The sequence below is a fragment of the Fukomys damarensis genome, unplaced genomic scaffold (genome assembly GCF_012274545.1).
Source record: "Fukomys damarensis isolate Sample0158 unplaced genomic scaffold, DMR_v1.0_HiC HiC_scaffold_12, whole genome shotgun sequence".
NCBI classification, from domain to species: Eukaryota; Metazoa; Chordata; class Mammalia; order Rodentia; family Bathyergidae; genus Fukomys; species Fukomys damarensis.
The window spans coordinates 24,630,837-24,702,925 of record NW_022900924.1 but is presented as its reverse complement, the minus strand read 5'-3'; the positions used below and the strand labels follow the sequence as shown (position 1 = coordinate 24,702,925).

At 33.4% G+C, this 72,089-nt stretch overlaps 2 pseudogenes; one reads left to right on the top strand and one right to left on the bottom strand.

The window, feature by feature from the left end:
• The first annotated feature begins 60,943 nt into the window (after window positions 1-60,943).
• Window positions 60,944-68,276, top strand: LOC104848487 (annotated as a pseudogene).
• Window positions 62,098-62,206, bottom strand: LOC117285792 (annotated as a pseudogene).
• Window positions 68,277-72,089: the final 3,813 nt, after the last annotated feature.

The window sequence follows — 72,089 nt, the reverse complement described above, 5'->3', positions numbered from 1 at the left end:
CTGGGTTCTAGTTGTATTCATACAACAAACACTGTTGGTTCCTAAGCTTTAAGCAATGTCACAGATATAAGGGAAAATACAACAAACATTCTCTCTCAGTGTCAGAGACCTTATGTATGATTGGTACAATGGCAAGGGTAGTCTACTCCATGAGAGCTGAACTGGCTGAGGCCTTAAGGAAGCCTGCCTGGTGTACAAAATATAGTACAGGTAGTAAATTATGGAGAGCAGACTTCAGTGTGAAGAGTCTTGAGCCCTAGTAGTAGAGGCGTAAGGAGATTAGAGTGCCTGGACCTTGCACAGTAAATGGAATTGATACACCAGCCTGGGATGGCACTTAGACAATGCACGCTTTGTAGATTATCTTCAGCCACATTTGACTTAAACAAATAGCCTTAGTTTGTCTAAATTTAAAATCAGTGAGATCTGCAGGATTCCAGGGAAATGCAGTCCCAAATGAGTACAAGTTTTCAATACCCAAACAACCTAGTTTAATAATGTCACTGAACGAAACTACCTCTAGTAGTCTAAAAGGAGTGATGTGAAGGGCCAAATGAGAATTTTTCACCTGAAAATATCCAAGACTGTGAGAACTGGTAAAGAATTTCCTTTTGTTTTCTCCCAGTCCTATACTTGAAAAGAGGCCAAGGAGCCAGGAGGCTTGCCATTAAGAAATTAAAGGTAGAGAGTTAGGTACAGGGAGCTGGGGCAGGGGGGTGGAGTGAGAGGGAGAGAGAGAGAAAGGAGAGAGAATTTCTTATTAAGGAGATTTGTAAATTCTACAGGGAGCAGGGAGAGTTTCCACTTACCTATACCACTTTTGGGAAATTGGGAAGAGGTGTTTGCACTGGATGGATAATTCAAAGCCTTTATCTGAGCAGGCAACTTGGCAAATGGAAAGTTTTTGTTGTTGTTGCTCATTTTGTTTTTTCTATGAAAAATTGGGTGCCGCCTTTGTCCACTGCCATAGCCCTTGACAATATGCAAGTTTAAGGAATAAAGTGAGTGTAGTAGTTTGATCTAGATTTTTTTCTTTCTCAAAACTAATTATAAAGTATAATCTTGACCTGAGTAGAAAAGCAGCTAAATCCCCATGAGAAAGCTTGGGGTGATCTAGCTGAGAAAAGGGACAAAGCCAAAAATGTCAGCAGATTATGTTGAATTTTGAAAACTACAGGGGAAAAGTTCTCTTTTTGATGTTCTGACAGCAGAATGAGAATTTCCAAGTGTGCAGCAGCTGGCTCACAAGGAAAGATGCTAATCCTACCTCAATTTACAAGATGCTGTGGGCAAAAATTATCTCAGTAAGAAATATCATACCCAAGGAGGAATTCCATGTTGTAGAAGGAGAAAGACAAAACCAATAAAGGGTGCTCCAAGAGGATTACAACTGTACAAAGAAACAGGTGATAGCTGGAAGAAAAAAGAACAATAAATATATTTGTCCAACACAGTACAAAAATTTGTTTAGAAAATTGAAAATATCATTTCAGAGTTGAAACATTTTATATATGAATTTTAGAAAGTGATAGTCATTGGTGGCCTTGGATTGGTTACTGTTGAGTGTGTAGACTGGGAGATCAATAAACAAAGAGATGGAACTTACAAGGAAAAGGATTTTGTAGGCAGAACCACAAGAACAAGTATACAAATTCACAAAACTAAAAAGTAGTTGACAGGGGAGAGAAAAATGCTCAAAAAAGCAAAAGTGTATAAAACATTAAACATAGTAAAAAGAGAAATTATATAGTAATAAAATGCTTTATTTATAAAGTATACATGAACACTGAAACATTTGCATGATAATATTTATTGAACTTATTACTCAAGACTGTCGTAAACACAATTAGAACATGATAAATATATAATATTGGAAACATTTTGATGATTATTCCAAAATCTGATAAAACTAATGAGAAAAATCAGAAAGAACATATAGAAATTGATGCCAGAAACCAACTATAATAAATCTCCTGGGCTGGGGATTTGGCTCAGTGGGTCTGCTGCCTGCCTCACAAGCGTAAGGGCCGGAGTTTGACTCCCTGTACCCAAAAAAAAAAAAAAAAGCCTTAACAAAGCATATAATTTTGTATATTCCATTACAATTTAATAATTTTTTAAAAAATTATGTATGTAAACAAATAACCAGTTAAAATATAGAAGTATAGCAATAGTCCCAATCACATTCCAAAAATTTAGAAATAAAATAAATACTAACTTAACTACCCTCACGTTGAAAATTTGGAAACATGACTGACCTAAACAGGCTGTGTGGAAGAATAACTCAGCCTTAGCTGGTCATAGTGGCATGTTACAGTCCTCTCATCTACTTAGGAGGCCGAGGTAGGAGCATAACAAGTTGTAGTCCAGCCTGGGCAATTCAGCAAAATCCTTTCTCAAAATTAAAACAAAAGCAAAAGTTTAAAGAGACACAGAATTATGTACTCTTAAAATAGGAGTGACATCTTCATAGTAGCCATAATACTGATGAATCTGAAGAATTTCTTATGCTAAGAAAAATAAGCTACACATATAAGGAAATACATTGCATGGTCTCACATGTGGAATCGAAAATAAACAAAAAAAAGTAAAGAGGGAAAAAAAATCAGTGGTTACTGAAGATCAGAGGCAGAGGAAATGAGATTTAGGTCAGAATGTACAAAGTTGCAGAACCATAGGTAGAGCAAATTTAGAGGCCTAATGAACAACGCAAAAACTGCTAAGAACAGAATGTTACTGTATATGAGATTAATGTTAAATGAGGAGATTTCACTTTTTTGTCACAAAACTAAAAGAAAAATGAAGCTAACTATGTGATGATAGATATGTTAACTTGCTTCACTATGGCATCCAATTTACTATCTATACATATACATATACATATCATATTCAATACCTTACAAAGAAAAACATTTCCAGTGAAAAACAAAAATTACATATTAACTAGAAAATGATGAAAAGGAGAAATATTTTATTGGAACAAATAGAATTTAGCAAAATATACTTTCAAAATGTCTACAGCATTAAACAAAAATATTTAAAAAGAACACAAATTTAATCCATCTAAAATTTAACTTTATTTTATTAGTACATCTTTGTACTAATTTATGCATCAATTTTTGTACATCAATTTATGCAGTTTGCAATCCTCTGGGGAGTGGTCATATGTACATATTACAGCTTGTTTTTTCTAATCCCCTGCCACCCACCTCCTATGGTTCCCCTATCAACTTTTTCATAATTGTTGATACTATTTGTCTTAGCTCATGTCATGGTATATCATGTTTACAATGGAGATAATAGGATCCTGTACACAGTACATCTTTATTTCTCTTACTTCCCCTTCCCCTCCTCCTCACCCCTTGTCCTTGTTCCCTTGGACCACCTCCCCATTGAACAAGATCTGTCCCCTTAAGCCTTTCTATCCATCCTTTCTTTCTTTATAATTTGCCTAACTGAATTGAGAGGTACTATACAGTACTTAAGCTGTGTGCCTGATTTATACCATTTTCTTACAAATGCCTCAAATTTGTGATTCATTATAGCAGAGTAATACTGCATTAAATACAGATACTACACTTTGTTCATCCAAGCATCCCTTGAGGAGTATATGGGCTGCTTCCACAATTTAGCTATTATGAGTTGTACTACTATAAACACTGGTATGCATGCGTTGTTGTAATATGATGACTTAAACTCTTTGGGAAAGACATGTATCAGAGAAATACCTGGATTACATGGAATTTCTGTTTTCAATTCTTTGAGAAGTCTCCACACTGATTTCCATAATGGTTGCATTAGTTTGAATTCCATCAACGATGAAGGAGGGCTCCTGTTTCACCAAGACCATGACAGCATTTGTTTTTGTTTAATTTCCTAATTATTGCTATTCTTTCTGGAGTAAGAATTCTATGGCATTGTTTTAATTTGCATTTCTCTAGTAGCCATAGATGTTGAACATTTTTTCATACATGTGCTAACTATTTGTATTTCTTCCTCTGTCAAGTTTCTGCTCATCAGCCCATTTCTTGACTGGGTCTTTAATTTTCCATGGTTTATTTTTTAAAAAATTATTTATATATTCTAGATATTTGTCTTCTGTCTGAGGAGTAACTGGCAACATTTTTCCCATTCTGTATGTTTTCTCTTCACTGTACTGATTAATTCTTCTGGTGTACAGATGCATTTTAGTCTGACATAATACCATTTGTTCTATCTTACCGCTATTTCTTGTGCAATTGAGGTTCTGTTTAGAAAATCTTCTCCACACTTATATCAAGTGTTTTACCTATTTTATCTTCTAGAGGGTTTAATGTTTCTGATTTAATATTTAGATCTTTGATCCACTTTGATTTTCATTTAGTACATGGTAAGAAATAAGGGTCCAGTTGTTTTCTTCTACAAACAGATAACTAGTTTCCCCAACACCACTTCTTGAATAGGCTATCTTTCTTCTAACATATGCTTTTGACCCTTTACTAAAGATGAAATAGTTGATTATGCCTGGGGAGGTTTCTGTATTCTCTATTCTGTTAAAATGAGCCATGCATCAGTTGTTATTCCAGTACCATGCTGTTTTTACCATGGCAGCTTTGTAGTATAGCTTGAAGTCTGGTGCTGCTGTGACACCTGCTTTGCTTTTATTGTCCAAAATTACTTATACTATTTGGTGTTTCTTCTGGTTCCATATGAATTTTGGGATTGTTTTCTCTGTAACTATAAAGTATGCTAGGACTGCATTGAATCTGTATAAAAGTTTTGGAAGTATGGCCACTTTATCATATTGGTTCTGCCTATCCTGGAGCAAAGAACATCTTTCAATTTTCTGATATATTCTTCAATCTCCTTCTTCAGAGTAATGTAGTTTTCTTTGCAGAGGTCTTTCCCTTTATTAGGTTAATTTCTATATATTTCATTTTTCTTGAAGTGACTGTGAATGGTATTGTTTTCAAAATTTGCTCCCTATCCTGTTCATTGCTGTGATACACAAATGTTAATGATTTTTGTGTGTATATTTTGTATCCTGCTACTTTGCTAAATTTGGTTATTATTTCTTTTTTTTCTTTTTATTGAGTTTATTGGTACAATCTGGGTATACAATACAGTTACCTTCATTATTGGGATCCTGTACCTTTACATGACAGCTCTTGATTCTAATTTTTCCACTTGTCCCTGCCCTCTCTTCAACCCCTCCTCCCCTCCCCATTCACAAACACTTTATTTCCATTTTTTTCAATTTTTCATATTTTTTACTCTCTCTTATTACCTTTCCCCCACTCTTCCCACTTTTCCCACACCTTTAGGCCTTTACTTCCTATTTCACATTATTAATTATTTTATTAGGATCCTGTGTACTATTATAGTTTTTCACACCAGAGAAACTATTTGGTATTTCAGTTAAAGAAATCTCTGTATGAACATTAAAAATAGGGAATCCTAAAATAAAACTAAAAAGGAAAGTAAAAGAGAAAAGGCAATGATGTAAGATTGAAATAATCTTTAATTCTGAATATGAAAATTGTCCCTGAACATATTTAAATTGCTTCTTGCTCTTGTAGTCTTATTCTCTTTTTTCATTTAGAGAATACTTTATTAGTTTCTGTAATCAAATCCTCGTAGATATGACCTTACATATTTAATACAGTGTGTTACCCCTGTACAAATGGAAAAAATTAAATTAAATCAAAATTAAAATTAAAATTTTTAAAAATTAACACATTTCTAGACCAATATGGCTGTCAATTTCTGTACATTGCCAATTAAACACAGTAAATTGGGATAACCTTTTCCAAAATTGACAGCACAGTTTCAGTTTCCAAAAATTCAAGTTATATATACATATTTTTTTTACTTATTTATTATTATTATATTTATACTTATATATATATTATATATATATATTTATACTTATATAAAAAGAAAAATAAATAGCAGTATGTTCTGTATCAATAGCAGCAACAACATTTCCAGGTACTGCAGTCATCTGAACAAAATTATAGACATTCAGCACATTCCATTAAAAACACAAAAACAAAAAAAACAAAGAAATGAATAATATCCAGAAAACAGCAAAGTTCTGTTGCTGTTGTGGTACCTGGCACCTTTTTTTCTTTTTTTAGCATCTTAATCATCATATGGAAAGAGAACATTCTATGGTAATATCATTAAAAATAGCTCTGATAAAACACAGTCACTACTATGTATCATAAAGCAGGTACAAGATATTTTACATACACAGAGGTATGATACAGTACCGTCCTACATCAATAACACTAGAATCAGTTTTGGTTTGAAATTTGCTTTGTCTGCAAATAAGATTGCTACCCCTGCTTTTTTCTGGGCTCCTGTCACATGGAGAATTGTTTTCCATCCTTTCACTTTCAGTCTATGTGCTGCTTTTTGCACTAGGTATGTTTCTTGTATACAACATATTGTTGGATTTTGCTTCTTGTTCCATTTTACCAGTCTATTTCTCTTGATTGGTGAGTTGAGGCCATTGACAATGATGGCTATAACTGATATGTACTGATTTATTATTGTCATGTTATTGCTCTTTTGTTGACTCTTTTTACTTTTTCACCTTCTTTTAGCTGCTTGCCTTGACTATTTGATTTGCTCTGTTGGGCCTCATGGTGTTGTTGCCTTCATTGTCTTTTTCTAGGATATTATTTAGAATTTCTTGTAGTGCTGGTTTGGTATTCATGTAGTTTCTCAGGTGTTCTTTGTTGTGGAAGTATCTTATTTCCTCATCCATTTTGAAAGAGAGTTTTGTAGGATACATCAGTCTAGGTTGGAGGTTGTTCTCTTTTAGTACTTGAAATATCTCACTCCCTGCTCTCCTTGCCCTAAGGGTTTGTGTTGAAAAGTCTGCTGTGATTCTGATGGGCTTTCCTTTGCATGCAATTTGTTTCTTTTCTCTTACTGCTTATAGTATTTGTTCTTCTATTGGGTTGCTGGGATCTTGATTATTAGATGTCTAGGTGTAGATTTTTTTTTTTTGATTGTGGCTAGTTGGGGTCCTATATGCCTCACTTATCCAAATGTCAAATTCTTCCCCTCTGTTTGTGAAGTTTTCTGCCATTAATTCTGCAAACAATTTTTTAAAGTCATTTGTATTTTGTCCTGATACTTTATGGATTCCTATCAGTCTTATGTTATTCTTCTTTGCATCATCTAGTAGTTGTTGGATTGATTTCTCATGATCCCTTACTGTTTTTAAGAGACCTCTCTTTTCACAGTCACTGACTGCAATCTTACCTTCTACAGCTGAGAGTCTCTCTTTGCATTCTTTTATTCTGTTGTGTACACTTTCAATGGAGTGTTTAATCTCCTGGATATCTATTTGAATCTGTTTTATGGATTCCATTTCTCTCCTTTGCTGGCATTTATTGTTTCCATTTCTTTCTTATGCTGGGCCTTTATGGCTTCTATTGTGGTCCTAAGGTCATCTAATTTTTGGTCGGTTTCTGCTCTAGAGTCTCAAACCACTACTTTCATTTTGCTCACCATCTCTGGTTATCTGGGAAATTATTTCTGTTTTGAATTTTTCTAGAGGCTGATTGATCTATTTTGTTACTTCCTGTGCTTTGATTTCAAGGTGTCCTGGTGGTTCACTATTGATCTTTTCCTTATTTGCCCTACTGTTTGCCATTGGTGAACTGGAACTCTGTCTTTGTGTCTTGCTTAAGGGTTTTCTCATTTTTATTTTTGTTGTCAGGCTGTCCTTGGTTTTGTCTCTGGGTTATCACCCAAATCTTCCTGATATAGTTGTGCCCTATCTTCTGGGGCTCTAACGACCCACAGACTTTCTCATCTTCTTCAGAGAAAACAGCTCATCAAATCAACCACAATCTTTTATCCCAACTGATACAATCAGCAACACGTTATGATCAAGCACAACTTGGACATTGACCACCTGTGGTAGTCACTAGTCTATCACCCTTAAAACATTTGAATTGAATTGAAATCAAGAAGCTGTCCAGAACATGTCTACAGTGAACAAACTTTTCATTATAGTATATTTACCATTTAATGGCTCAGACAGAGCTAGGACACAAGATCCCTGCTCTCAGTTAACTGATGGCTGAACCCCATGACGCAGGCTGACCTCCGCTGCAAGGCCCAGATTGAGTTCCCCAATCTTCTGAACTGTTGAACTCTACATTGTTCTGCTACAGGTTTCCCACGCCCTTTCTTTAAAGATGTTCAAAGTTGGGAACTCAGAAAAATACCCTTTATGACAATCTCTGCCTCTGCAGAGTGGGTCCAAAGACTGGCACAGCAGGAAGTCTGAGAGGGCATGGCAGCAGGGGCGTGAATTCTGCCTTTCCTATAGTTGTCCCTTTTGTTCCTTTCTTGTCCCTAAATTCTCCAGCTAATATTTCAAGTTCTACATTGAACAACAGAGGTGTTAGTGGACATTCTTGTCTTGTTACCTACTAGGGGAAATGTTTTTAGTTTTTCCATTTAGTATGATGCTGTTTATTGGTTTGTCATTAAAAACCTTTATTACATTCAGGTATGGTCCTTCTATATCTGTTCACTTCAGGGTATGTTTTTATCATGAAGGTATGTTGAATTTTGCCAAAAGCCTTTTATGTGTCTATTGATATTACCATGTGGTCTTTGACCTTGCTCCTGTCTGTGTGATACATTACATTTGTAGACTTGTATATGTTGAATGACCTTTGCATCTCTGGAATGAAAACTGTTTGATCATAATGTATGACCTTTTTGATAATGTGCTGCATTTTATTTGCTAATATCTTATTGAGCATGTTTTGCATCCCTGTTCCTTACACAGATTGATAGTTTTCTTTTTAGTTGGGTTCTCTGGTTTTGGAATCAGGGTGTTAATGGCTTCCTTAAATAAATTTGGGAGCACTGCATCCCTTTCAGTTTCTTTGAACAGCTTGAGCAATATTGGTGATATAATGTCCTTAAAAGTTTTTTAGCATTTAGTAATGAATCCATTAGGTGCTGGGCTTTTTTTAATTGGTAGATTATTACTGAGTCAATTTCATTGGATCTTATTGGGATGTTAAGCATATTTATGTCTTTTAGGATTAGCTTTGGTAGTTTGTTTATGTGTCTAGGAATCTATTTCTTCAAAATTGCTAATTTGTCGGAATGTAATTTTTCAAAGTAGTTACTGTCTTCTGGATTTCAACAATATCTGTTATGATTTCACCTTGTAATTTCTAATTGTATCTGTTTTAATCTTTCCATTCTTTTGGTTTGTCTTGCCAAGGGCTAGTCTATTTTATTTATTCTTTCAAAAACTTAGCTCTTCAATTTGTTGACTTTTAACTCTTTTTGCAGTCTCAATTGTATTGATTTTCACTTTCATCATTATAATTTTCCTCCTTAATTTTGGTTTGGGCTGGTTTGTTGTTGTTTCTTAAGTATCTTAATATTTCTCAAAAATTTATTTATTTGGGCCTATTCAGTTTTCCTTATGTGAGCACTGATTGTGATGAATTTTCTTCTTAGAACTAACCGCTTTCACAGTGTCCCAAGGATTCATTGAATTGTATAGTCATCATTAACTTTCCAAATTATTTTATTTCTTCTTTGATTTCTTCTGTGACCTGGTGGTTTTTTAGGAGTAGCTTGTTAATTTTCCAGAAGGTCTTGACTTTTCTAAATTTTCTTCTGTCATTGATTTCTATTGACATTGTGCAGTAGTCACAGAGTGTGCATGGAGTGATTTCAATTCTTTTGTATTTACTTAAGTAAACTTTGTGGACTAATACATGATCAATTTTGGAAAAAGTACCATCTACTGCTTAAAATAATATATAATGTATTGTATAGGTATAGTTCAGCTCTGAAAATTCTTTCTTTATTGGATTGTTATTTAATGATCTGTTTCTTTGAGAAAGTTGGGTGTTAAAATTACCTACTATAGCCGGGCGTGGTGGCACATGCCTGTAATCCCAGCACTCAGGAGGCTGAGGCAGAAGGATTGCTATGAGTTCGAGACCAGCCTGGGCTACATAGTGAGTTCCAGGTCAGTCTCAACTACATTGTGAGACCCTGTCTCAAAAAAAACAAAAAAAATTACCTACTATGATTGTGGTAAGGTTTATTTGATCTTTAATTTCAGCAGTTTTTGTTATATGAAGATAGGTACTCCAGTATTTGGTGCATTTATATTTATCAGTGTTCTCTCTTCTTGTTGGATTGTTCCTTTAACTAGTATGTAGTGACATTCTTTGTCTCTTTAAAATAATTTTAACTCAAACTTTACTATGTCTATATTAGAAATATCACCTCTGCTTGTTTTCAAGGTCCTGGTGCATGGAATGTTGTTTTACAACTTTTAAATTTTGGTCTATGGATATCTTTTTTGGTTTAATTTATTGAATGCAACAGATTGTTGGATTCTGTTTTTGGAACCAGTCTGCCATTCTGTGTCTTTTGACTATAGAGTTGAGGATGTCCACACTGAGAGATCTTACAGAGATGTGCTGGTTATTTAGTATCATTGCTTTTTAAAAAATCTGTTTATAACCCATTGCTTTTACTTTTCCTGATGTTTTTTGTTATTGTATATCCATAGATTTCATTAGTTTCTTCTGTGTTTTTAGATGTGTCCAATCTGTTGTTTCTGTCAAGGCTATCCTTGATTATTTTCTGTAGGGCTAGTTTAGCACTCATATGTCTTCTGAATCAGTCTTTTTCATGGAAATGCCTTATTTATCTATTTTAAATGATAGCTTTGCTGGTTGAGTTAATCTGGATTGGAAATTATTTGCTCTGAGGGCTTGAAGTGCTTCACTTTAAGCTCTTGTGGCCTTGAGTGTGTGCCAAAGAGTCTGCTGTGATTCTAATTGGTTTATCTTCATATGTGAGTTTTTGTTTTTCTCTGGCTGCCTATAAAATTATGGGTTGTTTGTTTGTTTTGTGGGATATCTGCGAATTTAATGAGCATATGCCTTGGTGAACTTCTCCATTCATCATAATTGTTTAGAGTTTTATAAACATTACTTACTTGTAGTTTGAAATCTTTTTGCTTCTGATTTTGAATGCTTGGCTTTTTCAATTTTTCTGGTTTTGCTATTTACCCATTTTTAGGGAAATAAAATATTTATGAAGTTTTCTTTTATAATTTCTACACACATGCTTACGATCCCTTCTGTGTAATCTTCTAGATATCCTCTAACTCTGATTAGCCTTAGATTGTTCTTTTTGTTGTCATCTAGTAGCTGCTCAATGGTCTTCTCTTTTCACTTGTTTTATTTTTTTAATGAATTTTTTTGGTACATTAAGGTATACGATATAATGAAATTCATCATGGGAAATTTGCACTTTTACATAATCCATCTTGGTTCTTATTTTGTTCCCCATTTCCCTGCCCTCACTTCAACCCCTCCCTCCCTCCCTATCTACAAAGACTTGGTTTCATTTTTTCATTTTCTCATATTAATTCCATTTCTTTCTCTCCTTTACCCTCCCTCACCCATTTCCCTTCAACTTTACCCCTTTTCTTCCTCTTTCACATTTTAGTCCCTATTTACACTTTTAGTTTCTCACACTAGAGAAACTATTTGGCATTTACATATGTATGTCTTATTTATTTCACTCAAGAATATGGCCTCAATGTGCATGCATTTAGCTATACATTTCTCTAATTTCTCATTTTTTATGGCTGAGTGTTACTCCATTTTTTACAACACACACACACACACACACACACACACACACTCACACACACATCTTATCCAGTCACCGGTTGATGGATAATTGAGCTGCTTTAAAGTTTTACCTATGACAAATTGTGCTGCTAAGAACATAAGTGCACATGTATCGCTGTGCTATGATTCTTTTAATTCTTTGGGGAGAATAATTAGCAGGGGAATAGATGGGTCAAATGGCATCTCCAATCCTAATTTTTTAAACTCCTTATTATAGTTCACTATTATGTCCTCAGTATCAGATATTTTGTCTCCTTAATAACCATTAAAGAGACAAATATTTCTGTAATGTATAAATTCTATACTGTTTTTTTTTTATTTCAGGTATTTCTGCCTGATATCTTTTTGAGTATTCTATATCTTTGTTGAATGTTGAATCATTCAAATTTTGGATTGTTTTGGCTGGCATATCAAGTTTTTACTTATTTCCCTGAAATTAACCATGGGTGTACTGAGTGCAATTGCTGTAAATTTTTTATTAATTTCTTCTTTGAACCTTTGTATTTTCTTCATGCCATCTAAGAACTTTTCATAGAATTTGTCTCTCCAGCACTTGTTTTCTTCTCTGTAGCCATGTGCTCTGTTTTAGAGGATCTAGAGGGCAGGTGGAGGAGATCTCCTGTTTCCTTGTTTCCCCATTCTTCTATTTGTATCTGTGTTCATTTGTTTATATATCTACATATCTATATCTATCTAGCTATATATGTATCTTGTAAAATTGTATGTGTTGCCTTCTTTTTTCTACTCACTTTTGGGGGGATTACTGTAGGTTGAGGAGTAGAGAAGGAAGGAGTGTATATGGTTATATGGAGATTTTAGTAGGTTACTGCCTCCCACAAATACTTTTTAGATGTAGGTCTAGTATTCATTCCTATTATTTACTTTAAGAGGTTTTGATTCTGTCCCTATGTGTTGCCACAAAAATTGCTTCAATGTATAACCACCTTCACAGATTCAATCTTACTACATTTCAACATATATAATAGTCCTTGTAGTTACTCTTCACCCCTTTGTGTTCTTTAAATGAGGGAGAAAACTTAAACATCTATTAAATCAGAGCCACTAAAGCACAAATATACAAGAGTAACTACTGAACATACACATGAAATCATAAAAGAACATAATCTCATATTACTATATAACTCAAGAAACATACCAAAATTTAAATCAATAAGATGTTGGATGAGAATACAAATTAGATATTCCAATGAGTCATTGCTTGTGATTTTCAAGTAGTTTCCTTGCTAGATAGTCTAAGTGTTCACATTTCAATGACTCCTATGCTCCCTCCACTGCAAAACTGAAGCTGAGACTTGGGACCTCTTTCTGCCAGGTTGTGGGCATTTTTGTAGCATTTGGTGTGGTCTGAGCTCTTGGGTAAGGAACTCTTACTGCCTATGTCCCTGGTTACAACAGTGGATTCAGCAAACAAGTTCACTGGCATTAAATTGTCCACAGAGCAGGATTGGTCCTATGCAATCAATTCAACTACAGTAGTAAAAGGCTAATTGGTTTCTGTGGTGTCTATCAGAACTTGTAGAAAAAAATAGACCATAATCCCATGTTGGGTCTCCCTTTACAGTAAGAACATAGAACCAATGTGAGCTACCAATCCTGGCACCGCAGGCTGAACCTGTTGCCTGATCTAAAGTCCTGGGTCTGTGATATCAGTCTTTGACTTTCAGTGAGACTCACCCCAAGCTTCTCTCCAACTGCCAACAGGCTCTGATGTCTATCTTTCCCTCATTAACTCTGGAACATTGGCAGTATAAAGCCACCAGGGGCTGCTCTGGGATTGAAGTTCAGACTCCCACCCTTATCCCACAGTGTCTTCTATGCCCAGGCCCACACTGTGTGGCTATATCTGGGACACTAGTAACGCAGAGACTCACTTGTTACCACTGGAACGTCACTCAGGGAAAAAAGACTAGTGCTCATTCCACTGTCTCTAACTCCAGACTTCAGACACCTTTTTCTGGAGAAGTGAAGCTACTGGAACTCACTGTTCTGCCATCTTGTCCTCGTCTCTGAGTTTCTTGTTGATGTTCTGAGTCTCCCCAAAGTGGCTTCTTCTCTACTCAGCCATGTTGTTCTTCAAGCTCATTCCTTCTCAGTGGATTTGTCCTTAGCTTCTGTAATGTAACTGTTCCTCTAGTCAACTATGTTGAATCTCCTATTTCAGACTTTTGCCTCATGAAGAAACAGGTCCGTTGTGGATGGCACTTCTACTTTCCTATGCGGAGGGGAAATAATACAGAATAAGCACCAAGCTGGCAGTGGCTGAGCAAAGGCATGGAATCCACAGTTGTGGAGTTGGTCAATTCACAGGTCTGAGCTTATAGCCAGGGCCAAGGGTCCCTAAATTTAATATTATTTAAAAGTAATGTAAAATAAAATATCAAGAAATTATAAAAGGGATATAACATTAATTAAATATAAAAATATAATAAATATGGTTTTTTTTCATTTTATGGTTTTATCGGTACATTTTAGGTATAGAATACACTTACATTCATTATTGGGATCTTGTACCTTTACATGACAGGTGTTGGTTCTCATTTTTTCCCCTTGTCCCTGCCTTCCCTTCACCCTCTCCTCCCTTCTCCATTTACATTTTATTTCCATATTTTCATTTTCTCATATTTTTTTTCTTTTACCTTGTTAACTTTCCCCTGCCCTTCCCACTTTCCCTACACCTTTAGCCCTTTTCTTCCTATTTCACATTGTCAATTATCTCATTAGGACCTTATGTACTATTTTAGTTTTTCACACCAGAGAAACTATTTAGTATTTACACATGCATGACTTATTTATTCACTTAAGAGTATATCCTCAAAAGATATCAATTTTCCTATGAATTAATCTAATTCCTCATTCTTTATGGCTGAGTAGTATTCCATTTTATAGAAAAACCACATCTTCTTCATCCAGTTTCCAACTGATGGGCAATGGACTGTTTCCAAGTTTTAGCTATTACAAACTGTGCCGCTATAAACATAGGTGTGCATATATCTCTGTGATCTGATTCTTTTAGTTCTTTTGGAAAGATACCCAGCAGAAGGATGGCTGGATCAAATGGAACCTCTAGTCCCAGCTCTCTGAGGTAGCTCCATATTGATTTCCATAGGGGTTGCACCAGTATGCATTACCACCAATAATGGAGAAGGGTTTCTTTCACCCCACAACCCTGCCAACATTTGTTATTGGTTGATTTCTTGATAGCAGCCATACTCTGTAGGGGGAGGTGGAATCTTAGTGTTGTTTTCATCTGCAACTCTTGAATGACCAGTGATGTGGAACATTTTTTCATATATTTACTTGCTGCTTTTACTTCTTTGTCTGAGAAATGTCTGTTAATTTCAGATGCCCATTTTTGAAATGGGTCTTTATATTTGGGGGGCTGATTGTTTTGAGTTCTTTATATATTCTAGATAATAGTGCTTAGTCTGAGAAGCAGCTGGTAAAAATGTTTTCTCACATTACAGGTTGTCTCTTAGTTCTGTTGTTTAGTTTCTTTTTCAGTGCAGAAGCTTTTTAATAAGATGAGATCCCAGTTGTTGATTCTTTCTGCTAGTTCCTGTGCTACTGAGGATTTGTTCATAAAGTCTTTTCGTATGACAATGTCTTCAAGAGTTCTACCTAACTTATCTTCCAGCAAGTTTAGTGTTTCTGTTTTAATATTTAGATCTTTAATCCATTTGGATTTTAACTTATTACATGGTGAAAGATAAGGGTCTAGTTTTAATCTTTGGCAGGTTGAAATCCAGTTTTTCCAACACCATTTATTAAAGAGGCTATCTTTCCTCCAGTGGGGATGTTCAGCTCCTTGGTCAAAGATGAGATAGCTGAGTATATTGGATTTGTTTTTGTATCTTTCAGTGTGTTCCACTGATCCTCAGGCCTGTTTCTTTGCCTGTACCATGCTGTTTTGATCACAGTGGCTTTGTAGTATACTTTCAAATTGGGAATTGCTATGCCTGCAGCCATGTGTCTGTTGCCTAGGATGGCTTTTGCTATTCTAGGTCTCTTCTGGTTCCAAATGAATTTTTGGATACTTTTTTTCTAGTTCTGTGAAATGTAGTGTTGGAATTTCAATTGGCATTGCATTGAATCTGTATAGCAGTTTGGGTAATATGGCCATTTCCACTATGTTGATTTTCTTACCCAGGACCAGGGGATAACTTTCCATTTTGTTATATCTGCTTCTCTCTTTTTTCAGAGTGTTGTAGTTTTCAGTGTAGAGGTCTTTTGCTTCTTTTGTTAGGTTGATTCCTAGATACTTCATTTTTTTGGATGCTCCTGTGAAAGGAATTGTTTCCCTAATTTCTCTCTCAGCAAGTCTATTATTTGTGTACAAGAAGGCTATTGATTTTGGGGTGTTGACCTTGTATCCTGCTACTCTGCTAAATGTGTCAATTAAGTCTTGGAGTTTTTTTGGGTCTTCAATGTAGAGTATCATATCATCAGCAAATAATGACTGTTTAAATTCTTCTTTCCTATTTTTATTGCTTTAATGTCTTTCTCTTGTCTAATTGCTATGGCTAATGTTTACAGAACTATATCGAAGAGGAGTGGTGATAGTGGCCATCCTTGTCTTGGTTCTGATTTTAACATGAACGTTTTCAGTTTTGGACCATTTAATATGATGTTGGCTGTTGGTTTTTCATTGATAGCCTTTATTAAATTGAGATATAGACCATCTATTCCAATTTTTGCTGGGTTTTTATCATGAATGAGTGTTGAATTTGTCAAATGCTTTTTCTGCATCTCTCGAGAGGATCATGGGTTTTTGTCCTTTACTTTGTTAATATAGTATATTACATTTATTGACTTATGTATGTTGAACCATCTTTGCATCCCTGGAATAAATCATACTTGGTCAGGATATATAATATTCTTGATGATCCTCTGTATTCTGTTTCCTAATATCTTATTAAGGATTTTTGCTTCTAAGTTCATTAAGGAGATTGGCCTGTAGTTCTCTTTTTTAGTTGTGTCTTTCCCTGGTTTGGGAATCAAGATGATACTTGCTTTCAGGAATGAAGTTGGAAGTATTGCAATTTCATGGAAAACTTTGAAGAATAATGGCAGTAGTTCTTCTCTAAATGTCATGTAAAATTCAGTAGTAAATCCAGCAGGACCTGGGCTTTTCTTTGTTGGAGAGCTTTTAATTACATTTTCAATTTCATTGATTTTAACCTGGGTTTTTAAAATGTTTTTATCCTCTTTGTTCAACTTTGGTAATTCATAAGTACCTAGAAATCTGTGCATTTCTTCTGTATTCCATTTTATTAGAGTGCAGGTTCTCAAAGTAGATATTAATGATCCTCTGGTTTCATGTTAGGTCTTTTGTGACTTCCCCTTCTTCATTTTTGATTGCATGGATCTGAGCCTTTTCTTCACCTTTTTTTTTATAAAATTAGCTAAGGGTTTATCAATTTTATTTATTCTCTCAAAAAACTAATTGTTCGATTCATTTTATTTTCTTAGTTTCCATTGTATTGATATCTGCTCTAATCTTTGTAATTTCCTCTCTTGTTCAAGCTTTGGGTTTTTCTAGCTCTTGTTTTTCTAGGAGTCTAAGATTCATCATTAGGTTGTTTTTTTGAGCTCACTCTCTTTTCCTAGTGAGGGCATTCAGTGCTACGAATTGAGTGTTAGGACTGCTTTCATTGTGTCCCATAGATTCCTGTATGTTGTATTGGCATTTTCGTTTATTTGTAAAAACTGTCTGATTTCTTCTTTAATATCCTCTGTGATCCATTAATTGTTCAGGAGAGTGTTGTTCAATTTCCATGTGTTTGTGAACTTCTGATGGTTTCTTATGCTATTGATCTCCAGCTTAATTGCCCTGTGATCTGATAATATACAGGGGATAACTTTGATTCTTTTACATTTATTCAAACCTGTTCCATGAGCTAGTATGTGGTCTACCTTGGAGAATGACCCATGTGAAGCCAAACAGAATGTATATTCTGATTTTGTTGGGTGGAACACTCTACAGACGTCTAATAAGTTCATGTGTTCAAAAGCTTGGTTCAGTTCTTGTATTTTATTGTTGATTTTTTGCCTAGATGATCTGTCTCTTTGAGATAGTGGGATATTTAGATCCCCCACTACTATTGTATTAGTGTTTATTTGGTTTTTCATGTTACTTAATATTTCTTTTAAATAAGTGGGGGCATTAATATTTGGTGCATATATGTTTATGATTGTCATTTCTTCCTCTTGAATTGTTCCCTTTACAAGGATGTAGTGGCCTTCTTTGTCTCTCTTAATCAATTTTGGTTTGAAATTTACTTTGTCTGCTAATAAGATTGCTACCCCTACTTTTTTCTGGGCTCCTGTCACATGGAGAATTGTTTTCCATCCTTTCACTTTCAGTCTATGGGCTTCTTTTTGCACTAGGTGTGTTTCTTGTATACAACATATTATTGGATTTTGCTTCTTAATCCATTCTGCCAGTCTATCTCTTGAATCATGAATTGAGGCCATTGACATTGATGGTTATAACTGATATGTACTGACTTCTTATTCTGATGTTATTGTCCTTTTATTGACTCTTTTTAATTTTTTGCCCTGTCCTTTTAGTTTCTTATCTTGACTATTTCATTTGCTCTGTTGGGCCTCATGGTGTTGTGATCTTCATTGTCTTTTTCTAGGATATTGTTTAGAATGCCTTGTAATGCTGGTTTGGTATTCTTGAAGTTTCTCAGGTGTTCTTTGTCGTGGAAGTAGCTTATTTCTCCATCCATTTTGAAAGAGAGTGTTGCAGGATACATCAGTCTAGGTTGTAGGTTGTTTTCTTTTAGGACTTGAAATACCTCACTCCAGGCTCTCCTTGACCTGAGGGTTTGTGTTGAAAAGTCTGCTGTGATTTTGATAGGCTTTCCATTGCATGTGATTTGTTTCTTTTCTCTTACTGCTTATGTTTTGTTCTTTTGTTGGCTTTTTGGGATCTTGATTATTATATGTCTAGGTGTAGATTTTTTTTGATCATGACTAGTTGGTGTCCTTTTTGCCTTGCTTATCTGTTTGTCTAATTCTTCCCCTCTTTTGGGGAAGTTTTCTGTCATTAATTCTGTGAACAGCTTTTTAAAGTCATTTGCATTTTCTCCTGCTATTTTATGGATTCCTATCTGTCTTATGTTATTCTTCTTTGCATCATCTAGGAGTTGTTGGATCAATTTCTCATGATCCCTTACTGTTTTTAAGAGACCTCTCTTTTCACGGTCACTCTCTACGATCCTATCTTCTATATCTGAGATTTTATCTTTACATTCTTTTATTCTGTTACATACACTTTCAATAGTTTTTAATCTCTAGGATATCTGTTTGAATCTGTTTAATGGATTACATTTCTTTCCTATCTTGGGCATTCAGTGTTTCCATTTCTTTCCTATGCTGTGCCTTTATGGCTTCTATCATGGTCCTGAGCTCATCTATTTTTTTGTCAGTTTCTGTTCTGGAGTCTTGAATCATAACTTTCATTTTGCTCACCATCTCTATGGTTATCTGGGAAATTATTTGTTTTGAATTTTTCTAGAGCCTGATTGATCTGTTTTGTTACTTCCTGTGCTGTGAGTTCTGAGTGTCCTGGTGGTTCACTATCAGACTTTTCATTCTCCTTTTCCCTACTGTTTGGCATTGGTGAACTGGAAGTCTGTCTTTGTGTCTTGTTTAACTGCTTTCTCATTTTTATTTTTTGCTGTTGGGTTGTCTTTGATTCAATCTCTGGATCATTAAGTTTTCCTGATATAGTTGTGTTTTAGCTTTTTGTTCTCTAATTACTCATAGAAATTCTCATTTCCACAATATCAGAAAAAAGAACTCATCAAATCATTCCCTATCCTTTATCCCAATAGATACAATCAGCAACACAATAGTATCAATCACAACTTGCAAATTGACCACTTGTGGTAGTCATTATTCTATCACCCTTAAGCCATGTGAATTAAATTAAAATCAAGAAGCAGCCCAAAATATGTTTGCAGTGAACAAACTCCTCAACATAGCATATTTTCCAGTTAGGATGGGGGCCTAGACAGAGTTAGGCTGAGAAGAGTAAATAAGTAAAAGAACTGGAGAAGGCTTCAAGTGATGCCAGAGGACACAGAATGACCACACAATCTTTAGAAAACTGTTAAAGTCATTGTCAGTACTGACATTTAGAAATGGGAAGAAAGGAGCTAAAGGTGTAGGGAAGATGGGATGGGTAGGGGAAGAGTAAAAAGGGAAAAGAAAAAAATGTGAGAGAATGAAAAGATGAAAATAAAGTGTTTGTAGATGGGGAGGGGACGAGGGGGTGAAGGGAGGGCAGAGGTAAGGGGAAAAAATGAGAATCAAGACTTGTCATGTAGAGGTACAAGATCCCAACTATGAGTGCAACTGTTCTGTATCCCTAAAATGTACCAATAAACTCAATTAAAGCTGAAAAAAAAAAGAAAAGAAAACTGTTAAACTCAAAAGGGATAGACAGAGTACAATTACATGGACAAGAATATATCCCCTTAACAGAAATAGGGGCTCACTTTCCCTTAAAATTACTGACCCTTGAGTGAGGCACAATGATAGAAAAAAAGAACATTAAGAAAAAAGAAAAAAAATGATGAAAGAAGAAATCTGAATCAGGGCAGGAACAGAAATAGGGAGATGAGGAACAATATGGTAGCGCAAGAGACTGAGTTGGTGAAAGAGGACAGAAAAAAGAATGTACACAGTGGAATGAGGAAAAGAAAGAAAAGGAAACAAAACTTTGAAGGGCCTCTTTCAAAATATATTTCTGCTGTCATAATACACATTGTGTGCAGCCATGTACAGAAACAAATCCCCCCATCTCAGCTAGCTGATAGCAGACCACTGTGATGTAGACTGACCTCAGACCACAAGGCCCAAATTGAACTCCCCAACCTCCTGACAGTTTGAACTCCAGACAGTTCTATTACAGGTTTCCCCCACCCTTTCTTTCAAGATGTTCAAATTTGGGACCAGCTATGCTTCTGTGGAGTGGGTCCAAGGACCGGCACAATCAGGAGGTCTGAGAGTGGGGGGACAGGGGTTGGTGCTCAGTGGAGCCCACAAGGCTACCCTCTTGGAGCTGGAGCAGCAATAGCAGCTTCTGCAGGGGAGGTTGTGGCTACCCGGTCCCACAGATTGGGACAAGGCAGGCTGGAGGAGATCTGATGTGCAAGCCGCTTTCCTGAATCTCACCTTCCTAGTAAATATACTTTTAAAGCTTCTACTTTAATTGTATTTTATTACCCCAAAACTAGGTAAATAGCAAAATAATAAAAATTGAAAACAAAACTAAATATTCACAATTAGAAGTGAAAAAGAGTTATGACAAGAATACACAGTACTTTCAAAAGAAGCTAACATTGCATCATTTCTTAGTAATAATTTGTCTGGGGCTGAATGAAGCTTTACAGTCATGCTAAAACTTCTCCATCAATATAAGTACATGTGATTGATCTGGACAATAGCTAACATTAACTCCATGTGGGAGACATGGGGTTAAGGATCAGCTGTATATTTTAGACTTTTTGGGATTTCCACAAAATTCTTCCAAACTCAGAAATCATTTGAACAATCTAAAAATTGAGTAACTGTAAAAGGTCTTGAATTTAATTTGAAGAATAAGCACTTTATCTTCTAATACTCTTTGATATGGCAAGTGCCTTGCCTTTTAAAAATTGCTACTAATACTTTAATCTTTAGAAAATTTATGAATTTTTCAAAATGCTTTCAAAAATGTTATCTCATTTCATCTTGACAACAATTTGTGAGCTAGGTAGCAGCCTTGAAAACCTAATTCCTATTTTACACAGAAATAAAACAGAGACTTGGTACAAACATGTCTGGACATTTTGTCCACATACCATACTTTCATTCAGTTTATTTTGTTCCTTACATTAACTGATTTGAATAATTGCTTGTTTGCTCTTACTCAAATATTTCTTTGATATTCCATTTATTCCATAGTTAATAATAAGACAATATATATTTAATCATATATGCTTGATATAAGACATTTTATCCTGTAAAAGACTGATTTGCAAGATCTTTCCAAATTTAATTTTTTTCCCAGTACTGAGGATTGAACTCAGGACCTTATGCTTGTCAGGCAGGCAGTGGAACCACTGAGCTAAATCCCCAGCAAAACCATTTTAATAACAATGACTTTCAGGAAAATCACAATCTCTTTTTAAACTCCATCTCCAATCATTGTCCATTTTTTCTTCTACCTATCTGATGTGTTTGTTATGGAGAGAGAGAGAGACAGAGGGAGAGATAGATTCCTTCATGAAACTTTTTATGAAGATAAACGGATCACTTCCCATCTCAGGCAAAGGAGGTCATGAAATTTAAAACCTTTTAAACTTGGAAATAGCCCATTTGCCCATCAGTTGGAGATTGGATAAAGAAGATGTGTTTTTTCTATAAAATGGAATACTATTCAGCCATAAAGAATGAGAAATTAGACTCATTCATAGGAAAATGGATACATATTGAGGATATACTCCTAAGTGAAATAAATAAGTCACACATGTGCAAATACTGAATAGTTTCTCTGGGGTGAATAAACTATAATAGTACATAAGATCCTAATGAGATAACTGACATTGTGAAATGGGAAGAAAAGGGTTAAAGGTGTAGGGAAAGTGTGAAGGCTAGGGGAAAGGTAATAAGGGAAAAACATGAGAAAATGAAAAAATGGAAATAGAAGGTTTGTAGGTGGGAAGTGGAGGATGGGGTGAAGCGAGGGCAGGAACAAGGGGGAAAAATGAGAACCAAGACCACCTGTCATGTAAAGCTACAAGATCCCAATAACGAATGTAACTGTACTGTATACCTAAAATGTACCAATAAACTCAATAAAAGAAAAAGAAAAAAACATTTACAGTACGTATATTTCCAGAAGGTCGGTTTTTCTACGATTCCTCTGGCAAGAAATCTTGAGCTGGTTCAGATGTTAATACAAAATGATGATGACCTCTCATTTCAATATGCAGCAATCCCATCTCTTATTCCCCACATTTTCATAGCATGCAGATTATAGTACCTACAAATACCCTGGGGTGCTAGAAGGATGGAAGACAAACCATAGAGAATAAACAGCTTTACTAGAATAAACAAATATTTGAGAACATTCCAGCTAGAAAATTCATGGGTGACAGAGTGTGTAGGCTTCACAGAATGACATTAACACACATATGTATGCATATGTATCTAGGTGGAATTGAAAATTTAGAAATATGGAAAGATCACTGACCATAAACATGGATAATGGAAAATATCAGTTAAGTTTAGCAATTAAAATGACTCCAATTACATACAATAAAAGATATTTAGTGGGAATTGACTTCCAGTAGTTAAAGCAAAAATGATTGAACATGAAGGGCTCTAGGTGTTCTAAAATAACATGTCAGCAGGGACCTGAAAAAATTGAAGCCATCCTTAACAAACATTACTTTAAAAGCAATGTGTGTGGTGGATCGGAGAGACAATACAGGAAGGCTGCTTACAAAGTTACTGCAATAGTGAAGCTAAGAGTCAATGAGGCCAGAATCTAGGGCAATTGCTTCAAGACTAGAAAGACAAAGATAAGTATGAGAAATATGCCAGAGATGGGCCCTGGCAATTTTGTAACTCCAGATAATTATAATCAAACTTCCTTCTATAGCAAAGCAAAGAAATCTTTCTTATTTAAAGATCCTTCTAAGTAGACTTTACTAGAAATCTATCAGTATTAGAGTACTTGCAAAATCAATGCTGTTATGACTAATTTCTCAGTTCATCCTGCACTATGTCTTGATATCAGCAAGCACTTACTAAAGAATTTACTCATTAATTCAGTAAATATTTACTAGATTTTATTAAGTGACATGCATTGTTCTAGGATCTCAGGCTATGACAGCAGTAAACAAAATAGTCATTTGTGCTCTCTAGGGGAAAATATAAATAGATAATAGATGCACTAAAGCATATTGTATGCCAGATAATGCCAAGAACTATAAAAAATTAAAATAAACCCATTTAGTGAGGGATTAGGTATTGGGACTTGGAGTTATAGATGGATATTTAGAGAAAATTTCACTGAAAGATGACATTTGAATCAAAATTGCAGGGCTGTGTGGTTACTGGGGGCAAACAACTTCTGAACATAGGGAACAGCTAATGTGAAAGCCCTGAGACAGAAATAGGCTGAGTACATTCAAACAAGTGTAAAGAGAATGATATGGTTGAAATAAACAAGGCCAAAAAAATATTAGTAGATACTGCTTCAAGATCCTTTGGTCCAACGTATGTAGGCCATTGCAGGGACTGTATGCTCAGCTTTGAAGCGGGGACTCCCCTGGAGGATTTTGAATAGAGGTTCAGTGTGATCTAACTTTCCTTTTAAAAAAGATGAGGCCATCTCCTGTGGTCTTCGGACTGCAAAGAGCAGAAATATGAACAGAAACTACAGTAATGACAGGATAATGCTGGAGGCACTGGGCTAGAGGCGGTCAGAACCAAGTTCTGAATCAGTGTTGAATAATAGCAACCAAAAAAATAAATTTCTTCCATCAGAAGAAACTTCTGATAGTTATATGAGTATTAATATGAATATCTGGACATTAGAGTGATTTTGAATTCAAAATTAATATTAAGCTAGACTCTCCTGGGTCTTGGTCAATGGCTAAGTCTCAAAATTTGTTGAGCTTCCTCCTAATGTACTGTTTCACCCTCACTAAATTGTGTGGATTAATATGGGAACTAGAATCTGTTAAATGTCTCCCTTATTAAGGTATAATCTAGCATTTATGTACATATTCAAAGATTTCTTAGTTAATTTCCCCTTTAGACTTAGAAGTCTCTTGCCAATTTTTCATATTCAGCATAGATACATTTAAATTTGAATTATTTAAAGAAAATGACAGGCTCTCTTGCATCTAAAGGAAAAGTGTTTTTTCTAATGCTTTTTAAAATGCAAAGCCAACCTTGATATTTAAAATAAAGCTTGCCAGTGCCATTGGTATGAACTTCATATTGTGATTTATGAACTGGAAGCAAGTGTGCATATAGAGATATCTGATATATGAGCCAAGCCAAAGCACGAGAAATATGGGTATACGTAGAGCAGATTTTAAGGGGAAGTATTTATATGTATGTAAAATAAAGATACATAGTGTTATTATGTATACATATTCACATATAAAATAGATATTTAACAAATATAATTTGCATTAACTTTAATAAAATAAAGGGACATGTTCTGTTTTTAATAGAAAATGATTCAAAGCAACTTTATAAACTGTAAGCATTTGTTTGGATATCAGTCCAGAATTAATGTGTAATAGATAATATGAAATAGGAAGAAAAGGTCCAAAGGGGAGGGGGAAGTCAAAGTATAGGGGAAAGGAAAGAAGAGAAAGAAGTAAATGTGAGAAAAGGAAAAAATGGAACCAAAGTCTTTGTAGACAGGGAGGGGTGGAAGGGCTGAAGAGTAGGCAAGGGAACAGGGAAAAAAATAAGACCCAAGGTGTATCGTATAAAGGTACAAATTCCCAGTGATGAATACCATTATATTGTATACCCAAGAAACAAGACCCCCCAAAAACAACAAACCTACATTGACAATGCAACTGTCAGGTATTCCACAAAATATGGATTTAATTATTTGCCATATTTTTGTTTTCATGAAATGCTTTCTTATTAGGTTAATAACATAATGTAATATTATTTAATCTATAAGGACATAATTATTTGGTATGATTTACTCTGTAAATACAGATTTCATAGCATTGACCACTTCCTTGTCTGTTAAAAATCTCACTTTTCATTGTTATGAAATCTGATAAAGAAATTATATAAGAAAATTCACAGAAGAGGATTTTCTATCCATTTGCTTTCAGTCTTTCTTTTTTCTGTATGTTTCATTTATTCTGTTTGGCCGTGTGTGTGTGTGTGTGTGTGTGTGTTTAATAAATTCAGATCAGAGTTATTTTATGGATGCCTTCTTATTGATACTTTATATTAAATACACTGAGTGCAGAGGACTGCTGATAGGTGTTGCTATTTTAAATGATATACTCAAGAATTTTCTTTGCATTTGTTCATATATCTTTTCTTTATTAACCAAATTACTGAGATAAAATTGATATAAAAGGCAGACAAAATACATACATTTCTATATTTTGTTTCATGCTACAAACCACCACCACAATCAAGAAGATGAACAGACACATCAGTCACAAAAGTTGTTTCTTCCTAATACTGTAGTATCCCCTCTTGTCACACTTTTTCCTAGGCAATCAGTGATTCGGTGCTTTACAACGGTTGCTCTTCTAGAGCCTACTAAGTATCGTATAATAAATTTCTAAATTGTAATCACCCTGAAATATTTTGCCAAATTTATTTATTTATTTTAAAGAACCCATATCAATCATTTGTTCAAAGTAACTACAAAAAGATTTGTCTTTGTACACTTCTGAAAAATGAGTTTTATTAAACATTTTTTTATTTTCAAAAGAAAATAGATTGTTCTTGTATATGCTTGTTTTTAGTGAATCAGATGTGAAAAGATAGTTTATTTCATTTTTATTTGTAATGAAGGCTTATAATGTGAAAATCTCCTGTTCCTGCTATTTGCCTAATTTTGTATTGGGCTGCATATTTTAAATTAGTGATAACACTTTTACTTTACAAACTGAAGCTCCTTCCTTTTGTAGATTATCTTATTATTCTTTTAAAACCCTGTGATTTTCGAGACATGTCTGAAATCAAATCCTAGTATTTATGTAAATATAAAATATAATAAAATTATCATATTCCATCATGGGGAATAAAACATTTGTTCACAAATACTTTGAGAGTTAGTAACATTTGTTTTTATTTTTTATTTTATTTTATCTTATTTATTTTTTTGGTATTGGGAATCAAACTCAGAACCTTGCACTTGCCAGGCAGGCATGGCTCCACTGAACTGCATGATTGGCCTTGACACTTGCTTTTAAATAAATACAATATAAATTATTTTGATAAGTTCATTATAGTCAAAGAAACAATGTCCAGATCAAACAACAGAAATCAGTGAAGTATAAGAAAATCATGAGTAAACGTGCTTAAAATAATAAAATTACAAATATAATAATTAATAAAATAAATATAAACAAATACAATCATAACATTTTATACATTCAAACCATACAATTCATAGGAAAAAGTACATATATAAACAATGAATATTCTTACTTCCAAAATATTATTTATTATATTTAAGTGATGAATACTACATATTTTATAAATTTGTGTAGGTCAGGATATTTTCATATTTACACACAAATGCAAAACAGGATTATCTATAAGCTTTTAGTTTCTACTTCCCATGCATATTTAATTATTTTTAAAAGCAATAAGTTTTAATAATATATGTTGTAAATATATTAGTATTTGCAAAATAAGTAGTGACTTCTTTTAAGTAAGAACAAATTATCCTCTTGGAAAAACATTCATAATTTATCTAGAGAAAATCTGATGCTTCATGTGTCTTCCAAAATACTTACAAAGCTTTTGCTTCTTACTGGTCTGTAAGAGCAATTTTTCAAAGAATATATTATTTGATAAATTAAGAGGTAAGAAAATTCTTTCAATATCTAAGTGTAGATAATATGTCAGTAAATATATGTTGTACATTTTACATATCCCAATAGATACATTAAGGTGTAGGATGCACTAAAAATTTATCTGCATATATTATATAAGCATAAATATGTGTTTTAAATTAAAATATTATATTAAATTTCATTTATCATTTCAATAGTACCTAACAGCAATGAATTTTTTTTCACTTATAATTGTCAATGTCTAAACACCTGCCTGAGAATGTGTGAATATTCAGAATATTCAGGAAATAGACATATCTATTTTCATTATGTATCTCACATAAAAAAATAATCAGTGTATATAAGTTGATACCTTTGGCATGGAATGTCTAGCTATGGAAATGATATAAAGCCAATCATTACATTTTTAGAAACAAATATCTCAGTGTATTGGGCTAAGAGGTATTGAAATGTTTAAATTAATAACATAATTACTATGATCTTTGGAAATACAGTAGTTTCATTAATATAGAAGCAAACATACTCTGGAAACTACTGACGTGATTATTTTTGGTCATATGATGAGTGGGGGTAACGGCAGTCATGTCCTTAAAGTTTCATGACAGGTAAGAAAGGATTCATAGAGAAAGTGTGGCAGGGATTATACACTCCAGGGAAGTTGGACTTTTACATAGAGAAGGAAGAATGAAGGGTCTATAGCAGGACACTATGTGGCAGTGAGCCTAGATTGTTCACAAAGATTGAAGGCTTTAAAAAGTTGAGATTTTTTTTCTCATTGAGTTTATTGGCACATTTTAGGTACACAGTACAGTTACATTCATCATTGGGATCTTGTACCTTTACATGACAAGTTGAGATTTTTTTTCTCATTGAGTTTATTGGCACATTTTAGGTACACAGTACAGTTACATTCATCATTGGGATCTTGTACCTTTACATGACAAGTTGAGATTTTTTTAAATGCTAATGTCAAAACTTCTCAAACTTTTAGATTGTGTACCCTGATTTTTTTGTCATTTTTCTACTTACCCCAACAACACAAAAATGGTTTTGTCAGTAGTGTGCATTAGGAAAACAATAGGCCAATTTATTGAAAATTTTAAATATTATTTAGTGACAACTATTTTTGATTTCTTCCTTTGGAATTGAAGCATTTAACTTGTTCATCACCCAAAGTTAAGAATCTTGGCCGCAAACCTTGGAGATATAAGTGAATAATGTATAATGTTTATTATACATTACTGTGGGTCATTCAGCCAAGGATTTTGCACTGGAGAGAAATGTGAGCAAATGTGTGATGGGTATATCTATCTGGCAGAAAACAATGGAAGATTAAAAAAGAAGATCAAGCATCACTGAGGTAATCACAGATGAAACATGACAATGCCAATATACCCATATGTGAGATATTTTTAACAGGCAGCTGTGGTTTAGGATGCTAAAATGGAGTCTCACTTTGAGTGTTCAGAACAAAACTTTCCCATCATTTTTGATCCTAAAAATCACACTGGACATCAAAGAAAAAATGAGTTTTTGAGTAATTCTATGTGCTACTTTCTTTGTTATTAAGCTACATATACAAGGTAGTAGTAAGAAACCTGAAACTCAGATGCAATGAAAACTAGTATAGGTCTTGATTATGATCTCCAGCATGTTCAAATGGCTTCAGGACAGTCATTGTTAAATCAGTGCCCCATAAAACTCCTTATGCCCTTTATGTCATTGGTTGGCATTTTAAGCTTTAGTTTGGTTTTACTGTAAATACATCTTCATCAATGAATTTTCATTCATTATTTCCACTCCTGTCTCTTAAATAACTGATTAAATCAGTATTTTATAGCATTAAAATTCTGTAGTGAATCAAAACTGAGATTGAATTTAAAAGCTCCTTCACTGGTTATAGAAAATGGCTTATATTTATATGTAAGAAAACAGCTACAAAATTTCCCCCTGCCAAAGGAATGGCCTTTGTAACTGAGTCCAGTTATTTCTGAGACTCTGTAATTTCCTTTACTATCTCTTTATTTTTGAGGATAACCTTGACATTTATTTTGAAATATTTGACCTTCAAACAATGCACAGAGGTGATTAGAACTGAGGAGAAGCACAGAAGATTAAATTCCACACTTGCATACGTTAAGAATTAAATGAGAAAAGCTATTGATGAGAACCAATTTGATTTATATTAGCATTTTTGTCATAAGTCCTCTGGTAGTATATTTAATGTGATCACTAAAATTTATGAACGTTTAAAGCAATTGATTTATATAGCTTTTTGTTTATAATTAAGAAGTTTGTTCTTTCCATAAAATGACACTATATTTTAAGGTATACATGGAAATAAAAATGACCAGGCAAAATAAAAAAATGCTTCTAATAGCACCAAGCAGAGATCGTATTTTTTGTTTTTCATAAAAACTCAAGTTCACTTAAAGAATGAAAGGAAAGAAGGTCTATAAGGGAAATATCTTGTCAACTGAATATTTTATCATAACTTTAGTAATTGTTAACAGATGTATTTAAGATGTATTTATACAAAAATATATATTTTAAAAGAAACTTAAAGACCTGTCTTAATTCTTTTAGCTCCTCCACATATGAAATGATAACTTTTCATAGATTATGATATCTACCTGCACATTTTTTAGGTTGGAGGAAAATGGATAAAAGTGAGAGCTGACAATAGTGATTTGGCTTCAGATATTGTGTTCTGACTTTGAACACCAGAAAGTTGTAGGAACATTTAACTTGGTTTATGTACAAAATATGCATAAATGCCATTCTCATCCCTAATCATGAAAATGAAATATGTCACATTAATCAAAGTTAAAATAGAGATTTAACATATAGAAAATAAATCAATTATTTTTATTAATATGTATAGTATTTTGATTCAGAAAATTTTAAAAATAGGTATTTCTAATAGTGATGTTTACGTAAGAAGGTCACCAAACTTAGGAATGGTTTGTATTTGCCTTTCTCAGTCATATTTACTCTGAGACATCGAAGTATCTCATAGCAACTATGATGACTATGAGTTTGCACATCCAAGTTCTAAGCATTTTACAGTTTCCATCAAGTATAGAAACTACTGCTTTAGCAGCACTTCATTTTAATCCAGTCAGATAAGAATACACCTTATCACAGAAGTATAAAAGGAATTAAGTCACATGATGAAAAACAAAACATAGAATATTTACAAAAATATTAACTTTTAATTTATAGTCTTAGGGGTCATATTCTATTTTTATGACAACTAGTCAAACTAGAAATTATGAAAATATATAATCATTGCCTCTAAGTATTTAAACAATCACTAATGAAGCTTAAAGCAAATAAAAGAGGCATGCATTGCAAAGCATATTGATATGAGACAAATGTTTTAAAAGCTGGAATATGGGGATTTCAACTTTCATTGAAGAGATGAGTAACCCCTAGCATCTGAAGCTATTTTGAGTACATTTTATAGTGAGTGTTCAAATTATAGCCCATAAAAATGTTGAGGCACATATTCAAGGGCAGCTCAGTTCTCTTCTCATAGAAAGAGAGGGATAACAACCTCTTTGTTGGATACTTATGCTGGAAGCAAGGTGGAGAAAAAGTGAAGATAGAGAAGAAACAAAATTTAAAAAATGACAAAGCTTTTGAGTCTTGGGTCACTGCTCCTAAAATTTATTTTTTGTATGTTTTTCTGCTTTGTGAGCTACGGGATTTCCAAACATTTCCAAATATTTCTCAGCACTGCCTCCTGCAGCATTACTGAAGATGAGAGTGGTAAGGAAGGCTGATCCTCATTCCCAGTGCTGCACTGCTCTGTGACAGGAATTAGACAAAACTAAAGGGGAAATCAGGCGTGGTTGTTTGCAAGCTACATGGATTTCTATTCAGTAGTAAAGAGGACAGAGAAGGTGTTTCATTTTCTCTATTTTAAGCACAGTGTGAGAAAAATACAGTCTGACCAAATTGTTTCCAGCACTGCTGCAGTTTCCCTCCCTCCCAGGATAGTTCTAAAAATTAAAAAGCATATAAGAGAGCTTAGGGGAACTGTAAAATGTTTTATTAATATAAGTCTGTGCTATGAGAGAAGGATGATGACAATGAAAATCTTCAGGTATTTCTTTTCAGATGGTATTACCTCATTTATAAACTACATAATAAAATTTCCCTTAGCCATCGTATTTTTAAATACATTTATAGTACTAGAAAATCCAAATTTTTAATACTTGGACAAAGATGATTTAAATACTGAGGTAAATCTAGAATGTGAATATTTGATTATTTGGAAAAAGAGAATGAAATATCTGGGTTCATGCTATTATTTGTAAGAGCCATAGCTAGCTACAGTTAAATCCATAAATAAAGAGCTATACGTCCTCTTTTTGGTGGCTTTGGCAAGATCACTTTCTAACTATGCTGATACTTGTTTAACTAAGGGAAGGGAGTGCCACCTTTCCCCAACAGCAGACAGTTCTTAGCTCTAAGGGACTCTAGCTTACTGAGAGCTATGTCTTGTACCCTTGCCTTCCACAAGTACTCTCTATCATGGCTGACTTCAACTAGAACTGACTCTGCCTTATATTTCACTCTCATCTCCCCTTTTAGGTTGACTTCCTTGTGCTCATGTGAGAAAAATCAAGTAGACATTTCTTTATGGATACTCTAGTCTTATATAAATGGAATTCTAAAGCTTCAGAAAATCAGGTTTTAGCCTACAAAGACTAATCAATGATTCAATAATATGGCCGTGTATTTTATACCTAGACTTCTTATTGAGACATTTCTTATTCTAAATAAAGTTAATCTTTTTTGTTCAGTGTTATTTTTACCTTGGAGCTAAACACAACTTTTAATGGCTAAATCTGTGTTTCAGGCTATATAAGGAATAGCTCATCAAACATTGGAGGTTCTCATTCTCTTTGTTTTAGGATACTTTCCTCATTTGCTTACAAAATAGTAATTTACAATTCACCTATAGGTAACTATTTCACAATAAAATAACCCTATCAGCAGAGTTGCCATCATGCCTTTTATATAATCTGTGTTTCCATGTATTGGGAGAGATGGTGAATTTTGTGCATGTGTTTTTATGTGTTTAGTGACAATCTTGCCAGAGTAAAACACACCAGAATGGAAAGTTTTTAAAAATAGTGCTAGATTTGTAACACTAAAAGTAATACATAGCTAACAAGGGAAAGGTAAAATCAAATAATAAGGAAAAAAGTGATGAAGAAGTTAGTGTACCAAAGGAAGAAACAATGACTTCAGTTTTATTACTAGTAAACAAGGAATATCAAGGCAACACACATAGTAATTTATTTATTAACTCTTTAAAAATAAAAGAAAGGTCATATCATTAAAGCTCCTTTAATCATAACCCTTTACCAAATAAATACAGTGTTCCTTCTGCTTTATAGTTTCTCTGTGTTTATAAGGAGGAAGGGGTTATTCTTTCTTTCTTGTCTTAGCTAGACTTTACTGACAGTGTAGAGAACACCAATGTCCTGGGATTGGTCACTGCCACATGCTAATCTCAGGAGAATACGGATTTATTGAATTTTATGTACCCTGTATCCTTTCTACAAAATCTCTTCCACTGCTCTCTATTTTCACCTCTCTCTGACATCTGGATATAAGCAACAGAGTCTGGCAGCAGAAAAATGGTCAGCTTCCTCCAAATCAGTCCTGAAAGATTTTCTCTGGCAACACGGCAGGCCTTTTTGGCAGAGACAGCTACACTGACCATGTGGCATGATCCTGGGTGCAAGGACCTCCCAAATAGCTCTCCTAACTCAACAAAACACAGATACAGATGTAATGAAGCTTACAGAGAAAAATGAGAAAGAGGAAGAAATTCATAGTAATTATCTCTTTTATTGCCCAGATCTTTAAAAGTAATCATTTTTGCTTAACTGTTTTGCAACAATATATATCTCAAAGTCATTTTAATGTAGACATTTTACTATAATAGGAAATAAATAACCTGGTTAAAGCATTAGAGATCTTGATTTTTGTTATTCAAAAATGTTTAGTAAAAGCATTTTTAGCCCAAAGGTTAATTATCATCAGCTTCTACTTTTTTATTGAGTTTTTTGGTACATTTTAGGTGTACAGCACAGTTACATTATTTAGAAATTTCTCTGGTTTCATTTTACCAGTATAGTAAGACAACATAGAGGTATATGTTAAGATTGCGATTTGTTTTTGTTTTTAAGGTCTAGCTCCCATGTTTCTCTGCTCATGTGTTGAAGCTTCATTCTAGCCTTGACGCTTGTCCTTTCCTCAAAACCTGCCTCATCCCTCACACCCCCATGGGGCAGGTTCAATTCAGAATGAGGCTGATAATAAAAAAGCTGAAAGTAATAGATTTTTACACCATGTCAGAAACAACCTGCATCAAATTTGCACATCAAGCTAGCATGTCAAACTCTCTTGGCATTAAAGTGGTATTTTCAAAGAAGTTACGTAGTTCAAAAGACTCCTGTCAAATGTAATGAACACATGTAAATCTGCAGGGCCCCCAAACACCCCGCACACACACACACATCCCTGAAAAATTTTTTTCTGTAATTGTTAAAGGCTTGACCACAAATATATTCAAATGTGTGTTTTTATCAAAACTTCTGTTTTAATCTTTACAAAGTATTAGTCTTAGTCACTTGATACACTACCATGGCTTTTTCCAACTATTTTAAAATATTACTTCCCCCCAAAGAACCAATTCAAATGCACATCAAGCATAGAAATAAAGTGCATAGTAAGCATGAAATGTAATACAATTTTCTGCTAAAGACTAAATCCCATTTTAAGAAAATCTTAATGGCCATAAGGATAATTTTTTTTCAATAATAATATATTTTGCAAGTGGTTCAAAGTGAAGTAATGATAATGAAGGGCATCATTTTTCTGTCAGAAACAATGTATGTTAGAGTAGCTAACAGACTTTTTTCATTTTTATTCTTAACGTCTCAAAATTGAAGAAAATTCTGACTTTTAACTTTCAGTTTAATTATATTTTTAAATTTTATCCTTCCTAGCATATCTTAACACATATATTATATGAAGAATGTGAAGACTGAGAAATAAGATACATTTTACGACAATTGGAGGAGAGAATGTGACCTTTTGCGTTAGTCACTGCTCCATAGATAAGGAGTAAGTAGTTGGATTACTTTTATAAAGAATATTTTGAAAAGGTTTTACTAATGTCTTTAATCAATATGTAAATATGATTCTATAATATTCATAAGGCACATGCTCTGAGCTTTTTAAATCATTACCCAGTTTTCTGTCTGTTTCTGAAAATTCTAAACCAGATTACAGCAAGAGTACACTCTGTCTCTTTATTTTAATGAAATTTAAGTACAAAAGTAATTATTGCATTTGATTTTATTACTTTCTTGAGGTTGGATTTTTATCTTACACTTCTTACTTATTTAATTCTTGGTTATTTATCTTTGCCATTGACCCCAGATGTCAGGGATCAGTTGCTTAGTTTCTAGCCTGCCTATGAAGGAACTGTGCACTCATGTTCAATAATGGCATGGTTGGACATATTTGGGTGTGTTCTGCAGTCTTGTCTTCCTTTGTGTTCTGCCAGGGGTTCTGTACAGCTACTTACGTAGTGGCAAGGAGCAGATCTCTACTACAACTTCCAAGCTGCAGTACAGTTTTACTGACCATGTATTTATTACAAAGTTGTGACTTTGACCATTTTGTTGTTAGGCAATCCTACCAACTTAAATTTTATGATTTAGTTGACCATTCTCAACCAAGGGAGAAAAAGGAGGTAAACTTTTGCATTAGTTTTTTAAATTCTGAAATATACAATTCTCTTGCAAGAAAATCAGCCTGTTACATCATTCAGTCCTGGGTTATACAAAGCAAAAAGAATAATAATGTCACTAATTACAATTCATTTCCTAAGTCTAGTTAGTTTTAGAGTTTGTCCAGTACTTTGCATTTCGTTTTACTTTTTTGGTTTTTGTTTATTTTTCATCAGAACTTCTCATTCAAGCAACAAAAGCTATGGAGAAAGGATAAAATGTATTATCCATAAAACAGGTTTTAATAATATAAATAAAGTGTATCTGACTGCTTTGTAGCTATTAGGGGAAGAGAGATTTAAGAAACAATGAAAATATAGTCCCTTTTCTCCTCTATTTCCTCAGTATATAAAAAAAATAAGGAATTTCATCTGAAACGATATATCCACTATTTGATGAATTCATAGAAACGAGTTAATTTTCCTCAAAATATTTGAGTGAGTGAAATGGAAACATAAGGAAACATAAGGAATTTATAGTGCTAAATTAAATGTGCCTTATACTAAAAAATGTTAAGAATACTATTAAAAAATCTAAGTACAAATTAAGCACTGTTAAATGCAGCCCAATACACATTCCAAAACATGTATACAAACCCCAAACCACCACATGGTGAATGTAGGCATCTTCAGATCTATCCAAACATCCCCACTTCTCTGAAAGGCATCACAGAGTCAGATCAGCATGCATTTCAGTAATAATAAAGCTGGATAATATAGGGTTTTTAAAATGCAGAGGTAAGTTAACTTTAGGGAGAATTTTCTCTACTTTCTTATTAATGCATGTTACATTGATATTATTTCTTCAATTATTTGTTCAATTATTTCCTTCATCAAGCAAGAATTTTCAGTCTCAGAATTATATTTATACTTCTTCACAAGACCTGTATTAATAAATGTGGAGTGAATATCTCAGAAAAGTTTTGTGGCTTCTGTAGAGGGTCATAAATATCCCATAGTAGAAATGGAATCCCGATGTCTCATCTTGAGCCTCTTCCTTTTATAAACATTGCCTGCTTATCTCTAACTTGTTCATATTGATGATACAGTTCATAAGATTTTAAAGTACAGAGAGATATCTTTTGTAAAGTCCCTTTTACTGTGTTCATATCTGTGCTCCTGAAGTTCATTTCATGATGATTACACACATATTTAGTTGATTATATGACTAATAAAGGGTTTTAAATGACTATCGCTGCCCAAAATATAAAGTCTAAATTCCAACATTTAGAGTTGACTGCACCCTTACTTCAAAATCCTATAACACTTAGTTCTACAACACTCAAACTGAGCCAAAACTATATTTTTAGCTCTTTTACTTTTGCACACATTTCACATTTTTAAATCTGACTTTGTTTAAACTATTTCTACTCACTCGGGCAGCAAACACTTTTGGAGTGTTTACTATGTGCTAAAGCGCTAAAAACTTTACAAGCATTATTTCTCAAGTAGTGATAAAGATCTGGCCTCTTAACACTGTTACATTTCATCTCCCCAAGCTTTTAACACTGTGGTGCTAGCCGAGCTCCTATATATCTGTCTTACTCTATCATTCAGCAGCATAATTTCATATCATCACAAAGGTTTTTGTGTGTTTAACTCACTCTTCTGCCCAGGTTGTGATATTGCTCAAGAATTTATTTTTCCTGTTTAAACTGGTATTTGGCAAGACTATCCCCTCCAGTAAATATAATAATTCTGCAGGGAAAACAAAATGTTACTAAATACAGATTGAAAAAAAATTATTTTAAATTAGTCTAAATTTAAAAACACAGATTTGACTTGTAGCAATTTTATATTTATTCTTTTTATTGAGAAATAACAGTAGAATATAACAAATTGCGTTGAGATAAAATGGTACTGCAATTATGGGACTAACTACTGCTTAGTAAATAGTACGTGACAAACAATCATGAGACTTACTTCTTGTAAGTTTAACAATTATATTCATTTTTACAAGGAAAATTAGGGATCAAAAAGGTTAAGTGACATACTTTAGACTTTGAAGGGATACACGAGAGGTGGGATACAAACACAAATCCAGGGCTGGGAATCTAGTTTAATGGTGCTGCCACCTGCCTCATAAGCACAAGGTCCCAAGTTCAATTCCTGGTACCAAAAAAACAAAAACAAACAAACACAAATCCACCTGCTAACAAAGCCTATACTCTTTTTACCACAGAGTCTGAAGAAACATGTCCAAATGTTTTGCTACTGAAAACTAGTAGTATATTGAGGTATTTTTTTCATTCTGAAACAAAGAGTCAGAATTTTAAGATAAATATCGATTTTTAAATCAGTACTTGAGAAAGAAAAATACTTTAGTAACAAGAAAATAATTAAATATTCTTGCCAAGTAAACATTTTTTAAGAGCAAGATTTTATATTATTTGTATTCACTTTTAAATTCTTATCAGTGGAGGTAGTACGGAAAGTAAAAAATAGGAAGCAGATGGAAATCTTTCTATACATTCTAACCCTGACACAGAAACAATACTGTGGTATGATTCAAACAGACTCAGAATATGATTTATAACCTATGGTTTTTATTTATTTATTTATTTATTTATTTATTGGTACTGGGATTGAACTCAGGTCCTTGTGCTTGCGAGGCAGGCAGTGGAACCACTGAGCCAAATTCCCAGCCCTTATCCTACGGTTTTTATGCTTCTTGTGATCATGGTGAAGTGTGCTGAATCACTCTGATGCTCTGAATTATTTATTTACACTGGTTATGTAATACCTACTGTAAGAGCATATTGTGTCGACTTTAATAATAATGTTATCTCAACAATTTTCTCATTTCTCAGTGACCTTAGCTGTTTCTATAGAAATACAGAGGAATTTGATCAAAGCAATTTTATATTTTTCTCAATAACTTCTTGATTCAATATTAATATAGCTGACAGCGTTAAAGATATAATGCATGTACAATATTAATCAAAAGGAGAACTTATAGAGTTCATGCAGGAAAAAGGAATCAATGTTAATTAACATAAAATGACACATGAAATCACAGTAATGTATTAGAGGTTACTAAGATCTTGGAAAGAAACAAACAAAATAACATAAATAGCAGACATTGTACATTACTATAACAATGTAAGATTGACCTCTGTGTGGGGGGTTGGTAAACATTGTCGAACCCTTTAAGTTTCAGATAGTGTTATGATGACACTGTTTATTGCCACGGCAAAGAGATCACATCATATTATATTAGAATCTGGAAGTCTACATTTTAAGTAAATAAATACTATTTAAAGATGTGTTCTAGCCCTACTCTCAGGAAGATGTGAAGTTTGAGGTGGTTTTTGTCACAGAAAAATATTGAGGATATGAACATATCCATTTGAATATTTATAAATGTATTAGGGAATGAAGTTCAAGTCATACATTAAAAAGTTTCTTGGTATGATACAATTAGTTGTTGCATTTACAGTAGTTAAAAGTTAGTGTAGTTGATAAGTGGCATAGCTGTATGTCCACTGTACATAGCCAGTTCTATCCACTCAAACCAATGTTCAGGAGGAAACTGAAGGTCATAAGTCACAGAAATACAATGTTCTTATGATTTGTGCTAATTGGTGTGAAATTGCAGTAACATTATCAGACTTTCTAAAATTGTTCTCTTGCTCCTAATTATCATAAATGAGAGTTGTATACAACAGAGAGAGTGGGGATAGATGAGGTAAAAAGCAATGCTTCAAGGATCTGTGCAAAAGTAGCATATTTTGACCAAAAATAGCACTTAATGGGTTTTATTTAAGATAAATGTTCATCACAGAACTAAATATATTTGAAGAAAAATTGCAATCATAATATTTTCTGAAATGTATACATTTTATTGTCTATCTTAATGAGTAACAAATTATTGTGAACCAAAATGTCCAATTTATATTCATTAAGGTCATATAATGACTAAAAATCAGTATAAATCAGTCATTTTAGGACATAAGCAATAACAGGGGAAGGGCTAAGGAAGTAAATGAGAACGAGTTTTTAACTGAGACCTCATCATCAGTAGTTTCTTTACCCTTTATTTGGTATAATAGCTTTTACTTTTTTATCCATGCAAAAATATCATCATCTTATTTTTTCACTGCTCTAATTAAAAAACAAATTAGTCAGTACAGTACTATGAAACTTTCCATTTCGAGATATTTTTAAAGATTCTTCCCAGAGATCTTGCTCGTGTGTGTACAATTTGATTTTTCTTAAGTGGACTGAAAAAGGAGAGATAGGTTTAACAGGATCCTAGAGTCAATAGTGTCTGACATTCATCCACCTTTATAAAGTAACTAAACACAGCTCCTCACCTGAAATGTGTGTGGGTTTTGTGTAAAAAAAAAAAAAAAAAAAAAAAAAAAACTGAGAACACACTGAGTCTCAAATATCTCGATAGATTCTGATATATCTAAATATTTCAGTTGAGACATAACACATGAAGTCCTGGATAATACCAGTTTAGTAGCCTCTTGTCTCAACGGCAAGCACAAATATGGTTCCAAGATCACTTACTAGCCCTTCTTTGCAAAGTGCTTATCCTAAGGATTAAGACTGCTTCTGTTATTTGTTTATATTCATATAAAATTTAAAAAGTAGAGTAGATTGATAGAGTAAATTTTAAGCATTTCAGATCAGATCCATAAATGAAGTTTACAAGATTGTAACTGTTTTCATTTTATTCATCTTTGTCTATGCTACATAATGTCATCTAAAGCCAACAAGTCAGGATCAGCAAAAAAAAAGTTAAGCTACAAGACTACTTTCCAAATCCCAGTAATATCATTGATAAATACAAGTAAAGTAAAATAGTAAGACAAATAAGTAAAATAATATTACAGAGACATTTGCACTCAGCTTGACTTTCTTATTGTACTTCTTGTATACAAAAGAGAAAGCTGTACAAATACAAAAAGGATGTTCTTAAAAGTTTTAAGTACTCTTTTTAAGTACAATAAATCTAAACATTTTTGTGATGGTATACATAGTTTCATTTTTAAATTTTAAAATTTAAACTTACTAGTATGAAACATGAAAATTCAAATTCATTTGGAAATGTTGTGGTGTTCACTAACATTATACCACTTAGTCTATCTTAGCTTTAAATATCTCATTAAAATTACATTTATGTTGTGGAAGAAAAATCATTTATCAGAAGAAAATTTTGATTTTTCCTAGTCATGAAATTAGACATGTAGTGGAATCTATCAAAATGGCTCATTACTGTATTCATATAAGTTTCCTGGGAGTTGTTGTCAGGATGGGGTAAAAAGCATCTCTCAAAAGGCTTTATGTTCAAAAGTGTAGCTTTTGAAAGTTAAGTTTTTTGCTGAATGTGTTGCTGGGAGGTGGGCCAGGTTGAAGAGGTGAGTCCCTAGGGGCAGGACCTAGAAGCATGTATTCTTGGTCCCTGGGGCTCTGTAATTTCTGTGGCTATTTCTTGCTGTGATTCTGCTTCTTGGATAACACAAAGTGAGCAGCTTTCTTCTCCACTCTGTTTCTGCTTTGGAGATGGCCAACTATGGGCTGGAACAGTGAGCCAAATAAATCCTTTCTACGAATTATATAAATCCTTTTTATGTCATATGTGTAAGTAAATTTGGCCCCACAATGGACTAATATAATAGGAAAACTATAAAGTTACTCTGTGAAAAAAATTTAAAAAGATATTTTTATATAGAAATAAGCACAGAAATGAATATCCATTCCACTCACCTATAAGATCTAAGCTCTTTTCTAGGTTGTTTTATTAAAAAATGAAAGGATAGCACAAATTTATAATCTGAACTTCTTTAGAACTTCTTTACATTCTTCTTAATCAGTTTTTCTCAGACTGGTTGACCTACTGTAAACTTAAAATGAGCAAGTTCTTTCAGTTTTGAAAATTTCCTTTTGTAACTCTGATAACTGTGCAGTCATCCCTGAATTCATCTCTATTTGTAAGCTGCACATTGATTAGTCTAATTTCTCCTTATTTTTAAATCTTTGTGTTCATCACATGGCATGAACAGAAATATTAAATAGTTTTGATATTTAATAAAATTAACTTTATAAAAGTATCTAAAGGATATCCAAGATAAAGGAGAAATGTATGTTGTTTTCCAATGTTACATACATTTTGACCTTGTTGACTCTTTCTATATTTATTGATAGTCATATTTCAAAACGTCATGCAAATTTATGTTTACATGTGTTTGTATAGAGGTGTATGTACTCATTGTATAAGTATAAATGTATATGTGTATATATTAATATAAGTAGTCTGTCATTAAATTCAAAATATTTTATGCTAGTGTGAGTTATCATCTCTATACTAGAAATAAGAAAACCGAGACTCATTGAGCTTAAATTTTGTCCAAAATCACCCAGGTAGTAAATGCAAAAGAAAGACTGACTCTCATTGCAATGACCCCCAAATCTGATATTTTTTACAATCATATTTTTGCTTGTTAAAATAATCCCTTAAGAATTTATTTTTATGTTCCCTTCTGCATGTTGATTTACTAATCTATATCATTATATTATTCCCAAATGTTAGGGCTCCATTACAAAACCTAATTATACCATATCTTCAATAATTATTTTTTAAGGTCAGTTGATTCCACTTTACTTCTATGTATTATACAGTTGTTAGTTAAAGTTGCTTTAATGTCCTAGTTTGCTAACTCTAACATCTGTGGTGGTTTGAACTGCATTCCAATTGATTGTTTTTTGTTTATTTGTTTGTTTTGTTTCTTTTTCTTTTTCATTGAGTTTATTGGTACATTTCAGGTATACAGAACAGTTGCACTTATCATTGGGATCTTGTATTGGGATCTTGTACCTTTACATGACAGGTCTTAGTTCTCATTTTTTCCCCTTGTCCCTGCCCTCCCGCCACCCCCTGTTTTTTTTTCTTTTTTTGATTCTTTACATTCCTATTAAACTTTTATTAATATCAGAAATTTTGAAATTTATATTTTTGGGGTTCCATATTTTTTATTTTTACAAATATTCTTTTTTTTTCCTCATTGAGTTTATTGGTACATTTTAGGTATATAGTAAAGTCACATTCATTATTGGGATCCTGTACCTTTACATGACAGGTCTTGGTTCTCATTTTTTTCCCCTTGTCCCTGCCCTTCCTTCAACCCCTCTTCCCCTCCCCATTTACAAACATTTTATTTCCATTTTTTCATTTTCTCCTATTTTTTTTCTTTCCCTTATTCCCTTTCCCCTACCCTTCCCTCCTTCCCTACACCTTTAGCCATTTTCTTCCCATCTCACAATGACAGTTATCTCATTAGGATCTTATGTACTATTACAGTTTATTCACACCAGAGAAACTATATTCTTGTCTTGTCTTCTGAGCAACTCCTGGTAGCATCCTTCCCCCACCCCACTCTTCTTTTGAAGTCCAGATGGAAACATCTGTAGCCCCTTTCTCTTTCATTCTGCATGCTTGTGAAACCAGTGTCACATGGAGGATGCTAAGGTCTGCCACCAGCATGAACAGTAGCCTGGTCTTCTTAAACCATGACAATGGTAGCTTCTTAATGTCTGAAAAATTGAGCACTGAGAAACACTTCCAAAGCAAGCTCATACTGAAGGAGGCACCCTGAGGCTCTCTTCTCATATCAAACTCTTTAAAATTTTCTGAGGCTTTCATACAGTTTCTGGCCAGTTCCTTAAAATCCCGGAAGGCATTTTTCCCATTGTACCAGTGCAAAGTACTTGATTTTTTTAAAACAGTACTAATTTCTCCAGCAATCACCACTGCTTTGTTCCCACCTTCTGAACTGCTTTTCTGACCAAACTGCTAGTTCTTATAATTTTTCATCTGATTCTTACTATATCTGTCTGAAAACATCCATCAGTACCCACACCACAGCCTAAATGTTGGACCACTTTGAAATTCCATCCAACAGATCAATTAGTCTACTACCTTTTTTTCCCCCTAGCCCTCCCACTTCTCCTTCCCCTTTGGACCTTTTCTTTCTATTTCAAATTATTTACTATACATTTTGATCCTTATTTACACTTTTAGTTTCTCACACCACAGAAACTATTTGGTAGTTACGCATGTCTGTCCTATATTTCACTTAAGAGTATGACCTCAAAGTCCATTAATTTAGCCATAAATGTCTCTAGTTTCTCATTCTTTATGGCTGAGTAGTACTCCATTTTATTAAAATGCCACCGCATCTTCTTTATCCAGTCTCCTGTTGATGGATAATTAGGCTTTTGCCAAGTTTTAGCTATGACAAACTATGTTACTGTAAACAGGGGTATGCATATGTCACTGCAGTATAATTATTTTAATTTCTTTGGAAAGATACACGGCAGGGGAATAGCTAGATCAAATGGGACCTCTAATCCTAGGCTTTTTAGTTATCTTCCTACTGATTTCCACATTGGTTGTTCCAGTATACACTCCCACCAGCAGTGGAGCAGTGCTTCTTTTTCCCAACAAGCCCACCAGAATTTGTTATTGGTTGATTTCTTGATAATAGCCATTCTTTCTGGAGTGAGGTGGAATTTCAGTGTTTTTTCATTTACATCTCTCAAGTGACCAGTGATGCTTAACACTTTTTGTATATGTTTATTTGCTTTTTCTATTTCTTTGTCTGAGAAATGTCTGTTTATTTCAGATACCCATTTTTGGATTGGATCTTTAAATTTGGGAGGTCTGATTTTTAAAAATACTTTATATATTATAGATAGTAGACTTTTGTCTGAGGAACAGTTGGTAAATTTTTTTCCCACATCGTAGGTTATCTCTTCACTCTGATGGTAGTTTCTCTTGCTGTGAAAAAACTTTTTAATAAGAGAAGATCCCAGTTATTGATTTTTTGTGCTAGTTCATGGGCAACTGAGTTTTTGTTCATAAAATCTTTTCCTACACAAGTGTCTTCAAGAGTTCTCCCTAACCACTCTTCCACCAAATTTAATGTTTCTGTTTTAATACAACATTCTGTAAAAAGAGATTGAAGAGGATATCCAAAAATGCAAAGATATCCCTTGCTCCTGGATAGGAAGAACCAATCTAGTGAAAATGGCACTACTTCCAAAACAGCGGTGTAGTCAATGCCATTCCAATTGAAATTCCAATGGCATATTTCACAGAGCTTGAGAAAACAATCCAAAAATTCATTTGGATCAAGAAGAGACTTAGAATAGCAAAAGCAATTCTAGGCAACAAAGACAAGGTAGGGGATATCATAATCACCAATTTAAAACTGTACTACAAAGTTACTGTGACAAAAACAGCATGGTACTAGCAAAGAAACAGACTGATGATCAGTAGAACAGATTAGAAGATGCAGAATCAACTCCAGACACACTTAGCCACTTCATCTTTGACAAAGGAGCCAACCATCCTCACTGGATAGCCTCTTTAATAAATATTGCTGGAAAAATGGGTTTCAACTTGACTCTATATATTGGGTTTCAAATAGACCTATATCTTTTATTGTGCACTAAACTAAAATCAAAATAGATCAAAGATCTAAATATTAAAACTAGTGGAATAGAATTTAGGTAGCCTATTACCTGTAAATTCAACCTCACATTAAGTTTTGTGAAATGAATAAAAAACACACAACTTCTTTGCCGGAGTGTAGCATCCATCACCTCTAGTCCAATTCCTAGCAAAGTGCTTATTCCTACTACAACACAAAAGTCATTACATTTTGTATTCCTATCAGCATTCAGATCTCCCACTAGAATGACCCATTAATCGCTACAGAAGGCATTCCGGAGTCTCTCTAGCCAGCATGTCTAGCTTCCAAACCTTTACAAATAACTCCTGCGAACAAGTTCCAAAGGCTTATGTTCTATATACTCAGTTATAGTCACAGCAATGACCTTACTTATTGGTTTTAATATTTTGTATGAAAGAGTTTTCATTGCTTGGACAAACTACCTGATGTAAATGATTTAAAAAATAAAAAGTTTTATTTCCATGCTTAAGTTTAATTTCATCTCACAATTTCTAATGTTGCAATCCATGGTCTTCTGTATCCAAGGCAGAAACATCATGGTGGAAGGACATGGTAGAGGAGAGCTTCCCAGCCCATGGAACCCAAGAAACAATGGAAAGGGAAAGATCCTGACACCCAAAGATTCACAAATGCGTGTGTGTTATTAATATTTTAGCTGTCTTTCTAGCTAATCAATGTGACAATAAAGCTTAAGCATGTCAATAATTTTTTTTTTTTTTTTTGCATCACAAGTAAAGTAGAATTAGCCTTAAATTCAGTGGTAATAAATCAACAATGTACATTAAATAAGATTTATTTAAACAGAAACACACACACACACACACACAACAAAAGCAAGGTTATGTATTGATTTGTTAATGAAAGTATGTGACCAGAGGTTTGTGGAAAAATAACACTGTATTTCTGTTTGTGGCAACGGTGCAGTCAGGATTCTTCAATTCAGTGTTCACTGTGACTTCATAAACACAACTATCACAAACAACAATAATTTACTGCAGCTAGTGTCTTATCTTTACATTATATTAGTGCAAAGTGTAATAAAACTTCCAAATATTTTCTATAAAATAGAAGAACTTAGTATACAAATGATTATGTAAATCACTCTATTTTAAGTATACATCTGGCTAATTTAGAAAGTTATTTTGAAATGCTAAATAATTTTCTTTCTTCACAGATCAATTAAACTGTGATTTCACTCTCTATCTTGGGACTTTTAAAGTAACACATGGTTTATTATTTCTTTCAGATGACATGTAATTAGAGCTGAACTAAATTAAAGAGAATAGAATTTTCTTTGTTCTAGCAATAATATTGAATGATATTTCACAAGTATTTATTGTAGAAAGAGTTCATTTTCTATGCCACAAAAAGCCCAATCAAGAAAGATTGTTTTGGCAGTAAAGAAATAAAATGAACAGTTGTTTTTCAAGTAGAGTTAAATCTCTAATTTTATTAATGTGTACCATTTTTTTTAATGATTCAGGTGAAAAGATCCTAAAATAGATTTTCCAGTAGTTTCAAATTCTTATTTTTATTTTTTTATTTGAAGGAAATAGTAGACTAAACTTTTGAAGAAGAGACATTTAAAATTCAAAATGAAAAGCATAAGTGTTTTAATGTTTATTTGAGGTGATGTATTGAATCTGTATGTGTGTGTGTTTGTGTGTGTGTGTGTGTGTATGTGTGTGTGCAAGAGACAAGTAAATTATTGTGTACATTGCCAGGGCAAATTCATTCAATAAAAACACTCATTAAAGCCTGAGATTGTAGCTCAAGAGAGCATTCAAAATATGTATGTGTGGGAACCTGGCTTCAATCCCAACACTTTACAAAGAAAAAAACATCTTCAACAAAACCTATAGATACAGACATGATTTATATTGCTAAGTTCCTAAAAGGCTTTCAGTTGATTACAAGAAAAACAGATGCATATAATTTTAATAGAATGTAATTTATTTTGGTCACCTTATGGAAACACAACTTTATAAACCAATGTATGAAATGGATGCCCATTAAAGAGTTTTAAAAATAAGTAGGATATCATCTTTTTTAATAGTCTCCAGAAGCTGATAATAATCAATGTATATTTTCATTAATAAATTGGTAAATTAAATGAATTTTAGTATGTATACCTAGCACAGACTGTTACTGAAGAGTAAAGGGATATGGGCTATTTAGCAAAAAAAAAAAAAAAAAAAAAAAAAAAAAAAAGACAGAATCCTTAAATAAAAATTTTCAAGTGCACTAAGGTATTGTGTAATATTATATATTATGGTAGTAATATATTTTGTGTGCAGCACAACTATATGCACAGTAAAAAGATTAATAGTTTCTAGGGACTTAAAAGAAGAAGGAGAGATGAATAGATGAAGCAACGACTAGTTATGGAGCAGTGAAACTATTCTATGTAATACCACAGGGGTAAATACATGACATTATGTATTTGTCAGTATTCATAAGCCATCACAACAAAAGTGTAAATGTTAATATTTGCAAACTAAAAGATCATTACTTAAGATATTTTGAGACTCAAAGAATGAGTGTAAATTGTAAAAAAGAATCAAGTTGTATTACAAAGAAAGAAACTTTCTTAATATAGAGAGCAAGGGAGGAAAGAGTTGGCATAGCTAACTAGGAAATGTACAGAATTCATGAGACCAAATACAAAAGGAACAGCACATCAGACTATTCTCTAGATGACAAAATTGTTTCCCATTTGAGTGTGGGTAAAAAATTTTGATACTGGTACTGGAAACGAATGTTAAAAGTATGAAAATGTATGGTAAATGATAGAATTGAGATTTCTCATTATTGGAGTGGAAATTTACATATAGAAAGTACACTATAATAAACCACATAGGTTAAAGTTTGGGGTAAGAAGAATACATTATTCATTTAATATAGATAGGTGATTACATATATAAGTATTTATAGATACATGTTAATCCTATGTGTGTATACACGTTTCCTTGCACTGCCAATTATGCGAATCTGATATCTGGGTAGGAAAAAAACAGACCTACTGCTCAGGTCTTGATTTCTAATAACCATTGTTAAATTTTTAAAAATCAACAATAGCAACAAAAAACAGACTTCTTGGATAAATGAATAGCTCAAAGTTATTGATTTTTTAAAGCAAGGAAAACATCACATGAGCTTAGAGCATCTTCAAGTGCCATATAGCGAGGAAGTGCTCATCGACAAAACAAAGCAACTCTGAGAGGCTGTACCCACAGGGCACAGGAACCAAAAGAAAGAGCTCTGAACAGCCAAAGCCAAAAGTAATCTGAGTGAAAATTAAATAAAATTAACAAAATGTTATGAAATCATAACACTAGGAACAAAATAAATATCTACAGACAAAAAAATGATTGATTGAATAAATAAAAAATGAAAAACCCAAAATAATGTCCTTTGTATAGTACTGCTTCACATAATGAATTCCTTCCAAAGAATTCACTATGAAAATTGGGAGGTAAAAAATAAAATTACAGTGCAAAAATTTGACAATCACTACTTCAATGATTCAAAGTCAAAAGTTAATAAATCAATATTGATAGTTTTTACCCATTGTATGGTGTGATGAAAAATGGCAATTTACCTCTATATTCTTCCTGCTATTTACCCATAAGCCTAAGATAATCATGAAAAATAATCAATTTTTAAAGACAGGAGCATTCTACAAAATCCGCTGTGACTATTTTTCAAAGTTTTCAATATCATTGTAAACAAAGAAAATATGAAATCTTGTCACAGCTAAAAAGAAGCTCAAGAAAACACAAGTAAATTTAATGTTCTTTGTTGAAAGGTTTTCTGAAAGGGAAAAAGATGTTAGGTAAAAACTAAAAACTAAACAATTATGAGAAGAAATGGGTAAGGAAGATAAAAGATATTTTAAAAAGAGAATATTGAAAATATGGAGATAGAGCTTTTGTAATTGAAAAACAGAGCAATAGTTGAAAGGAGCAGAGAGGGATGGGAAAGGAAGGGAACAAAATAGAATTAGGAGGTGTTATGTACATGAACTAACTCCCCATGATAAATGCAATCACCATGTACTGAAAACATGTATTGTGAGGCCGGCAGCAGAACTACTGAGCCAAATCCCCAGCTGCAAACATGTATTAATAAAAATAACCTACAAAAAAAAAACCATAAATACTTGAAGACTTCTGACTAAAATATGATAGTGCAGTTTAATGATAGGAAAAACTGGTTGAGAAGATATATGGGAATTCTCTGCAATGTCTTCAACTTCACTGTACGTCTTTTAAAAATTCTTTTTAAAAATTCTATCTGCAGCCAAGGATGTAGCTCAGTGGTGCTGCCCCTGCCTAGCAAGCTCAAGGTCCTGAGTTTGATTTCTGGTACCTTAAAAACTACAGGGAAATTAAAAATTCTGTTTAAAAATTCTTATGGGTTAGCCAACAAAAGGTGGAATGGATAAGAATTGAATAACAGGAAAAAAGTAAAAAATGCAAGAAATGGTAGACAATGCCCACGCATCTTATGAAGTTCAGGGCACACCACATGAGAAGCAGGAATATGAAGAGATATGGAGAAAATATAACTGACTTTCACAAGTTAGCTAGTAACCCCAGATTGTTCATGGTGCTCTCTGCTAAGCAGAAACAAGTAGGGGAACAATGACAACAAATAAGCACCAGATAGTTATGTGATAAAGTAAGATAAAAATAGGAGTGTTTTGTAAATACAAGCAGGAACAAAACCAAGAATACCGTGCAAAATACTAAAACAAGCATACATCTACCTTTCCTAGACAACATTAATGACTCTTGCTCCTTAACTAGTTGTAGACTTTAACACCCATGCAGTTCTTGTGAATTTTAAAAAAATCATTAATATATGTCATATTTATCCTCATTTCTGCAAACACATAATTTAGAGAAAACCTCCCTTTTTTTTAAATACTCACTCAAATCACCTAACCAGAAACTCAAAATTTTAATCAGTCTCTTTGCACATTGTTACTGAGACATCTGATTGTCTTTCATGGTACCCCCCCCCTTTTTTTTTTCTACAGAGCTGATAAACTCATCATTTTTTGATTACAGGTATATTCCTTAAGCTCTTTGCCCGGTAGGTATTGCCCAGAAAAAACAACTGTGGCAAGATGATAATACAGGGTCTCTGGCTATGTTAAACAACTTGGATTTAATCCTAAAAACACTGCACAGACTTACTGAAAATTTTTATGCATGTGATAATATGGTTTAAATGTATTTTTAATATATTTTGTGGACATATGGACAATACTTTTGAGGAACAGAAGATTATGACAGCTTCCAATTGAGTGCTGCAGTTCAGAAGAAAGTAACAATGGTGGCTTTAAGAAATGTTTTTATGTTAAGTATTAATTAGTAATGGGTAATAAAAAATGAGAATAAACACTGAAGGGTATTGATTATAGGTTAATTACATTATTATCTCATAATTGATTTTCCCTACAGGAATGCCTGGACCACAGATATTTATGGGAATGGTAACATGAGTGCTGAAGAGATAAAGAACTTACAATTAATAATTTAGATAAAAATAAAAAGAAGATTGCTGTTTTTACATTTAAAATTCTGTCGTGATATAGCACTGAAATTCTTGTTGGATTGGAATTTAAAGAATGTACAGTGTTTGCTTGATAGCAAGTGACAGAACACACACCAAAAAATACGTGATTTGTTGCCTGAAGAGAAAATAATATTAAATAGTTTCTCCAGAAGAGTGCATTTCTGTTCTAAATAAACAAAGATGTCTCCTGATAAAAATAAAGATTTCCTCAGAACACCATTAACTTTGCCAAATTTAAAACTATGTGAGGGAAGGGAGCATGTCTTCATGTCTATTATTTAATTCTAGTACCTATCATCACACCTCTAGGTATATACTAGGTAATCAATAATTAATGTTGAGTGAATGAATAAACTGGAGAATTACAAGTTATTCCAAATGCAGCAATATGATTTTATGAAGCAGTAAAACAAAAAATTTGCCCCCTAAGCTATAAAAATACCTTGAGCATGCTGTGGAAAGAGCTTTAATAGAGCAAATGCACAAAATAGAACTATTTACAGACCTAGAACATGAGAACCACAGTCCCTAGAGCAGCAAAGGAATGAAATTGGAGTGGGACAATAACTACTTCTGAAAAGATGTGTTCTCAGTAAGACAGAAAAGATGCAAGACAGCAAGTCCCCAGAAGAGATCCAGGATATCTACATTTACAGATTTTCAAAGCGGGTAAAGAAGCCTTCTTTCTGGATACTCTAGATTTGACTCATGAATTAGTTGCAATGGTTTGGCAACCATGGTATAAGTGGCTATTACAGTGAAACCACATTTCATATTATCCACCAAGAATTTTCATACAGCTTTTCTACTTCCAACACAGAGTCTGGAAAATTTTAATGGAGTGATTTGAGACACAGGATAAAGAAATGTAGAAGCTCTTTGTAAGATCCTAGGCAACTATGAGAAGGTATAACAATAGATTACAGTGAAAAACAATGGAATTTAAAATTTTAAAAGAACAAAAGTAGTGATGTTAATAGTCAAACCTCAGTAAAAATGGATTCATAGTAGAGTAAACTCAAGCAGTGTACTTTTATAAAAGTTCTCTTTCATACTGAGTTTAATTGCTGAATAAATTCATTTAACCATTCCTCTCTAACATGAATAATTTCAAATAACTTTAAAAGTAAAATTATATGATTAAAGAAGATAGATTAGTTTTCCTCAAAAAGGAAATATTTAAATTTAAATAAATATAAAACGCCAGTCCTGCCCCAAACACACACATGCATAATCTCACGCCCACATGCTAACATCTGTAATGAAGAATAAAGTTTTCATTTGGAAATGACACAAATGTTTGCATATTCTGAAATAAGTTAATTGAGGCTAATTTATTTTCTTTATTTACTCATCTTCTTGTCTTATGTAGGTCATTTGTTGTTCCTGTTTCTGTTTTTCTTAATTTGTTATTAGTTGAGCATCAGAGCAGTTCTCTATTGACCCTGTCCAGCCAAGAGATCACAAGGATAAAAGTGAAATTTCTAGGTTGCTCTCCTTGGACTCTCACATATCAAGCAGAGAAGAAAGAAACAATTGGATCCCCCAAAATAATTTACACAGATATTTTGCAGGCAAAAGAGTTGGAAATAAAATAGTAGTTTTTGTAGATAATTGAATAAAGCTGTGACCTTTAGAGAAAATTTCAATCTATTCCGTTGACTGTTTTTATTAAACAAAGAGTGCTTTGTTATTTTTTATCTGGAAATATGTTTTGTTCTCATGAAGACATTTGTCATACTTGTAGTTGGAAGGCTTCCCCAAAATAAAATGAAGCTGCTTCCCAAATGTATATTTATATTTATCATTATCAAATACTTAGTACTAATTTTTCCTTTCATATATTTGTATTTATTTAAATTGTTCAGGCATAAATCTGGTGATATAATCTATTACAAAACTTTGCTAAATATAACTATTTTTTCTACAGATAAGTTTTCATGAATTTAAACCTTTTTTTTTCCTCCTTACTCGAAAATTAAACCCAGATCCTTGCATATGTTGGAGAATTGCTCTAGCACTGAGGTACCCCAAAGCCTGATGTTAAATCATCTAAAAAAAATCAAACAACAACAACAAAATAAAGATAAACAAGAACAGTTTGACTTAGGACCAAAAAATGTATGTGTCAGAAATAAAAGGTAATGACCTAGCTTTATGGTCTGCTGCCATAGGAATTTCTAAGATAACAAAGTGACGCACACAGAAGAATTAATGAAGTGTGTACTCACATTAGGCAGGGTATCAGTAATGCCAGGCCAAATATTTACATGATATTTGTGTGAATGTGAGTATAGGCGTGTGTGCAAATTCACATGGGCTCCCAACTAGGATGCTGGAGGTCCATAAAGACTGAAAGTTGCCCAACTTTTTCAATTAACTAAAGAGTAAAAACATGATGGTAAGAATAAAAGCGTGAAAAATCTAAATTTTCTGTGAATTAAATAGATTCTTATTGTGCTGAAAATTTAATACTCCCATACATTACCATATGCCACCTATTAAATATGTAAATTCAAAACCTGTGTATCCCTTTTCAGTGTTAAATTTTGATAAGATTAGAGATCTATCAAAAATTTGATTTTAGAAAGCATCTTAAAAAGTTATACTTAAATTTGCCTGTTGCTTACACTATCAAAGGACTTGTAAACTCTAAGGGTCATTTTGTAGAATACAGTTTTCATGAATTTCATATTTTAAAAATCTCTGTTTCTAAATACTTTGATGGCAAGCGATCTTTCTTTTGGTCATGACTGGCGTTGGAAAAGCTGCCCTCCTAGAACTGACTGCAGGGAAATATACTGCATTGTCCCTGCGGTAAGAGAAATGCTGTGAAACAGGCACACTCAGAAAGGCAGCCCCAGACAGGCTGAATGTGCTTCAGAGTGAGGTTGCTGCTGACCCCGTTCAGATAATGTGGCCCTAACTGAAAGATATTTTAGTGACTTTTTAGTATAATTAACAATAAGAGAGGCTTTAGGGAAAAGGTGAAAGGAAAATGAAGAAAATGTTCAAATTATGTGAAATGATCTCTGAAAAGAACTCATTTTTATTAGCAAAAAGATTTATCTAGCCATTGCAGTTAATGCAACCTAAATTATGTTGAAGAGGAACTCATAAGCTTGCTTATTCTTCTTGAGACTGAAGGAGAAGGCACTTGGTAAGTTGGAAAGTTGAGATGAGGTGCTCCCTTGTGCAGAGCCACTTTTTAGAAATAGATAATGGAAAGAATATATTTAGCTTTACCTAGTTAATAAACCGGTAGTGGCAAAGAGTGTCAAAAGGCTTAACTGACCCTCTGTATTTTGTCAGAATCCTGCCAAGAAGGTGACATAGAAGATTGACAGAGAATTAGTGACTAAATGACAAGGTTGGAAAGACATATTTTAATGAAATGCACCTAAGAAACTGATGTAGAAAAGATGTTCTCAGCGTTTCCATGTGTCAAGTTAAAGTTTATTTTTTGATGTACTTTTCTGCAGCTAACAATATTCTTATGTCCAGGTGTTTGCAAAGTTGGTATGGAGAACAGAGAGAGAAGAATGTGTGTGTGGTAGGTGTGTTCCCATCTTCTCATTGTTCTACCACTTTTGTTCACCTCCTTTCACAATTGTTAACCGTTTTTTCTTACTACAGCATGCAGTTGTGTGATACTTTTGCCATACTCCCCAATGCCATCCTTTAATCAGTAATATATTTCTATTTGGATATTGAACATTTCTAAATGCAAATGCCCTTAAGCTATTTAACTATATACACATGTATGTGTTAATATTCTATTTTATTTATGTTGTATTTTTATATTTTATTGTTATACCATGCAAAATAAATAATTGTGAAGATAAAACATTCAGTGATGTTACATATTATCACAATAAATACAAACAAATAAATTCGATGTGCTAGTTAATCTTAACTCTCAACTTGATGGTATTAGGAGTTCCTGGAGAGACGATTGGCTGATGGGTGTGTAATACTCATCAGTGGATTAATCTAATGCTGTTGATAGCTGACTGTGCTATTAGAAGATAGAGCTCAGGTGGAGGACGTGGAGAATTAGGGGCTTACTTTTGATAATCTATCTGTTCTGGGGCTTTTCCCCTATCCTCTGCTTTCCTGCCATCATCAGTTGAGAACTGTGCCTTACCACACCATTCCACTGTAATGTACCTGTCTTTGAGTTAGTTGTCCATAGAATAAAACTTTGGAAATTATGCACTAAAATATACCTCTCCTTTTTTAGGTGGTAGTTGTTAGGTGCAAGAAAGGAATGCTGAACTACCTGTTAGCGAAAGTCAGTTACCTGAAGTTCCACTAGAGAACATTGCCACACTTCCTATCTTGTTTCCTTTGATGCATAAACTACTAAAAAAGGATTTGAGACAGTTGATAATATTATGTTCCCAGCTATGGAATAAAGTAAGTAAAGCATTTGTAGCAGAGAAAAAGAAAAAAAATTGTAAGCAAGAATAAGAGCAGGACAAAAGCTTTCATAAATTTTAAACTAGGGACAAACGTTAGATCTAAACTTCTAGAAGTGAAAGCAAATAGTAATTTGTGATAACTTTGAGTAATGTGTTTATTGATCATTTAGTTTTAATTTACTATGAATTGTCTAGTTATAGGATTTCAAATTACTCTATTTGCCTTTCTTTTTCTTTAATTTGACTTATATAAATTTTTGTAATTTCTGAACTACAAATCTCATTGTATGCTTTGTGAAAATATTTTCACGTCAATGGTTTGTTCTTTCTTTTTAAGCTCAAACTGATTGTATAATCACAAATAAATATAAAAATATATATTTATAAACAAAGTAATCAGTGTTTTACATTATGATTTATGTTTTCTTTCTTTTGTTGTCGTTATTGAACAGGCTCTCACACTGTAGCACATAGAGAGGTCTTGACTTTCAACTGGTAATTCTCCTGCCTCATCTTCATCTTTGTTTTTCAACTTGCAATCTCCTGCTGAGCCAACAGGCACACACCACGAAGGCTGTCTTTATCTTTTTATATAAATCATTTTAAATCATTCCTTTGTTTTATTAAGTCAATAAATCTATTTGTTTGGCTATTAATTGTGTGTGTGTGTGTGTGTGAGAAAGGGAGAGAGAGAGAGAGAGAGAGAGAGAGAGAGAGAGAGACAAGGTCCATCAAAATATCTAAAAGTTTGCTTTAAATTATTCTAAATTTTAAACACAGGTACTAAAAATAAAAAAAGGACCTTTAAAATGACCTACAATCCTCAGAATATCTAAACACAATTTTTTGAATGTTTGTGAGATGTTAAGACTTATGGAGGGAAATAGTCTGATTACATAAGAAAAGTAATTAAAAGAATGAAAGTATATTGGTGTAATGCAGATTTTTGTGATTCTTATAATACATGATAATTGTTTGAAATAGCAACAACAAAAATGTTAAAACATAAGATACTACAAAATAATGTGTAAACTGTCTCATGTAATATAAGCTATAACTATGGTAGTTCACTTCTATCTATGTTATTTGATCTTTTTATCTAAATAAATTAATAATTGACAGCAAGTTTATTTCTGGAAATTAAAACTTTATAACTTTTAGGATCATGTTTTACGTTGTTTATTTTTCAGATGATGTATTAACTCTGAGTGTTAAAATGGGAAGTTAAAGTCCTAACTCCTCATACTTATGAAGGTGGTTTTATTTGGAAATTGGGTTTTGATAAATATAATCAAGTTAAAATGAAGTCATATTAAATTAAATCAGTCCCAAACCAAGTATTTCAGTCTCTGTATAAAATAAAAACACAGAATAGAGTATACAGAGAGAAGATCATGTGACAATAGACAGAAATTGAAGTGTTTTTTTTTATTTTATTTTTTTATAGTGCATTTATAGACCAAGGATACCAAGGATTGCCAGCAACAACAGGAATTAAGAGAAAGGCATAGAAAAGATTCTTGTCTCTGTCTTTAAAGAGATTTTGGATTCCTGGCTTCTAGAACTTTGAAAAAGAAATTACTTTTGTAAGCCATCCAGTTTGGTAAACTTTATGTCATCCCTAATAAACTATACAGAGGAAAAAATGATAACTTTGAAGAATGTCAACCTCTGTCACATACAGTCAATATTTACAGTTTAATAAAATTATCTGTATAATTTGCCCAATAATTTCTCAGAAATAAGAAATTATTTCATGAATTATACCAAAAGTTATGACTAACATTAAATCTATATTGTTGGTACTGTAAATTGGAAATAGTAAGCAAAATTTTGTAAAATCTGTAGATATACTTCTGTTTCATTCAATATTGATAAGTGACCCTGATGTCTCATAGACATTTGTTTGTAATATTTAAATGAATATTTGCTTGGAAAATTTCTTTAAGAATATTAATGTATCTCTTAAGCAGACACTTTTCTTACAGAAATCCATTCCAATGAGAGAGAGATTTGGAGAATATTGGTGTTTCACATAGAACAGAAAGTAAAACTGAGTTTTGCCTAGTGAAAGACCTGGGAACAGTCACATCAATAACCACACTGAAACCTTTTTTTCTCTCTCTGTGTCTCTTTTGCTAGGGGTCAAATGGTCTGTTCTTTCTACTTTTCTCTGTTTACCTTCTTTGTTTTTCACAAGTAGATCTCTCACTGATTCAGTCATTTGCACACTACCCCTCGGGCCCACCCCAGAATTGCCATCTCAGCCTCTGAGGTGACCTGACCCGACAGACCATAGGCCCAGAAGTTGGAAGTCAGTATTTTATGATTTAAAGAAAAATTATGGTAGAGATAAACTGATACCTCTGCCTTAAGTAAGACAGTGATCTCAGATCCTACAAACCTTAAATTAAGGGACAGAGTTTGTTTGTTTGGAACATTGAGTTGCTCAACTCAGAGTTATGCAAAAGGCAAGTTCTTTAAGAAAGGGGTTGAATACAAGAAAAGAAAACATGTTCAATGTTTCTCACATAAAACAAATCAATGTACATGTTAATCTGTTTTTTATCAGTTTCATATTAAGATAAACTTGTTACTTTTTAAATATTTAATTTTATATTTGATCAAAGTATTGCTATCTAGTTAATGCTTCTTAATTGCTTGAACTAATAACTACAGTTGCATAATGTCGTGAGATAAAGGAAATTTGAAATTAGAATACTGTTTGTCACACACAACTGTAACTAAGTGGTCACAAGGTCCTAGGCAAGTCATAACCTACCCTCATATTTTCTATAAAATGGGAATGAACTTAAAAAATAAGTTATTTAAATAGTTAATGTTAAGAGAGGAAAAAGTCCTTGTATAACATAAGACTTTAAAAACTCTAAAGGTCAACCTTAATGCCTTATTACCTTGTTGTAATCCTTATCACAGTTTCTACACAGCACAGTAAGTGCTTGTTTACCACCTGTCCAATCTGTGGTATAACTTTTGAGTACTATTTTCTACTCATAGATGTTCTTTTATTTCCAGGTAACAAAAATAAGGCATATGAATAACTGAGAAATCCAAAGAAAATATACTGGATTAATTTATAGAATCCAACTCCCAACCAATTATCAGCAGAACGGCCAGTATCTAACCCATTACTGGAAACTTTTGTAAGTTCAAAGAACTTTCACTAGAGAATATGTGATATGGTCACAGTCACATAGTTTCTAAGTGTCAGTCAGGTTAACTAGTTCCAAATTTCTTCAAGATGAGTGAAATTTATGATATGGATTAATATGCCTGACTTTGAATCTGGTAGAATCCCACAGTAAAAATGTAGCTACTGAGGTCTAACCTTGATTGCTGCCAAGCAATTTCAAGAACTCATAATCTATAGGATGCAAAACCATTCCAAGAAATCTTTTAAAAGTTCACTAGTAGGACTTTTTATCATCTAGCTATGAAAATGACATATTTTCAGTAGCCAATATTAATTGCTTCTACCTCAAGAACATTCGTAATCTATCCCCTGGCATCCTCAGAAGCCAAATTTCCTATTAAAAATATAATTCTGAATATGGAAAACAGAGGGTTTTATGCAAATTTAAATGGCAGAAAAGTGGTAGTAGTGTGATATGTACTCATGAACGTTATTCCACTGTAGAGAAATAAAAGTAATACAAAAAAAGCTATGCCAGAGGTGTACTAAGCTCTTTAAGTGTTCGAAATTCACAAGAAACAAGGGTCAGCTTTCAACTTATTTTATTTCTACATTTTAGTGTTATGAAAATAACACACTAAATTATATATTCTATTAATGGTTGAGGAAATGCCACCTAGAAAAGTCCCCATAGGTTTTCTTAGATCATTCCTCTAAAAAGAGGAAAAAATTATTCTACATTGGCAGATAACATCTTGTGCTGAGGGGATACTCATAAGAAATGCTGTAAAGAATAGAATAGATGGTGAGACTACATGAGTATTTTCAAAATTAATATTGACTTTGAAATTTGTTCTGTTTCAAAAAATAATAAAGCAACATCTTTTAGAACTCACATTACAAGCACAACATATTCTTGTGGACTATATAAAATCACATTGCTGACTTATAAGTAATAGTGAATGAAAATAATTTAAATGTTTATATTATTCATATATTCAAAGGTTAATGTCATTTTGTGAATATTAATCATTCTTCTAAAATTTATCTAAAATAACTATTTCATGGACATTATTACTTAAAAGTCTTTCCCCAAACAATATCATTTTTAGCAAATGTTTTCTTATTCTCCTGTGAAGAAAAACCTGGCACTAAGAAAACTTAATGAAGTAACTGTGTTACATTTTAATCCTAGAAATTGCAACCTGCCAAGAGAATTAAGGTATTTCTTGAAGAAATAAAGCTTCCCTACAAGCCCAGAAATTACTTTTTGTTCCATGGTTATGAGCTAAAAGTCATAAAGAATAGTTCAATGTATGAAACAGCATGTCAGAAAGAAAATCTGGGCTGTCTACATATAATCACTAAGTTGTTTTGATCCAAACCTTTAGTTTTAGAAAACAACCACCTACACAAGAATAAAGTTAGCAATCATCCAACAAGGAATCACATTGCTACTAATGTCTACCTAGAGAGGAGATTGACATGCAAAGGAAATGTGAAAAGAATAAAACAAACTACAGAGAAAATGTTTTCACATAAGGAAGGAGGGTCTTACAAACAGTCATGAACTGAGAAGATATTTTTCCAACTAAGGTGAAAGAAAGCTGTCATTTCCAGAAGCACACTTCTTACAGGGCATTTTGTGAAAGCATTTTTATAAATGGGATTTGTAAAGGCACTTAGGAAATCCATACCTCAGGCATGTGCACAGACTTCTGAAATTGCAAACAGAAATAAGAAACAAACAAACAAACAAAGAAAAATCCCAACCACAATCATAAAAGTAACACTTTTCTAACCATTCCTGGCTAAATAATTTATGGGGAAACAGAAAACAAAACAAACAAGAAAACATTAAACACTAATATTATGATTCAATTACCTACAAAGGAATTATGACATACTTTTCAAATGTTTATTTATTCAACCTTTTTATTGAGCTCCTGTTACATTCCAGGCACAATGGGTACAAATGAGCAAGACCAAAAATTTTCTTTTCCTCTGATACCTTAGACTCTGAAGGACATCATATTACAATAATTAAACCCTATATTAAATTACTAACAAAAACCACATCATCAAAGGGAATAACATGTTAAGCATATTAAAGTGGAATCTGAGTGCTTAAAATCAGCATTTTAAGAAGGTCTTCAAGGGGTTCCCTTACTTTTTTACTCACCTGGTGTCTGTCCTTTCTGACCATCAGCTAACTTCACATCCCTTTTTGTGCTGATTTTCCTGTGACGGCATGTGAGAGCATAGGGCCACTTCTGTAAAAGAGAGAGTTGTTTAGGCTGTCCTTTATGTGAAAATTACTTTGAAGATGCCAGACTTAAATAACACTGGAGGAGATTACTATCATTTATGTGTCTATTAGTTTACCTTGTCACATAGTCTGTTTTTTGTCATAGTTTTGTATAAACCTTACAATATTTTCAGTAATTTGGATGCTATTATCTCAACAATAAAATGAGGAAAGTGAAACCAAGAAAAAGGAAGTCCAAGGAGCTATGATTTGAGAAGAGTAATGTGAAAATTCATTAGTAGAAAATATACCCTGAGGCATATTCCTTTGGGAGCAAGCTAAGGAAAGTGGAAAATAGATATACCATACCATTTCTTGCCATTGAAATCTAGACATTCTATTTTGAATTTGGGTTTTATTCATGAATCAGAAACTGGAGGGTAAACATTGAGTTGAGTTAGTGATTAGGGTAAATTAACTGTTTCTAGGCTTCTTCTATGATTCAGAGAGTAGGACTAGTTTTCTGGTCCTGTAAAAACTCCCGGTAAAGTTATTTCATACTAGAAAGCCAGTAATGGGGGTAGAATCCTCTTCACCCCCTTTGTTTATTTGTTTGTTTTATTTATGTCTGGTGGTACAGGGGATTAAACACAGGACTTTCACACTGATCTCCATGTGCAGTCCTTTCTTTCGTTTTTGGAACACTATTTAATTGATTTTCATTTTCTCAGCAACTATGGAAACATATTTCCTGTTGTCTTTGTTTTTGTTGTTCTTGTTTTGTTTTGTTTTTGTTTTTGTTTTTCATCTTAGACACTTGTATTGCTAGGATCGGGTCTGAAGTTCTGGGTGTTCCCAAAATACCCTGTGGTGAAGAAATGTCATCACTGCAGAAATAACTGTCAGGCGCTAAGATCATGGTCACGGCAGAGGACGGTGACACCTACAGATCCTACAGGCGCAGGACTCCGCCACCAACTCTGCAGACAAAACCTGTTTCTCGCGGGAGTGAATGGGGAGCACCCTCCTCCCTCAAGGGCTGGTTCCCAACTCGTACGGGGGGAGCAACGAGGCTGAGGGGCACCCAAGAATTTCCTCTTCAAGACAGAGCAGAACTCAGCTTTTCTAAAGTGCTCCGAACATCTCAGTACAAAAATATACAATACTGATTAGGACATGACACTCACTAGACCTCCTAGCTTCTGGGGACCCTCAGGACAGGGCAGAGGGTCCGGCTGGTGGAAAGGACCAGGGCTGGAGACCTTGAGGTTCTCAGAGTAGCCCAGGGACCATGAGGGTCTGGGGACGCCATTCCCCTGGCTATGCTGCTAATATTAGCACTGTTAGTGCCTGATGATTAATGCTTATGGTAGTAAATTGTCAAAAGAGAGATTAAAGCACATAGAATAAGAAAATCTTCCTCAGTTTACTTCAAACCTAGGATCGAGGTTGTGGAGCAATCTGGTGAAATAGTGGAATATGTAAATTTTTAATGTATTTCATTTTGGCATGATTCTTAGCTGAAAGACTTCCTTTCACAATGTCAATGTGGCTTTGGCCTGAACACTTCTACTCACATAGTACAGATTTTTGACAAGTAAAATCTGAATTTAAACAGGGCAAATTGTCTATTCACTTTGACTAATTTTTGACTCAGAATAGAGAATTAACTTTTCAGCTCACGTTAATGTACATATTCTTGTTATGTAAGCCACATATAATTTTATTGTTGTCTAAATCATATGATCAGATAGGACAAGGTAGATACTGGAGAAAAAATACTTATAAGTAAAGACTGTGACAATGCGGCCCAGAAATCATGTATCAATAAGTAAAGCTCAGATAAACTCCAATGCATAATACAGGAAGAAATTTAAACTATTTCCTTTATATTAAAAGACATCTCCTATAGTAGGCCTACATCTGAAAATACCAACCATAATAAGAAAGCTATGGAAACATAAAGCTCTGTTGATTGTTTTAAAAAATTACTATGCTGTATAATTTTAAAAATAAGTAAAAAATTAAGCAACACCCTATTAAATAACATGAATAAAAGAAAAACTCTCAAGAGAAATTTTTAAATATTTTCAACTAAACAAAAGTACAATTTTCACATTCATTAAATAAAGTGAAAACAGTTTTTACACTTGATCTTAGCCAAAAGGCCGAGAAGCGATTGAAAACAGTTTTTAGAGGAAAATATATAGCATTGAGTGCATATTGGGTGAGAAGAAATACATAAAATTAGTCATCTATTCCTTCACCATAGGACAGAAAGAAAAGCAAATTACATAATCCAAGAAGTGAAAGGAAAAGTAATACAAAAATATAACACTAATTTAATTAAAAATAAATTAATAGAGATGATCAATAATATCAAAAATCTGATTCTTTTTAAAAAAAAGCCAAAGCCTCTAACCAGGCTAATAACAAAAGACAAAAGATGTGAATTATTAATATTATATATGAAAAAGACATTATTAGAAATCCCATGGTTATTAAAAGCATAACAAGTGAAAATCATGAAGAAGTTTATGTGAAAAAATATGAAAACCTAGGTTAAATGGACAAATTCCTTAAAACAATTAATCTGCCCAAATTCATACAAGAAGAACAGACTATCTGAATAAGCCAATATTTATTAAGTAAATGAATGAATAGTTAATAGCCTTCCAACCCAGAAAATATCATGGGAAACAGATTCAAATGAATATTCTACCAGACATTTTAGGAGGAAATAATACCAATTGTCTAAATCATTTCCAAAAGAAGGAAGAGAATATTTTCTAACACACTATTTGAGGTCGCCATTGCCCTAATAACAAAACCAGAAAAAGGTATCAAAAGATTAGTACAAACTGTTGCATTGGAACAAGACTGTAACCCAAGCACACTATGAGGCTGGGGCAGGAGGATATAAGGTTCAAGTCCAGCCTGGGCAATTTAGTGAGATTCTGTCTCAAAATTTTTTAGATGCTGTTTATGTAGCTCAGCGGGACAAAAAATATGAATAAGTGCATAAAATGGACACAATATATACTGCAGAATTTCTACATATCCACTACTATAGGAAGACTCCATCGTGATTGCAGTAAAAACATTTTGAGTATGATTTCCTTCAGTCTTGCAGTGGGTTATCTAAAGCTAGTCCACTTGTTCTCCTAAACTTTTATTAATTTGTAAATTCACTAATGAAATTTTTTTTAAAAAATTGGATACAACTTTTCTCTCTTCTGAACACTGTACTAGATAGATATTTTAAAATTCCTTGCATATAATATTAAGGCCTTTAGACTGTACTGGTCTTTCATTAAATCTGCTCTAGAGACTCTACTACACCACTAGTATTACCAATGTCCACTAATCTGGGCAGAAAGAGAGGAGATTCTTTGTAAATTCTCTATCAGAAGTCTTCTGTTTAGCAATGCAAAAGTTGGGAAAATAACATTGCAAACTGTGAGTTCATATTGTGAGTTGTTTTTTTTGTTGTTGTTGTTTTGTTTTGTTTTGTTTTTTGTACCAGGGATTGAACTTGGGTTCTTGCTATTGCAAGACAGGCCAACGAACCGCTGAGCTAAATCCCCAGCCTATGAGTTTTTTGTTTTGTTTTGTTTTTTAATCTAGCTAGTGATGATTTGTAAAAAGAAAAACTATTATAGAGAAATTCTTTAATTTTTATTTCTGTTTCTATCTTTATTAGTACATGTTTGATTAATATAATGATTCCATTGATTGTGGGGAGGTGGAACATGTATGTAACACATCTTAAATCTTTATATCCACTTTCCTTCCCCACCCTCCCTCAATCCCTTGGTCCCCTTCCCTTTTTCAAAAGTTCTATCTCCTTGTTTTCTGTTATTTATATTTTATATTTGTTAAAAATTGAGCTACTTGATTCATAATTTATTTTACACTTAGCATTTACTCCAAACTCCATTTATTAAGAGAAATACAAGAGATTTTTGTAAGGAACAAGCAATGATCCACTGTGTCCTAAACATAGACTATATTTAGAAGAAATAAATCTGAAAGTCTTAGTTGAAATTTGATCAATTAAAGATAAAAAATATTGGACTTAAATTTGTAATGAATGCAGACATTTGTGGTTTGTTTTGCAAAAGAAGGTGTTATGATTTAATTTACTCAGGGAAGATTAGCAGTTAGCATAAATGGCATTGCCAAAATAAAACAAAGTTATAGGTGTAAATCTGAAGAATTTACTGAATAGTTCAGGACATATGTGGTAGTAGTTATGGAATGGGAAAGAAAAATTGATCAAATGACATAACAGTGCAGAAGTTAGAAAAATTTGGTAATGATTTGATGATAGAATGAAGGAAAAAATAAAGAATAATTTTGTGGCTATAAGTATATATGACTTAATTATAAGTTAGATTTCCAACAGAAATTTGGAAGTCATAAGACAAAAAATGATTACTTTTTGCTTTGGACCAAACAACAAGTATCTGAATGAAAATGAAAAAAAAAATTTGTTTAGATATTTGAATGTTTGTTTTGTTTCTAAGAGTGTGCTCAAGTGTGCTTGTGGCATATTTTTATGCATGATAACTTTGTTATGAAATGTTGATTTTATACTATAAGTTTAAAACAGTTCTATGACTATTACAAATTTGCCCTTTCAATACTTACTTGAATATTTTCTTTCTTGTGATTGCAAGATGCTAACTGAAATTACTCATTTAAACTGCTGATACTTTAATATAGTGATGATAGTATTTTATCAAGAAATATAAAAAGAGTAATATGCTGAGATATGTAGGTAGAGATGATAGCATTTAGAAAAGACTGAAGACATTTTTAAGCTGCACAAAAACTCAGGTCCCCAATATGCCTAAATGTGCAACATTTTTATTGACATTGAGTCAATTCACATCTGCCTTAGCCTGTACACTCTACACACATGAGATTGCTGTCAAATTTGTGATTCATGATCCACATAGACTATTATAAGATACGAAAATTGCCAGAACTCACATACTGTTTAGCTTTGGCATTTCTTTATTTCTTCAGATATATGTAGTACTTGGCAACTCTTAGCTTTTGAAGTTTGCTTGAAATATAAAATATCAGAAAACTGGCAAGACTGCAACTCAAATTTTTTTCTTTTTGTTGTTATCACTTCCTTCTAATTCTAAGGGAAAAAATTAAATTGTGGAAATAAAAAGGCAATATTTTCTTTAGTAAAGCTGTTTTCAGTTCTGTAAAAACTGTCTCCAGTAAGAAAGACAGAGGCAGCAGGTAATCTCTCAGACATTCCAAATTGCTTGTAAATTAGAATATTGTTGTGATTGCTTTAATATATTATTTTATATTTGCCTGGCCCCTGGAGCGGGCATCTATTTGAGAGCAGAAGAGGTGGCATCATCATTAGTTAGAGTGTCCTTCTCAGTAGGGGAAAGAAATCAAAGCCTTTTCTTTTCTTAATAATTAATTTCTTGTTTAATTCTGCTGATGCTATTTATTTTTGTGATGATATGAAAACAAAAAACACTGCTTATTTAATATTATTCATTAAGTGAACATTGTCAGCTCTGACTCAAGTACGAGGCAATGTTATTTAAATGATTGAACAGATCATTTAATCATTAAACTTTTTAAATTTAAGGAGGCAACAGTATGGCAATATTGGCTACATTGACAAACGTGCTAAATGGGAAAAGGGAAATTGTTTTTTGAAAGGGGGTTCGCATGCCCTTTCGGGTGCCCCTTCCCAATTAGGCCACTCACACACCGAGAGGTCCGGCAGGAGATCTTTATTGTAGGGAGGCGAGCAGGAGGCAGGAAGGCAGAGAGAGAGAGAGAGAGAGAGAGAGAGAGGAGGAAGAAGAAGCAGAAGGAGAGAGAAGAACAAAGAAAGGAAGGTCCTTTTATCAGTTTTGGGGTGGGCTATTGCTTATTTATGAGGAGTGAGCTACTTTTAACCTGTCACAGGCCAGATTGCTTTTATGGGCCAGTCCTGCAGACACAGGTTTCAACTTTCCTGGACCACTGTAGCCTTGGAGGGGAGGGAAACCAGAGATAAGGGCCTGAGGTCATTTTAGGAGCCAAGATGTACCAGGAGAATGCAGCCTGTGAGGCAGCGTCACAGCATACTTTAACATGATCAATTCCCTAACATTTTTTTAAATACTTCATTCAGTCATCTCAATTCTGTATTAACATTTTTTGTTTGTTTGTTTGTTTTTTGAGACAGGGTCTCACTATGTAGTTGAGACTGCCTCGAAACTGACTATTTAGCTCAGGCTGATCTTGAACTCACAGTGATCCTCCTGCCTCAGCCTCCGAGTGTTGGGATTACAGGCGTGTGCCATTATACCCTGCTTGTATTAACTTTTGAGATTGCATTAAAAACAACTAGGCAGTAATTACTACTAAAGAATAAAACTGAGTTATTCTAGGGACATGTGTTTAATTGTGATTAATTTCAAAAGAAATATGTTTGTTTTCAGTTTCATAACAAAGCTGGTGACTAGATTGGTTTTCTATTAGGTTAGTGTTTTCTTGCACTCAAGTTTGAGAATATAGTCTAGATCGTTATCTATAAATTTATATCCACATTGAATAATATCAAAGCCATCTTTCTCCTGAGTTGGATATGAGAAGAAACCAGCATAACATGCATACTCCTGGAAAGATGTCCATTATCTATCTTCTAAATATAGTAATGAGGGCCAGGGATTTAGCTCAGTGGTTCGGTGGCCTGCCTTGCAAGTGCAAGGACCTGATTTCAATCCCCGGTACCAAAAAAAAAAAAAAATTAATAAATATAGTAATGAATAATTAAATACCGAGCAGTTCCTTGATAGAAGAAAGTGAGAGAGTCTGGAGAAGAGAGATGAAGTCACTTGCCCCCAAAAGAGAACACAGAAAGACAAAAATATTTGAATCTATCTCATGGATTAAGCTCATAGACCACATGATTTCAGTGCTAGTCTTATCTCCAATGTTATACTATCTACTATCTCTTGGATTCTTAAACATATTAAGGGTATTACTAGTTTGACATTTAATTATTTCTTGCATTTTATTGAAATGTATAAATTTCAAATTATTTCCATGTTTCCATCACTTCCATACATATATGCATACACACACGCACACCCATAAACAGGACTTAATACTATATGTAGCAATTATTCTTAAGCACATATAAACAAAATGATATGAATATGGTGGAGGTCAGTCAGAGATGACCAATACACAGAATTAATATAAAAATGTACTTTAAAATCAGCTTGAATGAAATATTTACATGAAAATTAAACAGAAAATGATAGCATCTGACATCAGTGGATTTGATGTAATAGTAATAATTAATAATATAATGATATTTGAGTGTATGTTAAAAAGAATTTACAAGTCAGACTAGGCTGATGAATTTTAAGTTGGTGTCATAGATATTTGCATATCTTCAGTGTAAAAAGCTTTGGTTGCTTGCCTATATTTTTGATGACTGAAAAGTTTAGCGTTTATATGCCACATTTATACACTTTATGATAATGGCAAAAGTAATACCATTAACAATTATACTTCAGGGCCAGGGATTTAGCTCAGTGGTACTGCTGCCTGCCTCACAAGCATAAGGGCCCAAGTTTGATCCCAAGTACAAACCCCCCCAAAAAATTTATACTTCAGGGGCAGGTTCCCCTTCTGTCTCTTAGACAGAAGCTTTCTTTCCCTCAATAAATTTTTCGTTCTATTAACCCCCATTGTTCCTCAAATTCATTCTTCGACTTTAGAGAACATGAACTTGCTTTTCAGCTATCTAGCAGGTTTGGGCGTTAAGTCTCCTCCCCCTGTACCTTTTTGGAGGTCTTCCACCATGATTACTGTTCAGAGGAATCACTCAAGTTGATAAGGACACCTGAAGACAGAATAGTACATGAATTAAACAATACAGTTGCAACAGCTTCCTTTGCAGGGAAAATTGATTCCAGCCAAACCTGTAAACAACTTTATGAGTCTTGGATGGCAGCTCATGCCAGTAGGGACAGAGTCATAAAAAATTATATAGCCCAGACGTCAGCAGTAGTAAAAAAAAACCTCCGAGAAGAGAGAGAAAAGAATTAGGATGATTCAGTGTTATTAAAGCAACTTAGAAAGAGGCAGGCAAAGTTGGAACGGATGCAGTCAGAACTGAATGTTGAAGAAGTGGTAAATGACAGGAGCTGGAAGGTGCTTAATGGATGCTGCCGAATTCACTTCCAGCCTCCAAAGAATGAATAAAAAAAAGATGCTGTGTTAAAGGACCAGGTCACCTCCTCAGAGCTAAGCATGGCAGACATCAACAGGTTGGGCTTCCCAAGAATGATATCTGAGCCAATAGACCAAGACCTTTTGTTGATTTCAGCCCCACTGAGCCAGGACCTCGTGTCTAAGTAATTCCGATAATTATGAAATAAACTGCTATTTCATACTGATTCTGTAAAAAACATTTTATAACTATTAAAATAATTTTCCGACTCAGAGTAAAAAAATTATACTTCATAGCTAAACTTTCATGAAACATTCATTTTGTTACTAGTGTAATGATTTTGATTATTATTTAATTGATTTGAATATATGTGCAGTACATAATGTTTGCATTCTTGGTGTGGAGTTAGCATATCCCAGTTTCCTCTGTTCATCCTTTATCTTCCCATCCATCTCTTAATCCCCTTCCCATTTGAGAATAAATTCTTTTATTTTGCTCTTTATTTTTTGCTCTGGGTTTCTCTTATAAGAGAAACATGATATTTCAGCTTATGTGTCCGATTTATTTTACTTAATATTGTGATTGTAAAATGCATCCATTTTTCTACAAGTTTATCTTTCTTTGGGGTAGTGTGTAGTCCATACTATGTAAACATTACATTTTCTTTATCCTTTCATTTGTTGGCATATATATTGGCCACTTCCAAGATTTAGATATTATAAATTGTGCTGCTATTAGTATGGGTATGCAGGTATCTCTGTAATAGTATGTCTTTAACTTTTTCAGGAAGATACTTAGAAAGGGAATAGCTGCGTCACAAGGAATCTCTACTTTTAGTGTTTTGAAGAATCTCCATAATGATTTGCATACCGGTGTACCAGCTTACCTTGCTACCAAAAGTATAGAAGAGTTCCTTTTTTTCCTGCAGCCTCTCCAGCATTTGTTATTATTTAATTTCTTGATTTTTTTTTCTGTGCTTGAGTAGAATACTTCCAATTCTAACAAGCTTATTTTTCAGCAATTTTCTCTTTAACTATTATACCTAAACTTAAAAGTAGTGCATCTCTGGAAATATTTAATCCATTGTTTAGATATACCTCGAGAAAGCAATTATCCTGTTTCTCTTCAATTGAAATGACAAAATGTTCATAGTTGTAAACTTAACAGGCACAACAAAAATCTTTTAAAAAACCAATATACTCTTTAATGATCTTATACTGTTTTCCTGATACTACATTTATGTGCAGTAGTATTTTACACATGGACTCAAAATGGTTCAGAAATTGATGTTTGTAAATGTTAAATAAAAATTCAACATAAAAAGTATGTTATCAATGGATTTGCTAGTTCATCCATCTAGGAAGATATTATGTTAAGTGTTACCATGATAAGGGAGTGAAGGAAGGAGGGGTTGTTATTTAGTTGGGTCAAAGTTCATGCTTGGAATCATAAAGAAGTTCTGCATAGGAATACAGATGATGGCTGCTCAAGAGTATTATGTACTTAATGTTAAATTTTCTTCTTACAAATGGTTAAAATGCTATCTTTTATCTTATTTTTTTATATTTTTACCATAATAAAAACGAAAATAATAAAAACAAAAAGTACATTTTATACTGATCAAATTTTAAAGGGTGGAAAGGCAAACTTGAAAAGAGGAAAGACGTAAGGGAATATGTAGTCCCTAGATAGTCTCCTTCTTTAACAGATAAAAACAAAAGTCCCTAGCTGCTTCATTTATACCTTAGTCAGGAGCAAAATTGGATCTGACTCAATTACATTTCAGCCCATCTACACTTCAATAGATCTAAGTTGTCAACCAAGTACTCCAGCAACATCACAGATGGAGCATTAAAAGCTGAGCGAGTAATCATTTCTCTAAATCAGCTCTTCCTTCTGCATTCTGCAATTCAACTTCGGCGCCTTTCTTTTCCCTGCATTCATGGCCTCCCACAGCCAATTACCCAAATTCATAGCATTTCAATTCTGCCCAAGTCTTATGACTTTTGCTGTTTCTTTTGTGGCCTGGGCTGCTTAAAATTAGAAGATACCACTTCTTCCTTACCTCCTCCCACTGAGAACCCAGCTGACATGTGACATTCCGTGAAAAACTGTTGTGTTCTCCTATTTCGTCCCCTAGTCGATCTCATCATTTCTTTCTGTGTAAACCTTACACACTCTCTGAACCTGGCCAAATAAAGCATTTCCTGCTCATATTTTTATGAAAAAGTAATTCATTAAGAGTCAAATATGATACACTGTTTTATGCTACAGGAGATTCTATTACGAAACAGATTTTCATCCTGCTAAACATAGTTTATACTCTTATATGAAAGACTAATATTAACCAAATAATCACAGACCACTTAAATGTCATTTCTTTCCAAACAGAGACATACTGAGAGATGCTGCATTTCAAGCCCAAAAAGTCCTTGTTTCAAAAAAATGGATGTGGATATAGCTCAGTACAAAGATCCTGGGTTCACGTCCAGCTATATTAAAAAAGGGAAAAAGAAAGAAAATAAAAGAAATCTATTAAGTATATATTTTTCATAAAATTGAAAAACTGAAATTATCAACTCATTATACTAGAATAAAAATCATTGTTTAATTGACTCTAAATTTTCTTATCATTTAAGTATGTACACTGAGAGAGAAAGACATATACTTTATTTTATCTTTGATACAAACTAGGGGAAATGTTATTCCCACCCTAGAAAATAATGATATATTTATTAAATGTTGGTCCTCTAAATGAGAAAGCACACGCAATAAGGAAAGTGATGTTACTACTCCATGTATTTGTGCCTAGTATCCTATAACAGCAGGATGGTGATGAGCAGTATCTGCTTTCTTGTAGCTTCAGAATGACATTTGATATGACACTGGAAGAATTTCGAGTCACTGTGAAAATTACGCACATTAAGACATTATGTCACCCATTAAATGTTGACCAAATTCTTCAATGTATATTTTGAAATAAAATAATAAGTATTTCCTTCTAATGAAAAGTATGATAAAATACTTTTTTTCTTTTTTCTAAGTAAATCATAAGTAATGATATTTTGGGGAAAATAAGAAAGCATATCAAAGGATTCTATGCTTGTGCTAAAAAAAAAAGGGCGGGGGCACAGTGAGAAGAAAGTGAAGACCAGAAGTAGCGAAAGTCTGTAAGGTGAGTGAAGGATTAATACCATACCAGATTATGGGTCAGCCACAGAGGACTGTAGGCCAGGCAGTGTCAGCATCAATCCCTGCATTTCACCAGGACTGGAGGCTCCAGACTTCTTGCCTTGGGTGAAGCAATGGTTCCAATAGCAGTGCTGACAGAAATAGTACCAGCAACCTTCTTGGCAGGTATATTGTAAACTCTGGATAATACTACATCCAGGGTCTTGGCCTCTGCTTTAGTAATTCTCTATATTAAATGTCTGATTTTGTTAATAGGATTATCTTCCCAAAGACCCTGGATTCAATGTATTTGCTTCAGCTGCTATGGTAGGAGGGCTTTAGCAATTATTGTTTGGTTGACTGAAATCTATAGTCAAGACTGAATTACATCACATGAGCTTGAGATTCAAAGATTTTGATTAGAATATAAAGAAAGGATCCAAGGTATAAAGAGATTAAAAAAAAGTGAAGTACATGGCTATTATGTGCAACTACCCATCAATCTCTCGTTTGTCTCCTAATCTGAGAAGTATATTAATAAGAGGGGAGAGTGTATTAATAAATGGGTCACTGCATTATCAGAAAATTTCAGGGCTGGGGATTTAGCTCAGTGGTTCCCGCACCTGCCTTGCAAGCACAAGGACCCAAATTCAATCCCTGGTATCAAAAAAAAA